Below are 70,938 nucleotides of genomic sequence, written 5' to 3'. Positions count from 1 at the left end.
CATGCGTTCCCAGCGGAGGATATTAGAGAACAGGAAAGCGCGATCTGATAAGCTCGCCAGGCAGAGGTCGAGGTATGGAGGAGAAAATAGAGAGGTGGAGGGGCGGGGTCTAATTTTTACGTGAAAATTGAACAGAGATTGGAGCAAACACTGGCGGGCCTTTGAAGTGGACAAAGAGTGCAATTGTGTGGGAATGAGGCTGGCTTCTTCACACAAGGTCTTGCTCAGACGCGGCCAAGAGGACCTCCTTTTTTTGCCTTTATCGCCGGCTTTCGAACGATAGAAAGCGGAGAAGCCAGTGGGAAACCGAGAGAGGAGGTAAAAATGAGTAATGCTGAAAACAGAAACGAGACCTCAAAACCCGTAAAGCTCCTTCCTCTCGCTCTCCTGACACCCAATCAATCTGTCCCTGACGTGCTGCACTCTGCCCCGGTCCACCCAGGCACATAAGACCTTTCACATGCTACCATTTTGTTCTGCGTTCGTTACATAACACCAATTTATGATGTCATCACAAGTCATGACCCATTTACCTCTCTGTACTTACACAGAGCTGAATTTGAGTTAGCATGTTGCTAGAAGTAGCACTGCTTTAATGCTTCACAAAGGTTGCATTTGAACGCACCACACCTGAAGGTCAAGTTCACATATTCACAAGTCTTTCATTGGGGAACATATAGAGGAAACATACTCCCAATATATAATGTATTAACTACTAACGTATATGATTCCAATGCATTTTCATTAGTGTTGTGTAGTTGTATATTTTATGTGTATTGCAAGCTTTGAAGCCTTGTCGCGGGCGCGAGTTCAGTCAAAAACTTGTGAAACTCTTTCCTGTTAATTCTTAGAGGCAGTGTATTACTTTTTACATCTAAAAATGTTGTAATGAGCCATTGTATGAATTACCAGTGTCCGTTTTTATAATGATACTGGTCACTCAAATATGGTTTATTCTTTCACTTCATACTTGGTGGTGGTAATAAACTATTGTGGTCACAGCTGCCCTGAGGTAGACTGACGAAGTGAGGCCACTAATCTGTACCACCGGCCCCTCTGATTACCTCCAACCAGTTACTCACACACCACATTCACACAGGTGGGAGGTGGGTGAAGTATCATGCCCAAGGATGGGGCAGATGTCTCCAAACTGTTCTGTTACATTTTGATTTGTTTTGGGATATTAGTACTCCATGTGTCACATACAGTGTAAATATATAAGTTTTATCACCAATTTTATCAATATAATCTGAATGCATTACAAGTACTTGCAGTGACCTTACGTTCCATGGTAGTCCTATGGGTACTGGGCACCTGGTGAACGACTGGTTTATGTACAAGCCAAGTTGAATACTTTTTAAAGGTAATGTGATCTTTGTCTCCAATTAAAGTTTAAAAAGCAGTTATCCCATTTAACAGTCTGCAAGTCATTTGCAGTTTCTGGCATTATAAGTAATAAACAGAGTGTCCAAGTTGAGTTCACATGGTTCTATTTATGTAGCTCAAAAATATATGGGAGCAGTGAGCATTCTAAAATCTGCTGGAGCATGTAAGAGCTATTGGGAAAAGTGGGGAAAGGCTTCCAAATGGTTACCTCCTCCTCTGCTCACCCACACGCAGGTGTTTTCACTTACTGCGTCTGGTTTGAGGGCCTGCTCAGGCTGATGAGGGGCGGCGCTATGCTGGGAAGTAAACAAACAGTGCTACCCAGTGACAATGATGAAGGTGTTAGCCATCCGACCACAACAGACGGCTATAACTACACGTCAGTCACGAGCACAGACCGCGGCGAGAGGTTGAGAAGGGGCCTCATTAACAGATTAAGTGAAAACACCTGGCCTGTAGCGCACAAAACTGCTATTTAGTGATTAGCTTTCAAATTATATCACTGAGATCTGCAGCAGAGACGGGACTGTTGGCTCTGACAGGTCAACCACCGTCAGTCAAGACTTCTAATTATATCCAGGAATTGATTTAGCTTTTTCCTCACTTCGAACATTGTACAGGTTTTGTGGTCTGTCATGGTTGTGTAGCTACAAGTCTGTCATAATTCACCTAGCACGTAGCCTTGAGCTAATTGTGCTAATTGCTCCTATAAATCACAGATAGATAAATAAATAGAGCAGTTACTAATGCACTTCCCAATTCTATCTTATACATCGAAATAACTGACAAAAGCAGATATGCACCTCATCTCGCTATAGACTAAATTTTGACCCAAGTAGCGTCAGAGGGCTTTTGCTCAATTGAAAATGTAGCTTATAGAAGTTTATTTATGTGTAGCCTACACACTATCCATTTCAACTTTGTCTATGTGCACCATAAGTTTGGATTGTAAATAGTTGGTTGTTAAAGGGGCTAGATGCAAGTTAGCCATTTTATACTCACTACTGCCACCTCAGGTCATACGTGCAACTGCACCTTATTAAGCTCGTGCATGACGGCACTTCGGACCCGAATTAACACCTTCTTGAGTGAGGTTGTGGTGAATATGTCAGTTCTCATTCTACACCTTAGGACATTATTGAAACATGTAGGGCGAGGAAAATACTTTATAACATTTTTAAACTCTGTATAGTCCCTTTAAGTAGCGTTATTGTTGCTCTTGGCTGATCTAAAATAGCGTGGCCATCACTCTGGGAGCCGGTCTGTGTTGCCCACATGTGTTTTCGTCTCCCTCTCTGGCAGTGGCTGCAGTATACGAGCCGGTGACTTGTATCTCACGCCTTGTGCCAAGACATGTTTTCACTGCTGACTGTTTGTTCGCTCCCCTGCTCCGAGTCTTGACTCCCCTTTTTTCATGTGCATGTTTGTTTACGTCCTCTGCGGATGAAAATGAGGCAGAGGGAGGCTGCAGCCGAGGAGGGAGCTCTTCTCCTCCGTCCGTTTCCTTCCCCCTTTCTGCTCAGCCTTTCCAAACTAACGTCTGCGTTGGGGGTGGGGGGGTCCCGAGGGAGCCACCCCACCATAATAGCCGGGTGGAGTGGTCTGGATGAAAAGCATACTATGGGGCTTTCCAGACCTAAAGTCCTTACAAGGTCTTTATGGCGCTCATTGTGTTGAATGTGCTCATATTTACCCCTGGCTGACAAATGATCCGGAGAATGACACCCAGGTTAAAGCATGTCTCTCACACACTGGGTTTCTCGGGAATAAACTGTGGTCTGCTGCGTTGTAAAGACAAAGGCTGTTTGTGTTATGTTCCGCCACGCTGAGTTCATGCCTCAAGTCAACCTTCACCCACAAGTCATTTCTAATTGGCAGAATTTCTCCATTGGGGAAGTGTGTGATATTAGACTGCATTTAAATTCAAAGCTGCTTGTCATTTTCAGTATATTATCAGAAAAATCTTCGGGTGGATGCTTTGTAGTAAATACAGTTTCATGGAATTTCATTTATAGCTCATAAAACAGCATGAAATAGAGTAGTACCATAGTCACCCGCAAACACATGATCTTATTAAACAAAGTAAAAATGGTGCTTAAAGGGGCTAGATGCAAGTTTGCTATTTTATGCTCACTACTGCCACCTCAGGTCATACGTGTAACTGCACCTTTTATATTAAGCTTGTGCATGACAGCACTACGACCCTTTTTGAGTGACAGTACAGGATTTTAGAGGCAGTTGTGGTGAACAGGTCTGGCCTCATTCTACATCTTAGGACATGGCTGGAACATACATCATTTTAACTGTTTTAAACTCTGTATAGTCCCTTTAACATCCGCATACATGAACAAAAAAAAGTCACCACCTGGATTTAACTTACTGTTATGATCTGGGGTTGCAACATCCTGAATGACCAGATTATTCCATCAATGGATTTGTTCTTCCCTGATGGCACGGGCATATTCCAAGATGACAATGCCCTGCAGGATTCATCAAGCTCACATAGTGGAAAAAGTGGTTCTGGGAGCGTGAGAGACGTCATTTTCACGCATGGTTTGGAGTCCAGATCTTAACCCCATTGAGAATCTTTGTGATGTGCTGGAGAAGGCTTTGTGCAGTGGTCACACACTCTCCCATCATCGATACAAGATCTTGGTGAAAAATGAATGCGACTCTGCATGTTTTGACATTGCAGAAGCTTATTGAATGTGTGTGATCTTTTTTGTGTGTGACCTTTTTTTGTGGCGGGAACACCGGGATGTTATGATGGAGAAAATAACAATGTTAAAAATCCAAGCAGCACATTGTTCTTCTGACCTTTTATCATCTGCAGTGATTCCACGAAATAAAATGTCAAGACTGTTGTTTTGACCTAATTATACAATTCTGATATTAGCTTTATCTGATGTGTCATGTTGGGTCACACAATCTGCAATGTTACATAAACAAATCTACTTAAATGTCCTATGTGTGTTACGTTTGGACATTTCTGTTTATAAACAGCTGAAATTATGAGATTGAGCCTGACAGTGTCATTTTAGCATATTATAGATTTACTTTTTGTCATGTCTAAAGCCATGTCTCTTTCTTTCAGCATACAACAGATGTAAATTCGGGTTAAAGTTTAGAGGTGGATCTCATCCAGCCGGCACTATAGCGTGTTAGAGGATATGGCACAATAGCGGCCTGTGGATTCTCTCTGCAGAAGAGTGGAGCGTAAATCTTGTGTAGACACAGATAAATTGGCTCAGTACTGACAGTCGGCTTCCTCCCTCTGAGAGTGGACCCTGCTCCCTAACCTTGGGAAATGCTGTGCCACGTGCTCCCCAGCTCTGTGATGTACTACAGACAGCAGAGGAATGAGGAGAGAGACTGTGAATCCCTTCATCTTTGTGATTATAAGTGTGTGTCTGAGGAAGGGTGGTGAACAGTAGGGAACATCCTAATCTCAAACAGGCGTGAAGTGCACTTTATGGGCCAAGGCGTTAGGAGGGACTGTCAGTGCGTCTACATGCACTTTGTCTGAATGTAACAAGAACTGAATGTCAGCTACCTGGGCAGTGTTATTCTCTGATATGAGAAAAGAGCTGACCATGCTTTACAGATAAAAGCTGATGAAGAGTAACACATTTAACAAGTTAGCTAAACCAAGTCAGTGTTTGACGTAGGGTGCACATAGATTGCTCAATTACATAGATTTTGCTAGAAATGTTGTTTCCCTCTTCCTTGTGAGACGTTTCACACATTATAACATGCAAAGAGGTAGAATAAAGAAGAGGCTGAAATACACTGTACCGATGGGCCATGAGTGAGTTAGAGTTGCATGAAGTGGCGTTAAAAAATCGTTCATTGAAAATGGATGAGAGACATAGGTAACATAACTCAAAATCGACTGAGACAGCAATGGCATGTTCAGACTTTTCCCCTTTGGACACCATGGGGGCGGGGCACTTAATAATGCAAGGGTAGCAACAGGACCAACCCATGTTTTTTAATTGAGTGTTGAACTCTTGGTTTTAGATAAACATACATTATTTTGTACTCAACTGAAGCAATTGTCCCACATTTGTTATAGTCTAATTCAGGGTCATTTGTAGTGGGCCCAGTAATTTAAACATTGTGTAGGTCGGTGCCGAAACAGACCCGTTTGTAAATAATGATTTTACTTTTTTTCTTATTATTTGATATAATATGCTTGTTAAAAACAATTGTACATTGCCCATCCACATTTTTTACAATTCTATCAGACCTTCTACAAGATGTACTTTGTTTGAAATAACAACTCATTGGTCATAAAGTCAATTTGTGTATAATAATTAATTCATGTATTACTATAGTGACACAATGACCTGCACTGGGTTTTTCATCAGGTCCACTTTATGTTAATGTGACAGTGGCTCACTGTGCCGCTGCTTATAGGTTCAGCGCATCAATGGATGATCTTTCTTCCTTCACAGGAGTCATCATGTCCAAACGGAAACATATTGGAGACTGTTCTATATGTTCTTAATATAACATTGTGCGCTCGATGTCATAAGAGAACTAGCGCCTTACAATGCAGTGGGAGAGAGATGGAGATTAAAACAGATTTAAATGCGGAGTTTGACTTTCTTAGCGTTAGAGACATTGCTTGAACTTGTGATTTTCATTGTGTAATGCCATGCAGTTGTAACTTAAAAAGCACATGATCAGCTGAACAACAATTTCACTCCTCGTGTTCTGACAGTCTCTCACCTGTTACAGCAGCTCCTGCTCTCTCAGTTCGCTGGTCTTTGTCCATTTAAGCGGCTGTGAGATCAGCACTACGCTGCCGGGGCTTATGGAAAATGTAATTCTAGCATGTTTAATGCAATATAGGTGCGGGCCGGTTACTGTGTATGGCTATATATACAGTCAAAAGTTTGGAGACATTTTTTTGTAGGAATTGTTTTTTCTTTTATTTCAAGACCATTTACACTGTAGATTCTCACTGAAGGCATTCATTTATGAATTAACACAAACGGAATTATGTTTTAAAAAAAAAAAAGTTGAAATATGAATTCTTCAAAATAGCCGCCTTTTGCTTTGATTTCTGCTTTGTATTTTTGACTTTTTCCTCAATGAGCAACACGACGTCGTCACCAGAAAAGGTTTTTACTTCACAGACTGTTAGACTATTTCAGGTGACGACCTTATTATATGAAGCTCACAGAGACAATGCCAAGAATAAAGGGTGGCCATTGTGAGGAATTTAAAATATAAAACATATTTTTTGTTTCATACAAAATCCAATTCAATTAGAATCACACACAGTAAATAGTGTTGGAATAATAATAAAGAAAAGCCGAAACATAAAAAGCATCTACTAACCTTTGACCGGTAATGAAAGAATGAAATCATCTTGGACACAGAAATGATCACATGGACCGGACTTGGCCCGCAGGCCGCAAGTTTGACATTTCTGGTCTATTTGAATTGAACTTAGTGTTAACCCTGAGTATACTTCCTTAGTCCCATTGAGTGTTCAGATTTCAGGGGCGGCCTGTGTTACCTCTTGCCCTCTTTGACACACCCCTGTGAGACAGATTAGAATATGTAGTACCTCTACCACTAGTTATGTCATTGAATCCCCCAGACCACAATAACCATGAGTGTAGTAGACAGATTTCCAGTTATACTTTATATGGCTAAACTGAGTTAAGGACAAAACCCATCTAATCTTGGCATGCAAGTGTGCAGATACAGTTTTGCTTGTTTGAACACATGGGACACAGACTGTACACAAACAATGCGCACACTTGGAGCTCAGACAAGGAAGGAGGCCTCTTCTCTTGTCTCGCACACAAACGAACAGACAGGCAGAAATAACAGAAACCAGCCCTGCCTCTGCTCACCCACAGCGACTCATTGTCCTGCCCTATCTTTATTTACTTATATTTCTATAAGCGAATATAATAAAGACACCTACTGCTCGCACCAGATCACCCTTTGGCTTCGCAATACAATGTCACACAAAAGCTCTGTGTACTTTGTTGTTAAGGGGAAGGCAAAAACACGGGCGGTGGACAGACAAAACACGCCGCAAAGGAATAATAATGTAAGCCCTTTTCCACAGTATGCACTCTCTCTACCCGCTAGAGGCGTAACGACTGTATGTTGCACACAAAAACGTATTCAAGCAAACTTTGAATGCTTTTTGGTAATAAGGGTAAGGGGGAGCGGTATTCACATGTAAAGCAAAAATGAATGAATAGCCAGCCTGCCGACGCTCCTAAGCGCTCTAATTTTCTCCTCCCAGCATACATCAAACAGGGCTATGCAGGACCCACAGCAAAGCAGCAACACATTAGTAATCTGTCACAACTTGGTGGGAATATCTCAGGCCCGTAGTAGGATTTGATGGCATTCCAAGTTCCTGTGTGTTCCTCCTCCTCCTCCTCCTCCTCCACCTCCACCTCCCCTCTGAAGGAAGTTTATCAAAGAGAATCCATGTATTACTGCAGTTGTATAATGAGCACCTCTACGTTTTTATCAGTATTTTCAGGATCTCAAGGTTTTGGCGAATCGTCAAAAAGAAGATATAAATATTGAGTACACTAGGACGCCTGAAAACAGTACTTCCTGGCTGAACAGTTTATTTAGCCGTGTTGGCCATGAAGCAGTTGGGACGCGTTGGCGCTGCTCGGGACTCACTGATTGGCCAAATGTCTGTTCCCAATAGACTGTGTGGAGATTATGCAAGGTGATGCGCAATATCTGATCTTCGTAGCTAGGTGGGGTTTTGTATCGCGCTGACACAGAGGCAAAGAACATGTGTCTTGTCAAGCTGTTTTAAACAATTCACAATCTTGTTAGTACCAGCTCCTAAAATATTTGGCATTTCCTAATAACATTTCATAAAACAGTTGAGCTTCCAAATGCGACCCGGTCAAGAACAAGATGAAATCAAGACTGAACCAGGTATAATATAAACCTAAAATGAACTAAATGATGCCTAAAACTGGATGTAAACCTTGTCTCAAATACCCGGAGAGCTTGCAGCAATAGGCCTGTGAAAGGCCTAATTTGAAAGCTAAGGCCTACAACACAAAATGTAACTTTTTTTCCCCCTTTGTTGGCACATTTTTAAAGCGTTTTTTATTTTATTTTTTTATACGTGTTTATGTCACTTTTTTATTGTGTTTTCCAGCCCATTTTTGGTGCTCTTTTGGAAGTAAATTTGTGCTTTATTTGTCAACGAAATTGTGTTCAGGTGTTAGTCCTGAGCCGCTGCGACTGAGCCGCGCCGCCACTGTGGGTCAACCTGTTCAACATGTTTTTGGAGGTCGGAGAAACCGTAGTAACTGGAGGAGACCTGGCTGGCTGTCTTCAAGGCTCCGCTGATCCTCTGAAACGGTGCAGCGCCTCCTGAGTTTGTCCCTGTTTGAGAGCGTGGTGTCCAGCACTGGTCAGCTCCTTTTGTTTTGCCTCTTTGTTGCATTTTTGTCACTTTTTCATCACCTTTTGGTTGAGTTTTCATCCTCGTTTTTGTCACTATTTTGACCCAAGCCCAAGTACACTGACATAGACTGTTAACGATTTTGAGCCTTTGATTATTCTTTAGTTGCGTCATTGTACTACATTTCCTCAAAAAGGCCTGTTTTGTGTTGTGTCCAACCCCAAACATCCCGGAGAGTTTCACCAACATAATGGCATCATAATTAGTGTTGAGTTATCTCCTCTGAAGCTATGGCCTGCTGTGATAACATCAGACGGCTGCCCACTTGTCTGGCCGTGTTTACAGATGTGTGACGCTGGCAGGCGCCGATCCTGTGTGCACCCAAAGGACCCTGCTGCAATGTGGGTGTCATGCACGCTATTCCTGATTCTCATAGCATTAGTCCAGCATTAGTTTTATTGTAGCAGCAGGAGCGAAAGTTATTTTTGGTCGGATCTTTTGTTAACACCTAATTTTACTCTTCCCATACTGGAAACCAAGGGCCAGTCATTTGTATGTGGTTTTCCCACTCTTGGTTTCATCTAGAAATGTTACAACTAAATAATAATAACAAGTTGCAGTTTGACACAAATACTGAACTCTTTTAAAGCAGAGCTAAGTAACTCATGCTCCGAGAGGCCATAAGTGCCACTGCAGGTGTCGTAGCATGTTGTGTTTTTTTACTCATTAATTGTCCATGAGAGTAAATACTACGCTGACAGAAAAGACAAAGGGAGAAAGGGATATTGTACATCCAATTACACAATGAAGATATTTTTTTCACTTAGCCTGTTAGCTTCTTCTTTGTGATTCCATTAGTGTGTATTGGTGACTCTGGGTCGGAGCAGGGAAAGTTGCAAGTGTGGTTTTCTGGCCAGAGACACCAGGGGGAGATGAAAGACCCCCCAATCATCCCATTAACACTTGTATTACCCCCACAGGGACTACGAAAAGGACTAATTAAGGTAAACAAGTTACTTAGTACTGCTTTAATGTAAATACAAGGATTCTCTGCAACTTTTACTGCTGTTTCCTAGAGAGCCTCTTAACTTTTTCATTTGTTTGCTGGTTCAAGTGTTTGTCTGCGAAAGATAAAAACAAACAGCAGAAAATTGTCAAAACCTGCTCTAAAATCATTGGAGTTAAACAAAGAGACTTCAGTTGCCTACGGGAGAAGCAGGTGCTAAAGAAGGCTAACTGGGGTCAGCCTATCCATGCTCTGCTCTCTGAGTTTTCATTCAAGCCTCCTGCACACTGCAAAAAGTATTTAACTAGATCAGTATAAACATCTCAATTTGAGCACAATAATCCAAATTTTAGTTGTTTTGACTAGTTAAGAAGTTGTTGGGCATTTGTCCTAGATTATTTCACTTGTTCTGAGATGTTTCTGACTCGTTTCGATACATTTCGTCCTTATTTCAGGTCATTTTCTTTGCCAATGGGGTAAGAAAATTGGTCTTATCTCATTGGCAATATTACTTTCTTATTTTAAGCGAGATTTACCCTAGAACTGGTCTGAAATGTCCTCAAACAAGCAAAGTAAACTTGATCCGATCAGGAAAAGTGTCTAAATGAGTGAAAACCGCTCAAAACAAGATACATTTCCTCAATTCAAGTCCTTTAAGCCAATGCTTGATATTCACTTTTTGTAGTGCATTCGTTTTTATTTTTCGTAAAACTTAGCGGTTCTCCAACTTGTCCCGTCTGCCACTGAACTGTTGAAATCTGAAGGTTTATTAAGCAATATAGACCATTTGAAATGTGCTCTATTTTATTATTGTGATATGGCTATTGTTTATCTTGAGCCTCTGCTCTTGTCTGAACTGTCGGGACTGACACACAGTGACTGTGATGTGTTTGTGAAATGTTCTGAGGTTTTCTATAAATGGATTGCTCTTTGGGATCGTAAAAGGTTTTCTGAATCTGAATAATATAGTGCTGTGTTTTATTGTGTGCCCCTATTGTACAGCATTTTCTCTTCCTGACCCACTACATATATCAACAGAATATTCTAATGTCTAACACATGAATCCAGTCCGAGTCAATATTACATGCATGTAATTTTAGTAGTGTCCTATCTTCACCATCTAGTACAATGTACATCCTGAACTTGGACGTGGTACAGTAGCTCATTATACTACATTGCCACACTCTAGGCCACACCGCTCTGGTTACCCAGCATGCACTGTGGAGGCGACTGCAGACTGTAACTACATCTATCGTCTTGATTTGCCGTTTGTCTGTGAAACTCACCCCGCGCGTCAGTCAGCGCTGTCACTGAATAAAAGATGGCTGCTGCCGCGGAGGTCAGGCCGCTGCTCGGGTCTCGGTTAGAAGACAGATCGTGAAAGCGGATCTGGGAGTTACTGTAGTGCATCGCTCTAGTGGCTCTTACAGGATTTCAGAAACACGCGGAACCGGAGCCCGTGGGAGCAGCGCACGAGGAATTCTTCCGCAGCACATACGATCTAACTGTTCACTACAATAGGACTAAACATAAGCCCATGATTGCAGCCCTTTTGAAACCAGGCATAGCTTGTTCCGCCACTTCCCTTTGAATCGGCCCTGTGCTGCAGGTAAAGGTCAGAGCTAAAGCTGTGTATTTGCAGAGTATAACTATCAGAGTCGGGTTTTAACGGTGTGATAATAGCCAGGTGTCTGACCCGCCTGCAGCCGTTTATGGCAAACAGTAACTTTGAACAAGCGCCCAGGGCTTCCCCATCTGTGAGTACATTGAGTATCACTAAGCCGAGCAAAGGCTTCATGTCAGGCACCATTAGGAACATATTTACTGCACTGTCAAGGTACATACATGATTTGAACATACAAGAGATGAGGATTGGTGTAGCGTACACACAGATTAAATCAATGTACATACAATTTGATGCATTGTTTTACATTTTATAAAACGAAGGACGAAAAGTTGAAAAAGCTGTGTTGCCTGTGTGTGAGAGGGGATGTTGTATCTGATCTCACGGTAAATCAAATCTACCTACAAGTACAAATAAAGTAACCTTGAACCTTGAAGAATTGCAGTAAAGTGTGGAGCCAACATATGCTGAATACTTCATGTTTTTTCAGAACACATTCATGCAAATAATAACAATAACTGTCCTATTTATCTAACATAATGAACACTGTCCAGTATATGTGAAGCTGAAGGTCAAATGTCGGCCAGCTGGTCATTTCTGATAGATTTCTTTGTAACCGCTGAACCTGGTACTGTTCAGTTGCTCTGACCTAACCTTGGGACAAGAAAACAAACATGACTGATCCAAAAGGACAGGTGACTGACCTCTGACGTCCTCACACCAGATCTGAAATTCTTTGGGATTCTGCTTACTCACCCTCAGAGGCAGGGGTTGAAGATAATATCTACTTGAGAATCTCACATCATCATGATGAACAGACCAGTTGAACAAATAGGTGTAAGGAGCTTCTTAGATGGAAAGAGTTCTACTGTTTCTGTACTTGTGTTAACAGTTTCCTTTTTGCTGTTGACCTCATGAGTCAGTTTCCACCTCCGGTTAACTATTTGGTTTCAAATCTTTGCTCTTTTGGCTATTCACCACATGCCCTCTTGATCTTTTTCCCATAAAGGCTTTTCTGTCTAAATTTTGATAAGACAAATCTAAAGGTTGTTGTCCGCTAGACTAGAACACTGCACTGGCACACTGTACCATAACATGCATACCTACGATTTCGCTGTGAATTTCCTGGAATTTGGTTAATCCTATCACAGTGGTCATTTTTTTAACTGTTGCTTCTCTTTTCAGAACAGTAGCCCAAGCTACATGTTGACCTTGCAGGCCAATCTGTAGCTTGGGCTTCTGTTCTGGATGCATCTCTTAGAAGGTTTCAAGCATGCCCCATTGGGAAAAGCATCTGGGGAAAACCTAGGATACATGGAAGGGTCTCTCGACTGGCCTTGGGATGGTCTTTGGGTCCACCAAGAAGCTGGAGGAATTGTCTGGGGTGAGGGAAGCCTAAAAGTCCCTGCTTAGGCTGTCTGTGCAAGAAGACGGATAGATGGCTTGGCTGGAACAGAAATTTCCACTAGACAATATTTACTGGATTAGTGTACAGTACAACAAAACTGCACTCATGCCATTACCCTTCTTTCCGCTAAAATTCTGCGGCTGCAAACTCTATGTAAGTCAAAAGACACTGTGCTCAATGGAAAACAACTCCCTGGCCATAGACAAAACCTGAAACCAGTCTGTAAATGTCGGTCAAATGCGGGTCAAGACTGAAACCTCCCATTACAACCCTGTGTTTTGGCCCAAATCATTTGTTTTCAGACCGTGACATGGACTCTCTGGTTAGGGCCTGCCATGATGGATGTCCACCACAACAGCACGTCTATTTCAGGGCTCCATTGTTTGGCGTTCTCTCATCGCTGTGTACGCAGTGAGTCAACAGTCGTTCTCCTGCGCGCACCGCACTCAACGCACAAAGAAAAAGTGGTCCATGGTGAAAAAGGCATGTGTTTCCTGTCTCTCAGCACGTGTCCTTCCACCGAGCAAGGCTGCCGCACTCCCACCTTCCCCCTCGGCCCAACAACTCACAGCGGACACACAAACACACTGACCTCCATTAGAATAGGTTGCGTGCGTGTCATGCTACTCGTAATTCCAGATGGACAAACATATTAGTTCATGTTACTGATAGAGTTTAATCTGGAAAAGCCCAGTAATTCCAGATACTAACCATAAGCCAGGACAAAACACTTACATATGCACTTTGACAGTTAAAAGACAAATTCTCCCATAAACCCCTGACCCGTCCTGCACCTCAGTACTAAACAACACGACATCTGAACCCCTGATTAAAACTGTTTGTAACTTTAGGTTGAAGTTTTGGGGAGTTTCTGACCTGACTTTTGTCGTTCTCAAGTAGTGATTCATGGACATTCTTTGGCCAGAGGAACTGTTTCCTTCCTAATCACCCTGGTTCTTTCCAGAGCGATTTTAAAAATTCACTTCGTAATCAATGTTTGTTATGATGATCCCGGCTGTAATATTGTTCCTTGACATCCCGATAGCAAAAAAACACATCACGTGGAAATTAGAACTTAAAAGTGGGGGAAATATTCCAAAACAATAATGAGGGGCGTGAACGTGTGGCTGACAAGGGGGAAAAAAAGAAGCTATGTATGTTTTATAGAAAAAAGCTGGCATGAGGGAGAGCGAGAGAGAGTGCCTGTGAACATCGCAGAGCACATAAACACTAAACAATGTTGCCATCTGCTCCTCATAAAGCCGTGACATTTATGACCCGCGTTACAAAGTGAGTTTCTGGGCTTCCCCTGCTTTATCTCAACCTAGTCCACTGTACGACACAGGACAGGTGACCGGCCCTTAGCTACAGCTCATCTTAGTCTTTATTATGTCTCGCACATAATAGCAAAGCCACATGAATGTTAATTGTGGCCTGTAACAACACGCTTTCTCTACGCAAATGCTTTCAAGTTGTTGCGTAAGAGCGAAAACAGGTTATAAACAGCAAGAAATGTGTTTTTGTCAATGTAATTAACAAATTGCATCCACCCTGATTCAGACTGTGTTGGATCAGTGCCACAGAAAAAACAAACAAACACGCACGCACACACTTTCTAGAACAGTAAGTGAAAAGAAACCTTTGCTTTAATTTTATTGGTGTCCCAGTTTGCAGTTTGCAGTTTTTTCCAGGCTGGTGTATTTCAGAAGAAACCTGCTCCTACAGCTAGGATTTCATTCTCCTTAATCTCCATCCGCAGCAGCAGCAGCCTGATGGGTCAACAGACGTCCATAGTGCTTGTTAAAGTTGGTTTCGGCAACATCCAAACATCCATAAAGTTAGTCATTGTATTAAATGTATTTATTATACGTAATATAGAGGGAATGCAAGCTATGTCACAGCAACAGAAGCCAAATGAGTGTCAAGTATACGTTTGGTTTCTGTTTTTACACTAGACGAGAACTTTGAAGGCTTGGTTTGAAGGAAAATGATTCAAGTGCATAGCCTCTACACTGAACCTGATCTGTGGCTTTGTTTCTCCTGATAAATAACAATTCTATAACAATAGTTACATGAGCATATTTTCTTGCTTTCTACATTTTACTCTGCATTCGGTGCGATCTTAAAAAAAAAAAAAAAAACATTATTGAACTTTGGTTTGTGAAAGAGCACTTGGATGCTCCACAGCACTACTGGCAAAATATTCGGTGGACTGATGAACCCAAAGTTGAGTAGTTTGGGAGGAACACACAATGTCATGTGTGAAGGAAATGGAACAGCACAGAAACATCAAAACCCTATCCACACTGTGAAGTCTGGTGCAGGAGAGTCATGGTGTGGGCTTTTGTTGCCTAAGGGCCTGGACTGCTATCATCAATGTAAAAATGAACTCACAAGTTGAACTATTTTGGAGAAAGACCTGAGACATTCACAACAGTGTGGAATAAGTAAGTGAACCTGCTGAACCTTATTTTTGCAGCAATAACGGCTTTTCTGTAGTTGCAGATCGGATGTTCACAACAACAAGGATGAGTCTTAGACCATTCCTCTTCACAAAACTGCTGCTGTTCAGTGAGATTCAGGCGGTGTACTCACTTATTCCTCCCTCTTCTGTGAATGTTTACATGTTATGGCCAATAAGAAATATGATAAAATGTAAATATTTGGGTGGTATTAGTTCAAGCAGACATTGTTTAATCAGTCTTGTGATTTTAGTAAGGATCAGACCACATTTTATGGCCCAATTTAGGCAGAAATGTCAAGAAATTCCACACGGTGTACTCACTTTTTCCTCCTGCTGTATGTGAGGATGGCTTCAGTGAGTGAATCCATCTAAAGATAAAATGTCTTCAAGATCTCAACTTTCTGGGGAGGTGGAGGCACTGTTGCACCTTTTTAAAAGTCTACATGATGCCCAAAGGACAGTTTTCTGTCTATTTCTCGTGTATTCAAATATTGTTTGAGAAGAGAAATTTGCTGATCAAACAGAAAGTTTCAAAACCATGGACACAGCAAGACGGTACCCCTACAACAGAGTCTATTTACTAAACAGTAACGTTTCCTGTTTCTATGATTCTCTGATATAGGCGACTAACACGAACGGCTTGCACTGCACGAAGGGCGGGCTAGTTTTCACCTCCACGCAGACATGAAAGCAAAGTCAAAGTAGAAAAACATTGGTCAAACATTAGTTTACTTAACGGCCTCTGCTGAGATTTATGTTGACGGTTTTTGCAATAGTTGTCTTGCTTTGCTTAATGTGTGCAGCCAAAACTCACAGGAGATATTGGAATCCTTCAGCGCAATTATTCCAATGCACTGACTCTATGAAGTTAATGACGAGGGGAGTTTTGCGAGTTGCAACGTAAGCTTAGCTCTTATGCCATAGCCAAGGGAAGTCAATGCACACACTTGGGTGGCGTGCTTCAAAACCCAGTCATTTCTGCTTTCTTTTACGAGGATGTAAATCACAGCGAGATGCAGACAACGGGGCCTTTGCATTCGTGGAAACCATGGCGACAAAGTGCCGGGGCTGAACTCTGACACCTTTTTGGGAGTCAGGACGCAGTCAATCAGTGACACCCGACACTGACGGCCACCTGTCTTTACGGGCGCAATAGGTGTCTGCTAACACTTACAGGGCAGCCTTCAAAGACACAGCTGTGGGAACGTCATGTTGTTGAATTTCACTGCTGTGTTCCTTCACACTGCCAGACAGATTTGAGGTGGAGTATGTGCTGTAGATGTGAAATTGTTTGTTTTAGCTCCACTGCCAATTGTCCAATCATATAGTCCACAAAACGCCTGGGTCAAATGCAAAAGACCGACATGCAGTATTTCCCAGTATGATGAATACATCTATTGAGTTGCAGTGGGTTAAAGGGATATATCAGGATTTTTTACATAAGGCCTCATTTCCTAGTATCCAGAGTGTTGTTGATTTCTGGATATAGGTATTTTTTAAATTCATGCAGTCCTTATATTTGAAGAGTTTAGTGGTGTTAGGCTGGTGTTAGGCTAGTGCTAGGCTAGCGCATGTCTATGGTAGCTTGTAGCCTGCATTAAAAACAGTCTGACCCAAGCACAATGCACCTGAGGCAAATCACTTTTAACACCAGACTACCGATATAGATGTCCGTGTTGACTGAATATTTTTTGATATAACCATTTTGCATTTAAAATAACTTATATTTGAGCAGCATCAGCTTCCTGGTTGTAAGCTACGCAGTGGCGGAGGGATCTGCTAGCTTACCAGATCTACAGTAGTTTGTTTACCGGCGCCGGCATTACTACACGTGGACTTCACAAAGGAGCTTTCTACAAAATCAGATATGGCAACGTTTGGAGGACTACCCGCTGATTTTGAAGAGGTTTTTATGCAGGCTACTACTTACCATAGACATGAGCTAGCCTAGCACTAGCCTAGAACCACTAAACTCTTCAAATATAAGGACTGTATGAATTTAAAAAAAAAAACATCTCCAGAAATCAACAACACTCTGGATAACAAGGAAATGTCAAAAAGCCTGAAATATTCCTTTAAGTATTTGCCCAATAACAAGGAGGCAGCTACATAAGTCATACTTGAGCAAATACTCTGTTCCAGCCCAAGATACTCCAGCTGTCTATTGTAACGGCAATGAGGTGTGAGTTTTGGTGTGAGAACCCCAACTGACAGAGTGAATAAGCTGAAAGGAAGAAAAAAAAAAGAGCATTGTTTTATTTGTCATTCCAACAGCCTTCAAAACGCCAAACTTCATCATGTTGCTACACAAAACAAACCAAAGATGAAAAGAGGTCGGAACTGTTTTAGTTTTCTGACATGCAAAATGGATTGTTTAGACCCAAACACAGCCCGGTGTTCACCCAGTGAAAAGATAACGTGATAAAAAGCAAAAAAGAAAAAAGTGAGTGATGTCATTGTTGTGAGCACCTCTGAAGTGCCTCTTGCTGACACAGCTCCCTTTGAAAACTCCACCAATGTTTTCCCACATTGAGGCTGTGCTCTTCACGCTACTGTAAATTCGTGGCCCTTTCCTGTACGCCTTTCACTTCAGCATGTCTGAGCATATTACAATACTCCCTATTTATAGCCTCTTTTTCTGTCTTGAGATATTAAGTCTCCCCCCCGTTGCTTAGTCGACCACTTCCTGCCTGCGACGGAAATGTCTGTTTGTGTATGTGGTTTTCTGACCTTTAGGGCCAGCCTGTTACCAAATGACTGTTTATAGCAACAGGATTTCATGTTTCCAGGCTTTTGTGAGAGACACGAGGTGCCGTTGACTAAAAGTGAAAGACATAAAGGACACGCGATAAAAATACAGTCACAGGTGGCAGGATTTCAGCTTTTTCAAAAGCCATGTTCATTATATGCTGGAGAAGTATGGTGCAGTTTGGGACTGTTAGTATGCATATTTCTTTGTCAAAAGCAACTGAAAGTACATCAGATAATGGCTTTGGAGGAAGAAGATTGTCAAATTTTTACTGGATCCTCTGACAAAGACTGCTAATCCTCCTTTTTCAAATATTTGCATGCTTGGAATTGTCTAGTTACTAATACCCATTGTAGAGATGAAAGTGAATAACCGCACACTGTAGTTAACTCAAAATCATGTGTGCCCCCCACCAAAGGCCTATAAGACTTAACCTTGGCAAGTTATCAACAAAGAGCATAATCCTTATGGACAGTGTGGTGGAATCATCTACACGTTATTTTGATCCAAACTCCTACAAAGTTTTCTTGAGTCATACATACCCTGGGGTAAAGTCTGACTTGAGAAACAGTACGTGACATCATATTTCAAGTGAAGTAACAGCTTATCACCACCTACAGTATGTATATAGAACTCATTCTGTGGAGTATCCGGCATTAATCTGACTTTGACAGTGTTTAAGAAAACTGGAGTCCGTTTTTCTTCAAGGCCATTATCAAAGGAAAGGCCGACGGTGGTTGGAACATCCTGTTTTGGACCGTAAACACACGGGCTGCTCTTTCCTCCCAGTGTCGGAAAAACAATCTGCGCCTATGACTTGGTTAAAGAAAACAGCCTCCCCGGTGCACCATAAGGCTTTGAATGCACTTTGAAGCGGAGCGGAGAAGGTGGCAGGTGCTTTGAGCCGGGCCCAGCTTGTTGGACAAACTTGAGAGGGATGGAAGTCCCTGGCTGACGTGTGGGTCTGTCTGCGCTGGAAATCCCTGGGCAGACTTGTCTGACATCACCTCCGCTGGTCATTAAAGGGTCGCTTACATGTTTCCTTTGCTTTTGTTTGGGGCGAGTGGACAACATACAAGGGAATGACACAGTTTGTGAATAGTAAACCCACTGACCGTTAGCACAGAAAGCAGGTCAATAGTTTGTACTTTGTATATGAGCCACAGTGTTATATTAAAAAGATATGAGCTCAGTGTAACTTATATCGCTGAATGGTGGTCTGCTGATGTTTTGGGGCCAATCTGTAGAGCTTATTTAAAAAATGCTTTACCCTAATGGTAAGAACCTTAACTAGGAGTTCACAATTGAATCAGAAATTGCTATTTGATGGTTGAATGGTTGTGCATCGTTAATTGCAAAGACTGCTTTGTTTCGGCAGTTTAGAGCAGAAATATGCTCCATCTCTAAAAGGGAAAAACTTCACTGTTGTATATAGTTTGTGATTGAGACTGCAGCTTTTAGCCCCACCCTTCGGTAAGCACGCCATGGGAGAGGGACTTGAAAAAGGTTTCCATTTTGCATTTACAACTGATTTGTCTCATTTGGGGCTAAAATCCTCTAAAGACATGCAGTGTTCACATGCCAATCTCAGAGCGATCGTCCTTATCAAATTGTTTGGGTTGTTGAACTCGGAAAGAATGCCGGACAAGAGCATTTAATAGCTTCTCTAAGAGCTTTTAATGGAGCTTTGATCGTGATTACTTTTCCAGTCGTTGATGGCAAACAGTTGGAGGTGGGTTATCCGAGGTCCGCTGATCAAAGCTGCCCTAAAAGATGCTGTAGAATATGTATTTACAGAGAGGAGCAACACGAATGAGTGCAATTTGCTAATTTATTTAGGTTCATTCTGTTAGAAGAGAGGCCGTACATTCTTGCTCCTTCACAAACAGCTCATAAAAAAACAGTTCCATAGAAAAATAGACACTGAAGTTAGAACTGAAAACATTAGATTCAGTGTTTTGTTCAAATATACACTTTGCGTAAGAAACTACAAAAAAAAAGGTCAGAAAGTGTGGTTTTCTCGGAGGCTAGTTTCTTGAAATGGTAACGCGAGCATCCGAAAAAGAAGGCACTGCCATTTGTATCACTGTCCTTTTTTTTAAAGCTTATCAAGTCTACATTCAGCAAAGTCACGATTCTCTTGTGCGCACAAAACAAAAAATTAAAAATGGACAGAAAGGGTCAAGTGTATGAGAAGCTTCTCCGTTTTTTTTTATCCCCTGACATAAATCACGCACGCCCCGGCCCCGTCGGCAGAGGAGAACAAACCGGCGGCGTAAATACAGGAGAGCCCGGCTACACTACAGTACTACGAACCTACGAACATTAGCCAGCTTTGGAAAGGTCATCAGGTCGGAGAGCCAGTGGGGGACAAAGGGAGGGGGTGCTTAAGACTAACCCTCACTTTCCCGCTCCTGAGTGAAGCTGAACACCCAATTAAAAAAAAAAAAAAAAAAAAAAACTAATATCACTGCTTTTTGATTGAAAACAGTATAAAATGTTCAAAAAGTCTACACTCTTCTCTTTAATCTGCCAACTCGAAATCACTTGCGCATCTTCCACACGTCCTTCCTTTTTTCTCTCATTGCTTTTTCTCGTTACAAGCTTGGGACATTCCGGAACTTTCGTCAACCCTTTTTGTTCAGTCTTTTACAGTCTCCTATTAAAAAAAAAAAAAATCCACGTTCAGTTTCGCTCAATCTGGTCAAGATCCAACTCTCCTCCCAGCTGGAAAATGTCTCTCTGCTGCATCGCACCCTTCCAGAGGGTGTGTTTGGTATCGTCTGCTACATCGGGGGAGCCCGAGCGGGAGTCCACGCTACAGGCCGAGTCGCTGTCCTCCTCGTAAGACAGGTCCTCCGTCTCCTCCGGTCTCGGCTCCAGCCTCGGTTGGGAGCTCCGGTTATTGAAGTCCAACTCTGGGCGGTTCTCGAAAGACGGGAGAGGGAAAGAGTCGGCCACTGAGAATCCGGGGCAGCTCAAGCTCTGGAAGGTCTGAAGGTTCTGCAGAGATATATAAAAGAAAGAGGATTAGCAATGTAAGAAGACATCAATATTACAAACTGGAATAGCGTTTTTAAAGCAGTACTAAGTAACTCATGCCCCTAGAGGTCATAAGCGGAAAAAAATACTGTGCATTTAAAGCATTTGCATCAATTTCATGAACCTGAATGCTAACTTTGTTAGCATTCCTGTGACAGTGATCCAGAAAGTTATGAAACATGCTTATAAAAACATCCCTGTGAAGAATTGGGACATTACATGTGATTACATGAGTTTGGACACAACAAACAACTTAATTTACTTTCTTTCATTGTTTGTTCACCGAGTGTGGAGTGAATGTACAATTGTCTCATGTAAAGCGCTTTGTGACTATATGTCTGTGAAAGGCGCTATATAAATAAAGATCTTCTTCTTCTTCTTCTTGTGAACGACAACAAAAATCCCCCTTTTTGCTAAGGCATCGTCTGTAAGTATCTATCATTGTGTAACATTAGGTTATCACTTAATGTAAGTTTGATTTGTGTAACATTATTGAGACATCTAACAAGCGAATTGGTTTGTGCTTGGCTCGCTAGCTTCGTGCTAATTGGGTTTGTGTTTTATCATGAGCTGCTGAGCTAACATAGCTAAGCTGCGTTATTTGTTTAGGTACTGTATTTTTTGGGCATGAATGGCAAGAATTGGAAAAAATATATATATGTTGGTTAGAAAATCTCAGTTGACCAGAGGAAAAACAGATCCAAAACGAAAATCAGGCAGATGTCATTTGGTCAGGCAATGGCAACAGGACAGTTATAAGACAGAAGCATTTGCCAAAGTCTTAATAAGTTATAATAGTGTGGGAAAAAATGGCAAACCTGTGGAAATCCCTTTTCAACATGCCTCGTGCTTTCCTTGTGCATGGGCCATTTTATGAATAAACTAATGAGGCAATAAAAGCTGAAAGATTTTGGCAGGGCACATTTTTGAACTCTCGGCTTTCCCAATATGTCAGTTTAAGTTTCACGCAGGCACACGGTTAAAAAATGACAGAAAAAAACAGGCCCTACAAAACCACCGAAGGTATCCAGTTCCTCTTTTCTGGTTTACTTATCACCATGTACCACAGGGTGAGCCACACGTTTCATTCAAAACCTCTGCCATGGCCAGGAAGATGTTATGTACGGTAATCCGACACAGACAACTGGACCAAACGTGTGAGTGCCTTAAGCAAAAGCAGCATGTGCCGAGGGTCCCTGCTCCCCACACTTTTGACCTTTTTATTCCGCAGGAGCTTGTCTTTTATGCCCCGGTCATGGTACGTTTCTGTTCGCAGACAAAAGTGTGCAGTGCAGTGAAGGGGTTAATGATCTCTGGACTGGCCCGGCAGCAGATGTTGGGAGCATGGAGGTGAATAGAGATGAGGTCTGTTTCTATACAAGCCAGGGCTTACATGACGGACAACGCTAATGTTCCCTAGCATGTGTTAGGACATTGCTTTTCCTGTTACAATGAACTGGGTGTATTCCTTTTTTTTTTAGCTCTCCCTAAGCTTGACTCAGTCTCTTTTTTTTTTTTTTTTTACCATAACATTGACCAAAAAGGGGAAACGTCAAGGATTTTTGCAGTCTGAAACCCAGCTTTGCTCACTGTGCCGCATTAAGTGGCTGAAACATTCTTACATGGGTACACACATAGGCCATTTTGCTGGAGTTACACAACTGGAGTGAAAAGGGGGATTTCAGAACAATGTGCATTCTCTACAAAATCATGATTTTTACTAATTCACGGCCTATTAGTACTCAATGGCAGGCATTTCAAATAGGTTATTTTACTCTGAAGCATGTTAGCTAAAGGTCAAATAGTTAGAAGAGTTCAGATATTGGCAGTGGGTTCATGACTGTCGATTTGTCTTGTGAAAAGAAGACAAATAAGCTTTGTATAATTGGGGCAAACACATGCCAAGTTCTCGTGTACAAATGCATAATGTACCACTTTCAAAGAAACTGTAAATAGAAGTAGTCCAAACTGAAACTGGGAAGTACTTTTTGTGCAGATGTGCGCCACAAGGCAGAGAATGCAATGTGTAAACCTGATGCTGGGAAATGCCTATCTTGCACTGCAGAAATATCGGAGGTAAATAGTGTTCACGCACACTGGTGGTGAGTGATGCACAGCGTGGAACACCCCTGGGACATGTCGAAGCCCATCGCTGCACACAGAAACACTTCACCTCAGGACACCGACCGAGAGGTGTTCCCACAATCCTCTGGGGCTCGTCCCTCAGCTATGATCACCATGACTGCCATGCCAGGAATGAAGTGCGAAGGAGCGAGGGGGGAAGCCAGAGGAGATATTAATAGAGAGACGTCAAGTGTTTGTCTGCTCGGCTTGTTGTGCAAATAATGAGCTCTTTCTTCACTCTGCACTTGTGAATGCTCACACACATGCAGCCGCATTCACACTGCAGCAGTTTACCACCTCTGCAGCACTTAAGCTGCAACATTGTAAACATCGCCACAACAACGCTTATCATTGGCACCTCATCACCATTATCATTACCTTCACTTAGACAAGCAAAGCTGTGCATTGCTTTAGGTTATATGCAAAGTTTGTGATGATTTATGTGTCATATATGTTGTACCACTCTGTCCCCATCAATACAGGGCAGAGGGGTTCGTCATCATTTGTACAAGAAAAGCCATTTGGTACTGTTGTGGTGACTTTGTGGTGAGTCTTTCCATTCATTACTGTCTGATCAACATGCCTGGGAAAAAACAACAGCTGAACATGGAAGAAGGGCAGCCGGGGATAGAGAGGAGCCACACGTCTAACAGGAGGGATATCTGAGGAATTCTGGGGTTGGTCTCCGATAAATCCCTATGGAAGCCCGGGTATATCTGATTAGCACGACATGCACGCGCAGAATTCACACCCGCCTTCATTGACGTGGCAGAGGAATCTGGAGGCAGAGTTACTCTGTGTTCCAATGACAGGTCGCACTGGGACTTGTTACGTGTTGAACCTCATATACTAAGCTCTAAACCTGCTGGAGTCTACAACAACACACAGAACCTGTGCTGTGCCTTGGCTTCAGGTGTACTTTAGCCTCTATTACTTATTAACACATTTCAATTAGGTGAAGTAGGATGACAAGGGTGCACAGGTGTAGACTCAGCCCATTTATTGACAGTAAGTTAAGTCCGGGCTAGGATTCAGCCATTGTGTTAGTTTGGCTAAAATGATGTAGAATTATCTGGAAAGTACTGTAAAGGAAGTGTGCTGCGTTTTAGTGGAAGATAGACCTTTCTTTATCAAAAAATGCTTCCCATAAAATAACAGTTCTATTTTCCACGTCATCACATCCTTTTCCAGCCTGTTCGCCAGACACCGGCACTCCCTTGGCTGCAAAAGACACCAAATCATCAATTTGTTTAGAGTGGATAGGCCCAGTCAATTCAGCTTCTTTAAGTTGGACTGACTAAGAAACTCAGCATTTATCAACATGATGGTGTGCTAGGAGTGCTCTGCAGATAGTGTATTTTTTGCACTCTTTCTTCTTGGTTTAATTTTTCTACACTGTGACTCTGATGTAATGTGAATCCCTTTGATCTGGCTGCAGAAATCAAAACGGAACTCTCCAGAAACCATACAGTTTTCATTACAGGGAAATTGAGTGTATAGTTGGCTCGGCTGAAGTTACATTGCCTGTTTCTATTTCACATTGCATTTGGACGGCTTTATTTGAATTTACCCTGACAACAGATTTACACAAGTGTTCCTAGCATGGAGTGGCGTCATGTCGTCACCTCTTTCAGGTACAAAGGCATGAGAAAGTAAACACAGGTGACAGGAGACCAGGAGCCACATGTTTAACCTCACGCAATTGCCAACTCAAAAATCCAAGATCCAGAGAGAGCGTGGAAAAATATTAAGACTAACATCTACAATGTCATTGAAAGGTTGCACCTTCCTAGAAGCAGATTTATAAAGACATAGTTATAATTTTATGAACGTATGATGAACGGACGTGATTTTCCCCTCTTAGCAGCTGGCATGAATACAGGAAACATGCTCGCTAGGCTCCATTACCAAAGCCTTGTTGATCCAACTCTGGCCAGGTCCTCGGGGTGACTGACTGGGAACACAATCCTTTTGGAAAAGGGAAGGGAGGGAATAAATGGCAGGGGCTTTCTAAAAGAGAACTGGAAAATGGACCTTTTTTCCATGACAGAAGGTAGAGGAAGAATATAGCTTGTCACACAGGGGAATAATATGAATGACCAAACGGGGAATGAGGAGAAAAGTCTAAAAACAGACCTGCACTTCCCGAGCACAGCTTTTTTGTTGTAATGATGCAGGGCTCTTGGGAGTGAAAGCAGCGCAATAGGATAGAATAATAAATCTCATCAAATGGCAAAACACTAGCAACAGAGTGCATTCTTTAAATAATACTAGAAAACTATTTTTGGCCAGAGTAGTTAATAATGCGCGATCATAACTCTTCTCGTCTTTCCACGACAGCAAACCACCGGAATAAAAAACCAAGTCTGTAAATAAAATGTATCTGTGTAATGACCAGAAAAGGGCTTGAACGTTTGGACAGTTTACACAACAGGGCAAATGAAATGATAACCGGAGCTAGGCCTGCTCGAGCGAGGAGCCAGGCAGCGTGACCGAACATGAGGAATGCTTCTTTAGTGAGCACCACTCCCTGAGCTGAAGGCCTGAGATCACTTAGTCCCAAATCTCCCGCTGCAGCCCAGGAAACCTAATTTGCCTTGATTTAATCCTGATCAGAAGCAGAGATGGCTTCGATGTCGTGAAGGTGAACAAAACAGTCTTTGTTTGTGCAGAAAGTGGGGATGTAGTTAAAGGGAGGAAGATTTGAAATACCATGAGGCTGAGTTATGTTGAATCAGCGACAAAAGTGATACTTAGTTAAAGTTAAATACATTTACGTAAGCTCGCTCACGATCTGCAGGACTAACCTGAGACATCTTAGCCAGGTCCAGAGAGGGCCGCTGCTCCTGGGCGTCCTCGGGCCTTCTGCGCTTCATGCCGATCTTCTTATCGATCACACAGGGCTGGGAGCGGCTGCGGGACAGGCAGCCCTTCCCTGAGGACCTCTGCGCTGCTCTCCTGCCCAGCTCTGGAGTGGAGTCTGGAGAGCTGGCCTCTGACGCCTCCTCTGTCTGGAGCTCTGGCAGGCTGATCTGCTCATGGGACAAGGAGAGGGGGCGCAGGAAGTGTTGGTACGGAGAGTGCTGATGGTGCGCTGGGGGTGAGGTGGGGGACACTGGGGAGGCGGTGAACTGATGGTGGAGTGGCAGGCGCTGGGTGAAGAGCGGCAGGTCCAGTGGTCCGTCGAAGGGCAGGCTGCAGCGCGAGGGCAGGCTGAAGCTGGAGCTGCGCTGCATGACAGGCAGGTTACTCCCTGAGAGAGCGCTGCCACCTCTGACACTACCCCCGCTGTGACACCGCCTCTTCTCCACCGCCGTCCACACTCTGGAGCCCTGCGGCCGCCAGCAAGAGCGGAAGCTGCCGAACTCATCGGAGAAGGACAGGGAGCGGCACTGGCGTTTGCTGGGCGGAGCAGCAGGAGTCTGGCTGGGTGCTGTAGTGGTGCTCAGACACAGGGGGCTCGTCTTGGCGCTGTCCCCCAGGCTGAGGTCTCTGATCAGGCTGGTGATGGCAGAGGAGCCTGGTTCCTTGGCCCAGGGCTGGCTGCTCTGTGCTGGCAGTATGTCCCACAGGCTTTCCAAACTAGACCCTGACTGACAGGGAGCTCCCTGCTGGAGGGCACAGCCACGGCCCATGTCCAGCCACCTGTCCGCTTCTGCAAGACAGCATATTCTCATTACAGACTCAGTTTCAGAACTGTACCAAGTGTCTGTTACAAAATTAGGACAAACCCCGCCCACATATATTGAAGATAAAACACAATATTGTGTGTTGTTGAGCAGTGAAGGGAAAGGAGCAATGACAAGAATCTGACAAGAATAAAGGAGGAGCCAAAAGTTACAAACATACAATAGACATGTGGTTTCTGTAGCTGATTTTGTCCAAATATTCACAATAGTAAATGCGATACTAATGTCAATATTCACAGTATATGCAGCAGTCAAGGCAGTAATGTCGCTGAAGATCACCCACAGAAATGAATTGAAGCATGGCCCTTGTATGTGAACTGCTATGTCTTTTAACACAGGGGGTAATTAGTGCTATACTAACTGAGCCAAAGGGAAATTGTTGACATAGGCAACAGCATATTCAATTACAGTTTGCCTCCCGTGAGAGCGGTGTGCAACGTTGTGTGAAGGCAGGTGCACTCTGATCATAAGAGGGGGATGAGAGACACACGCCCAAAGAGAAAGTAGAAGAGCAGTGAAACTTGATGAGGCTTATATTACAATATTAATATGTCCTTTTTTTTTCTTTACACAGACAGAATCATGAGTGCACCACATACGTAAAAGCAAAGTAGAGGAGAGAACCTACCCACAGTTCCACAGGAGAAGAGGGTGGTCCCCCTGCTCATGGTGTGGAGCTCACTCTGCAAGTGCGCAAAAGTAGGCTCAGTCAAACAGTACTATTTATATTGTACATATTCGATCACTCACAGGGAGAATACAACTTTTGGGTTTCCGTTTATTATGTAACAGATTGTAAAGATAGGAAGATGAACAGATAATTTAACCAATTGTGGTCTGTGAGATGTGTGTGATGTGGGGGCAGGAACCCGACTGCCGGCGAGCGGACATTGCGTTTGTTGCTGTGGTTCCACGCTTCCTGTTTTGCCTCCAAATGAAAAATGCAAATGGCTTTGAGAAGCGCAAGTTTCATTTACGGTACTGAGAGTCACCGAAAAAAGCACAGACGGTTCTGTGTTTCTGTTAAAGATGGTGAATTTGTAAATATGTAATAAAAGAGACATGTAACGAACATAGGCCCATACTTAAGGGTTGGGAATATTATACAATTATGGTTCCAATATTTATTTATTTTTCATTCCAGGCTGCATTAATCATTACCGGTTACCATGAATAGAAAATCCATCCAAGCACCTAAAAAGGTAATTGAATGAATGACTAAAAAGATGCTGCTTTGCCAGGTCATTTAGATAAAACGTGTCAATTTAAGACCATTATTGCTGATTAAATTACAAAAATGCATTGTGTGTTCCACTGAAACATTTCTTTGCACCTATGCAGTCCTCTTTAGAGAACAAAGGCCTCATTTTCCCACACGCCTGTCTCCTAACCTGACACCATCACCTCTCAGCTTACGTCTTACAGCTGGGTGGTGACCGTCTGCTCAGAGGAATGAACAAAAATACTGTCACACAATGCACTGACTCACCTCCAGGTTATTACCACAACAACAAATGTTTCCCAAGTTACCAGACTTTGAACCGCAAAAACTGGGTTATGTTAGCACAATAAACCGAGCCAATTGGTAATCTCAGCTGGACGCTTTATGTTTCCCTTTCAAATAAAGTCATGCAATAGAGTACATGATGAACCACTGAGTTAAAACACTTAACATAAAGGAATACAGGTTTAAATGTGAACTCATTTTTCAAATACGAAGCTGCACCTTTACCCCGCTTTTCAAATTACTTTTTAAATTTTATTTGTGAACCTGACACCCATTTAAAAAACATAATCAGATGTCATGAAAGCTATTAGCGTGTAGCCTAGCAAAGAGAGGTACATATAGTTTTCTCACCAGCAGTCTCTCCTTGTTCTTGGACCTTACATCATTGACACCCTTCTTCTTTTCCAGTGCTTTTGAGAAGATGATCACCATGTCTGCTCCAGGCCGGTCAGGTGAAGGAGAAGCCCTTGAGCGGCCATCTTAGTTGAGGGTAGTTGGGAGGAAATGGTGCCTTTCAGCAGAACACACAACAGGTTGGTGGCCTCCCATCTGCAGAGCTGGCCTGAAACGCTGACTGTGTCACACTTCAGCAACTGGAAAACAAAAAAAAATGCAAAAAAAAAATCGTCAGTGTTGTTTGGGTAAGCGTTATTTGTGATGGGTCATTTTTTTTAATTGCCAATTCATATTCAAGATAATATATGTCACAAAGTAATATAATATAATGTCATATAAAAATACACTATAATGTTACATTACAATCATAGACTAAATAGCAATGGACAGAGGGTTCATTGTGGGCTAACGAAGCTCAGCCATGTTAGCAATTTGAAGGGTTTTTTGGAGCCAGCTCCACTATATAGAATAGGGCTGAAAAAGAAGTGAAAATAACAAAAGGAAAAATATAAGACACTGTTGTGCATGTTCAGACAAACATGTGGAGGTCAGAATAACAAGCCAGTGTTTGGAATAATGACTTAAAGAGAGGCCAAAAGGTTTCAATGTAAAGTCCATAGGAGCCAGGAACTTCCAGAGCCAGCCACAATTTCCTTATGGTTACAGGAAGAAGACGACCACAGTTAGGTCCATTCTTAATTTTACAGTCGATGATTACAATATGAGCTGATGAAAGCATTTAAGTTGACTTTACACTATGACTAATCAGATTTAATCGGGACTTGTAGACGATTCAAATTTTATTTGGTAATCTAACCATTATCTGGTTTTATCTTAAACAGACCATGATTAAATTATCAGTGGCACAAGAACATTATACATCATTATACTTTTCACCATAGTTGGACTACATCTAATAACTTTTTTGTATTCGACAACTCAGCTTTTTACAGTTATAATTATTAGCTCAGGAGTGAAATGCTTATTTCTACACCTCCAATATAAAATGTATGTATATTGAAGGCCTGGAAATGAAAAAAAAAAAAAACATGAGTGAGCTAATAATTACAACAGCAAAAAGCTGACTTGCAAAAATCATTAGATGCAGTCCAACTATGGGGAAAAGGATTTCTACCAAAATAAAAGTACTTGGTGTTACGGCTTTAACTTTAATATGAGTACTTCTCTTCTTCACTAATGTTAAAAGTGCAAGCTCAAGTGTTTATCTATTAGAGTCAGCTGAAGCCACAAAACTTATGGGAACCGGGGTGGAAGACAGAGCAGTGTTTAGCTCATCCTGGAAAAGGCATCAATCATGAGTGCAGATGTGCTGCACAAAACATGAATAGGAACAGTATAGGGAGAGGCGGTCGAATAAGGGAAAGGCCAGACAGTAGCAAACAAACAAAAAAATGTAAATGCTCTTGAGGGTTGGATTAGTTTTGAGGCAGAGAGTCCATATGGGGAAAACATGTCCAGACATGTCTATTAGAGCAGCTGATCCAGCCCCATGATTACTGCACTGTAACTGGCACGCTGGAAGTTCAAGTAAAGCTGCACAACCCAAATGTTGCTGTACATACGGTATCCATGTGAGCTTAAAAGAACGTATTAGAATAGTGGGGGTAACCCAGGGAGCCTAGAATCAAAGCTGCATACTTTACCGTAACTGAAACAAAAATCACTATTTAAATTGTCGCATTTAGCAAATCGCAAAGGCAAAAACAAATGATTCTCTGCAAAGGAAAAATAGCCTGTCTTCATGAGCTCTTATTATGTATGAACCTCGCTAACCCTGTAGTAATGACCTCTACAAACCTGTTCTAAGAAACAGTCTTCTCTCACATGCTAGTGCTTTATGGTGTTCACACTTTATGAATTGCTGTTGTCATAAAACATGCATATTTAGATATACCGGTAAGCACATAATAAACCGAAATATGCAAAAGAGTTGTAGAACCTAAATTCAACTTCCTCCCTGTGGTGCTTTTTGCAAACGGGAGAGGTCTTGTACAGCAGCTTTAAATCCAGCAGAACTTACTCCTTCAAGCTATTGTGCGGAAATGTCCAATCACATCATCGCTGCAGCCTACAAACTTGTCATCTAGTACGTGTTTTTCACATTGCGTGCGCCAATGTTTTGAATCTGACCTTTGCCCCTTCATTAAGTAAACCACCAAACACCGCGACCCAACTATAGAGCCCCAGTGTGGTTCGTATCCTCCCATCGACTGCAGGCTAATGACAGCGTTCTGCAGCGGAGCAACACGTGAAGTTAATGGATCTTCCAGGCATACTACGCTATCCTACCCATGTAACATGTGGTTTTATGTTAAGTTTGGGGCGGTTACACTTATATAACGTGCCTTGGGAGAATACTTCGCGGTTTCTGCTGCACATGATAAAAGGAGGAACATCACACACAAAAATGGGCTAAGGAAACGCAATACTTCTCTCAATAGTTCTCTTAAATGCACTTTTAGTTCAGCATTATCTCCGATCCCTTCTGCTTTTAAACCCCATGACAACTATAAATGTTTTGCGTCGGCCTGCCCCCAAACCAAACGCTAGCATATGACTCCCATTATCTCCATTTATCCCAGGGAAGTCAGTGGAGCACAACTGGGCCTCTACATTTGGAGTTCCCGGTTGGAGGAAACTTGAACGCCGATGCTATATGCACATCACTTTGCTGATTAGGGCTGACATTGACTAACTGACAACGCATTGGGAGAGTGTAGCCATGCAGCAGACCAGGAAGGGGTGTTGAGGTGCACAGCGGGCACATGTAACGCTGCGGCGTGCTCTTGACCAATGCAATTAGCAAGTGTGACATGTTCTATTAAGGGCTAGAACACAAACTAGCAAGTGTGAATGAGTGCGCGCAGGCTAACCTGTTCTTGTGTGCGCTGCCTGGCAAGTGGGGGGTCATGGGAGAGGGCAGGGCGAGTGCGAATTCAACCCCGCAGCCATGCTTACTTAATGAGGCGGCTCGACGCGATGGGGGAAACCAGAGCTTAATGGGCGCAGAAAGGAAAAAAAGAAGAGAGGAACTGGAGTGCACTTGTGTTGAGAGCTCTACTGATCAGATTTTAACTGCTCAAAATGAGTTTACTCTGGCGGCGGAGTTTCGCTGTTTGCACTAGATTGAAGATAACAACTCCACAGAAGAGTCACTGAGCATGACAGCCAGGGAGACTTTTTGCGTTTCGTTAGACAGGTTTGGCACTCGCTGAATTAGATCATGATTCATGCTACCATAAATATCTCAAGTTCAGCAAAACATTAGTTCTTGTCTAACCGTCTGGGAATATGCCTAATGTCATTACCCCTGTCAGCACTTACGAGTGATTTCAATTCAATTAGGGTCAAGCATAACTTAAAGTGTGAACATTCTCCATTGTGAGTCAAGTGTGTTCAATGAATAATATGTGTTCTTAAGCCATTTGATAAAGGAAAATTTTAATTTTCTAAAAGACTAATGGTTGCGTGTGCGTGCGCGCGCTTGAGTGTGTGTGCGTGGGTGTGTTAAACCCTGTGAAGAGCATTTTATATTTCATCAAATTGCTGGCAAATGCTCTGCAATAACAAGAAGATCAGGAAGCATCAGACATGAAAAGAAGTTGCAGGTGTTGAAGCAGCAACAGGTGCAATAGCTAAAAATAGTCATTGTATAATGCATCATGCACAAAAGATAAGGATGCAAAACATAAAAATATTTCCAAAATATTTAGCAAAATATATAGTGCTACAATTTTAAAACACTTAACATATACTGCTGTATAGAGATGGCACAAGTAAAGTATGCATTTTCACCTTCCGCCATTGACTGGATTTGTCTTTGTTTCCTACAATCACTATTGCCGTATAAAAAGATATTGTACATGACAAATGTTGCATTACACAATACATTCCAGATTTTTTTTCAGCGATTAATGTAATTACTAGAAATAAGATACGACATCGACCTTTGCCATGGACCATGGAGCAGCGTATTACTGCCTGCTCTGTGTTCACTTTTTTTATAGCAAGATTTAGCGCATACTTACAAAGGTGCAAAGGAGACGTGAAAAGGTGACACAATACAACACATATAAGGGAGGAACTGTATACTGTATATTAAACAAGAGAATAATGTATTAATGATGAAAAAAAAAATAATAACTCTGTGTTCTTTTCTATTGGCCAATAGTCTGCAATAATTATCTAATTCTATAAGGGTAAAGGAAGATTGAATTTGGATTATGGTTAAGGTTAACTGTAACTAATTCAGAGCCAATGAGTAAATCTAATCAGCTTCGTGTACACTCTGGTGTAAACACCAACTCTTGGGCAACAATGGTCACCGACTTAGCGGGGTGCTCTAAAGGGCAGCTAAGATAATATGGCTCTCTGCCCAGGCTGTGATTTGTACAGGCAGATGAATAGAAGCCTATTTGGGGCCCCCTGAAGCTTGGTGACGGGGTGTTTGGTGTCCATCACCAATTGGCTCTGCTTTCTGCATACTTCTGTGGAGCACGTCTGGTGTCAAGACTTTGATTGGTGGCTATAATTGAAAAGAACAGTATCTTACTAAACAAAAAATACAACAATCCTCATACATCTGAAATGACAACAGCTTCAAAATATGACCACCCATGCTACCAAATAGCTCATAGCTGATAACATAGTGAAACACTGTGTGCCTGTGCCCAGATTACAGTGGTTAGAAAAATGAATGCCTCCGTGACCTGGGCTTTTTGTCTTTTAAGATCCTGTGGTGTGGATTGTTAATTCAGTGTCAACACACAGCCAGCCCTCCCGTATAATGAGGTCGGGGTCGTAAAAATGGTCCTAGGGAGGTCAAGACATACCATTGAGTCCTCTGGCCATCACCCTAGTAGCCACTGATGGTAAGCGGCGGCCAAAAACAACAGGCCACTGCAGCACTACATCTTCAGAAGTGCATCTGCTGTAAAGTGCTCACTTGGTCAAACTTTACGCACATTCCTAACAGTGACCATGAACCTCAGTGGTAAAAGCTTTTCTCCATTTCAAACATTACTCACTTGAAATGGTACGAGGAGTTCAATGGTAGTAGTCACCTAAAACAACTGCCCAAAAAGAAAAATAAAGAGTGCTGCCACAATAGTTTTAGGAGTCTACGTAAAAGTCCACTTGACACTGTAGCTCAGCTAGCTTAAAGACATGCTACAGTTCATGCAAGAAACATTTCCCTTTGCACTCTCTCTAGGTCTTGCTTCCCTTGTGGTCACATGCCACATGTTAGAGAACTGGGTGTGGAACAAACTTAATTACCAAACACACAAAGACAAAATGTGATATCCTCATTGTGACTCTTAGCGTCTCAATAACTGTTACATCTTAAAGCAGTGTATACGCTGAAGTTCTGAAGAGGCTAAGTTAGTGAAGACACCAACTTTTTAAAGATGTGCAGTGTTACGGATCACCCAATCTCACACCACACCACTTATTTTGGCTGGTACTATGGCTGTTGCTCTAAAGAGCTTGTCAACAATGAATTATAGCCATTTCAACAGAGAAAGTATTACAACAGAGAACAACACATAGAAATGCGGTGAGAGTGAAGAGGATAAACAATTTGTACCACTTAAGGATCTGAAGTTGCATTTTGTAGTATAGTAGCTCCAAGTCTTTCACAGCTATGCTACTCACTATGATATGCTTCATAAAAAGAGAGGCTAAGTACAATGTTCCTGTGAATTGAATGAGTCTCCATAGCAACCTAACACAAACACGCGATAACAGTGGTGATGTGAGAAAAGCAGAAGTCATTTAGCCAGTGACAGATTATCTGGGCTGCTCACTTTTGCTCTAGTGGAGTGATCTAGTGGAGTGTGCTGCCGTATAAACTGCATGACTGAGCCGTAACACTAACCTGCACTGCAGCTATAGGATATTCCAGTTCAGAACACACTCACAACTACTAACTGAATAGAAACCGAACTAACCTAGACTTTGGTAGGCTAGCAGGTTCAGGTGTTGGAGGTTGAAGTTAAGAGAAAAGTATGGGGCCCCGAATTGCCCCCTGGGGTGACCCTGGCATGCCAGGAGTTTCCATACATAAGGTAGTACCCCACTAATTACCCCCCTCCCCTCTCCCATTCCCAATCCATGCCTTTCTGCTTGTAGTTTTTCCATTATCCACGAGTGCCTGTCTGCGATGCACACAAACCCTAATCCATGAGGGATACATTACTCAAAAGCCTTCAGTGCTGGCCAGAAGCCCCCAACAGCCTGCCCTCCTCCTCCTCAACTGCTTAAAATGCTGCGCAAGGGGACCGCTCCTTTTGTTGTGTAAGTAGGTGATGTTATACAGATTGCCACTACCGATCAGCGAGCGATAAAGCGACAGTGCCCTCAGACGCCGTTACGTAATCTCATAATTCGTAAAGCGAAGCGCAGGGGGGAAAGACGGGCGTTAAAAGCATATGGTGAGAGCGGCAGAAAGAAAAGCATGGGCCACATACCGCCGCTCCATTCATTCAGAGGGGCTCGGCTTGGCCATATGGAGGTTGCCGCTTAGTGTGACGGGCTTAGCTTGTACAGAAAAGACCTGAGGCATCACTTTTGAACTAGTCGTTTGGTGACTAAGATGCAAATGATCTGGCTAAAGTATTCCACAAAATCTGCCTAACCTTTTAACACGTCCAGACTGCTTGTCAAGGCAAATTTTGAAATGTCCAACTGTTGCATTCTGGCATATTGGTCAGCAGCATAGCCTGTCCACAAAGATCCATTTACAAGCGGTCCGACACTTGTTCCCTGGTACCGCTGTTCCCGACTTAGGTTAGGTCTAAGGTAAGGGTTAGTATTGGGGTCAGGGTTAGAGGCTTGACATGGGTCCCATTCCATGGAGGAGTTTGCTGGGAACATCAGCATATGTCTGTTCCAAAGTACTGCTGTCCCCCATGAAAGCTAGGTGGCAGGGCAAGTCCTCCTGTCCAAAGAAAAGGGGGAACAGCGGTACTGGAGAACAGCGGTACGCATCCCATTCATAGTGAGATACTGTCTAATCTAGGTAGGTACATTTTCATTCAGAATCAGTTGGATATTTGCATAATTACTCAAAATGACAGTACATTGTCATTTTGAACATTACATTCATCTGGATCTCAGTGTATTGAACTGTACACTGAGATTAAGAGGAAACAATACTTGCGAATACTTGCTGTGTGCTTGCATTTTGAAATAGTGCTTTTGTTTTCATCACTAATCAAATTGAGACATTGGTGAATTCTGTCCTCTATAAACTGAACTGATATTGACATGGTCCAGGTCACTCCTTTGACAGATGAAACCCAAAATAAAAACAGTAACTCCTACTTATAATAAAAACATGTTGTACTTCAATCCTGGTATAAAGAAATTGCCAATGGTGACCAATCAAATCTGATTCTGATCAATATAATCAAGAGATCAACAATATCACATATACTGTATATTATGACCTTACAGCCAGGGGTCAATAATACTCAAAAATCATTTGAGTGAGACACTTTTTATTGTGGATGTCACAGCCAGGGGTTGAGACACATGTCACAGTGATAATTGGCCCTCTTTGTGCAAGCAGGATCATCAAGAAGCACTGGCTCTGTCTCACTGGCTCAAGCCTAGACAAGTACGGAGACATTTAAGTGGGATGTTACACTTTAAATGTCAAGCTCATATGGAAGAAAGCCATATTCGGTGATGCTATGTGGAAAGAAATGCCAATCAATTAAAAGGGACTATACCTGATTTTTTTTTCTACTAGTGAAACAAATTTGGTTTTGTCCTCCTGTAGTACATTGTAAACTCAGACATTTGTGAGAAACACACTGTTCATCGAATTACAAAACACATCTCATGAATTCTCTTTTCTAGCATTTCTATGACAATGCCCCTGAAAAGTGACCCTGCGAGTTGTGAAATGTGCCTCTAAACTGGCCTCTGAAGAATCGGGATATTACAAATATGTTAGAAAAGTTAGGAATGACTTTGGACCACAACATTTTAATTGAGTGGCTTCCTCTTTCATTGTTTGTAATCAGGTATAGGGCCTTTAAGTGACCTTTGTGTCAGAGGTGTAGCGCCATGTTGATAATACCATGTGTTACAAGTCTGCAGTGAAGTAAAGTAATAGTGATGCCAAGTCAGCTCCAAGCACTGATTGATTATATGTTTTATTTTTGACACGTTATAAGGCCATTATTAGCTGGACTGAACTGGAACTAACAGATGTTTCGGTTTTGTTCTGAACAATATAACTTAAAAATTATTTCAAGTCTCTTACTCAAGAGTTCAAACATAAAGTATTACTGTTTGCAATAGTATCCTTCAACTATACTCTTCCTGGCTTCAGAAGGGCATTTGGTGTAAATGTGGGTGGTGAGGATCTAAAAATACACTGAATAAGGACTCTGAGTACAACTGAAACTCTCACTTCCCATTTTCAGAAAATGAATAGCCCCTCATAACCGAATCAAAATGAAAGACCTCCAATGAGGAAATGTACATTCTTGCCTGCCACCAGGCGTGTAAAATGCATGAAAAATATGACAGAATTCTGAATATAGTTGAAAAGATTTGTGATATTTTGACATCACGTTAAATGAAAACAAAACCCCTCTTATTTATTTGTCAAAATGCCCTATGTCCTAATGGATAATGCCCTACTTTCATGCAGAACATGCAGAACCAGTAGCTAACTGTGGACATGCCCAGTGTGCAGACGAACCACTAAAAGCATTAAAAAGTATGTGAAGTATGACACAGCAGCAGCAGCATATGTATTTCAAACATTCCCCTGTGACAGATGGCGATAAACCGGAGGCCCGAGGGAACAGAGTCAATCATTACAACACCGGCCACAAGTTCTCCTTTGTCTGGCCTGTATAAAAGTTGAGGGGACGGCTCGCTATCACCACCACCACAGAAAGACCACAGCGGCCAGCCCGTGTTGATGGGAGCATTCTTCCTGCATCCCAGAATGCTTTTCATCTCTAAGTAGGGCCTGCTGCCTGTGTCTTTGGGGGTTGGGGGAGTGCTTCTCTGGTATATGTGAGAAAGCCTTCTTTTCTTTTCAGCAGCAGGTCCCCGGCTCTGTGGGCGTCGAGATGGCAGACTTACAAATCTGCCATGCTAATGGGCAAAGTAAATAAGAGCGATGGAATATACAGTGGGCTCAGGAAGTAGACGCATACCCCTCTATTTACAGTATTTCTATGTTGTTATATTGAAGTATGATACTGATTTCTTAAAAAAATAACTACACTCAGGCAAAACTTGGCTGTACTTCCTTCTATCAGGGATAATGAATGAGATTTACCACTGACCTGATCTTTTATGAATGTTATGAAACGCAGCACAGCTAATTGAGTGGAATGGAGTGGGTCAATAACGTCTGAATACTTACTATGTCGGTATGAATTTTTTTTCCCATAAAAATGTTTTAGAACTTGGTCAAATTCATCCCTAACTTTCTTAACTCATTTCTAACATCCCAGTTCCTCACAGGGATGGATATACATAACCCTAACCCATACATACCCTTCAGGGAGCCATACTGTGCAAAAACTAGTATGGCTACCCTGCGAGTTCATCGATACATTATAGTGAAGGACAAAGCCAATGTGATCCCTTTACCAATAAAAAGATATGAATGAGTTTTAGACCAAACTGCAACATAAAAATATAATAATACTAATAAAATGTATTTAACTAAACCAGGTCAAGTGTCTAGAGGCAGTGCCATTTGAGTGTTGGTTATAGCTGCAGGGTCATCGAGAATAAAAGGGAAGTGAAAATGAATAGTGAGGAGCATAGAGGCAGACAGGCATAGCTAACCATCCTTTAGTTTAGTGGGAGCTTTGCATAATGCCCCCAGGCCAGAGACGAAAGAGACGAAACGGAGAAAGAGACGCAACAACAGTGAAAGATACAAAGTGCATACTGACAAAACGGGGCAACAAGTCAGATTGAAATATAGGAGGAGGACAAACAAGAGACTAGGGAAGGCAGCAGCATGTGCGTCAGTGAGCGGGCCGAGCCACAGTTGTACACACAGGCACAGAAAGGACAAGTGCCTGGCTCAGCACACAGCCTGCAGCTGCCCACTGACAGAATGGGGCTCTAATAGGGCCTTTTGCCTCGGACACAAAGACGCTGCCAATATGTAGGCCCTGCACACACACGCACACACACCAATCCCTTTAAACATCAACCGGCCTTGATTGCTTCCATAAATTACACCTACACATGTCTGAAAGTAGACTCCAGACCAACAATGTGAACCTATACTTTCTGTCAAGTAGTGTTAAAGGTAAAGAAGGAGGGGGGGGGGGGGGGGGTTTGCCAAAGGCTCCACACTGTTCTTATCCATCTGTAATTACACACTGCAGATGAAATGTGATTAAACCTCAGCCTCTCGTATATGTCAACGCCTGAAATTAAGCTACACCTTCAATTTGTGAGAGTGATTTCTCGAAACAGGACTCCTCCGACTGCTACCACTACTGATATTTCCTGTTTAGTTAACTGAGCCAGCCAGGCATCCCCTAAGAGCAGTGAACAGCGTCCAAGTGGCAAAGAGGGGGAACTTTTCGAATGAGATTTTCAAGGTTTCATTTGTAAAAAAAAAGAAATAATAATAATAATGCAGTGCACACAAAGATCAAGCAAGTGGTCTGCAATATACCAAGTTGCAGGAAACAGAAAACAACAGACTTCCAGGCAGAAAAGATGACCAGTGAGTATTATAGAAAGACTTATTTTTCTAAAGCATACATTCTTTCATTGTAAATAGTACACTTTGGCATTTGGCCCACATTTGTTTGCACAGAGACTATTGTGGCCAACTGACATGGAAAAAACCTACATGCGAGGTGATGAAGGGTTAGAAGCCTTAAACTTTGTGCTACAGGTTTGTGGTGAGCACGAGTGTGTCAATATGATCAACCAACCACACTGCAGATCTGCCTGCCCTGCAAGACAACAGCCATGCACTGAAACGAAGGGACTTTTCCACTTCATTGCGCAGTGTACCAGACAGCAACATGTTGATCTGGTCGAAATGTGACCTATAGTTTTAGAATAATGTGCTGTCAATAGGATATTTTGTGTATTTGGAATATAGTACACCTACTAGGCCTGTAACAATAACACAGTAGTTCAACAGGCTTTACTACTATAAAGTTACCAACTCTACTTAACTCTTCAAAACTAGCTCAGATCATGATGGATAAGGCAAAATACATCCACCCATGTTACTATAGCCTGCCACGAATAAATTGAATTCCTTCATTTAACTCTTCTGTTCCAAAGGAAACTGCACAACAGACAAAGTAGCCCAAAGTTCCCAGCCATTCAGCGAGTTCGAAATAACGAAAATAATGTTATAATGGCGTGTCTAAGCAAACTACCTGACCAGCAGAAGTTCTGTCGAAGTTGGGTCATCTTCAACAAAGGAATCAGTGAAAACATCTGCTGTAAAAGGCTTCTCACTTTCACCAGTTCGGCAGTGCCAGCAGAAGACTGAGCAGACTGCGAGCAGCTGAGAGCTCGCCACTGCTTTCAGCCTTCAGCATTGATTGTAACAATATCCGCGTTCACAAATGCCCTTCACTGTGGGGGTGGCTGAATATACTGAGAAACAAGACTGGTGCTTTCCCCCATGAAAAAACTATAGCATAACCTTGTGCCATAAAAGACAAACAAATACAATAAAGACAGTGTCGAATCTGACGATTTAGTTTGTGCAAGCGCAGAGAAATTTCAGCGAATATGATGTACTCCCCTTCACTAATGGTACATTCCACCACGGTCCTCCTCCCACAGGCATGAAGCTTACTCTCTTCTACAACTTTACTGCACATGCTTTTATAAAAGAAGACATGGTCCAAAGCAAACAATCATACCATTTATAATTTAGAGACATGATAGTATTTCTATGTGTTGCTTTAAATATTGCAATTATTTTAAACATTTGAACTCTAACCACAATGTGGCTGTACCCAGTCCAGGAGATGCTCACAGTTTGATAAGGAGTAGGCATTGCAGCAAAGACAATTGCATTTGAACAGTCATCTTTGTGTCCATGATGGCTTTATAGGCTACTTGCTGAAAACATTAGCTTCCACAGCATATTGTCTTTAACAAGATTCATTTGGCTGAGGATGTAGACTTCATCTAGGCCTAAATGACATACATTTTTCCAGTTTTAAGTATCTGAACTACTCAAATGGGTTGAGAATAAGTCAAACTTAGGAAAGAAGAACCTGAAATATTATTATGGGGGGAAAAATCATCCCACATTGGCACTGCTGCCATGGAAAACCTCTACATGGTAAAATATTTCAGCCAATTGAAAATCCTATTAGAAGACCGTCAAAGGTGTTACCGAGGTGATGAAGGAAAAAAACATAAATATTTGCTGTATCACACTCTAGAGGTTGAAATGAAAGCATAGTATTCACAGTTGTGGCATCAAGTCCAAAACCTTGTTACTTTTGAGTGGAGTAAAGTGCAGCTTCAAGTTTACGCCAATCTTTGAGCCATAAGCGTTTAAATCAAGCAAGTAGAAATATTTGCAAATTTACTTTTGTGACAGCTTGTGGTTTGACATAAATTTAGATTCAGAAAAAAGTATTAAAATGCATGTTAACAGCGTTATGACTTTGTTGATTAATAACACTGCACAAAGCGCCGTATGTAATGACACAAAGTGTGAGTAACTGTTGAACCCACTGCAGAACATGAGACAGCACTAAGCTACAGCTCAGCAGGGGAGGGTCTGCTTCATGGGAAATGTCTGAGAGAGGTAAACATAAGCAGAATATGCACATCCAGGCAGGATATCCAGAGCCTTGCAAAATTGCAGTCGCAATTCATATAAAGCTGTAGGTGTTTACTTAACAGCGTGCCCCAGCATCTGCCACAAGCGCAGCTACTGATTAAGATCCAGAGTGACAGTTATTAATGAAAGCATTTAAAAAGGAAATCACTGATGACCTTTCTACCACAAAAGCCTCAGCCTCCTTTTGTTTATTTATGGTGTCAAAGAGCCCAGAACTCAGGACCCCAAGCACGGCTGGTTCTCAACTGAACAAATTATGGAAGGACCATTCATCACAAGAGTTAAAAGATGAACACAATTACCGGTAACTTCTAAGAAAGAGACACAAGTGATTTTTGCTTTTGAATGTCTGGTAGTGATGCAAAATTCATAATTAAATATAAGATAGGATAACTGTATACTGCTGAATCCTGACAGAATTAATTCAAGCATTTTAATTTGCTCTTTAATAATGTGTTCAAATATAAAAAGTATACATTACACAAAGTAAACGGTAAAATGCTTTTGCGTACACACAATTGAGAAACATATTAAACTAAATGATATGAGTGCCTCCAAACAGCACTCATATTTCGTGAATATTGTAACGTCAAAGTACTCTCTTGAAGACAAGCGCTGCCACACTGCTGCCGGTCTGCCCTCCAAATGTGAAAGTGGGTGTTGGCAACTCTTGCACAAACTCAAATCCTGTGGGGGGGTGAGAGCAGAAGAAAGTGTACAAATGAAGAAAAGAAAAAAAAAAGGACTTCTTAAATATTCATACCTAGAAACACTGACAATTGTGCTGAGTAGGCCTAGATAATGGTTCAGACAGTGTGGGGAGTCTAGCCAGCCATTCCCCATCTGCTGTGTGTCCAGAGGCCCAGCAAAGAAAGACAGGCTGTCAGTGTCGCTAGGCCCCCTGCAGGCTCTACACAGCGAGTGCACTGACCCCGCTGAGCTATGGAGAGCTGCCTGAACTGTTGTCGCTTGCAGCCTAACAACCTGCCAGGTAGCTGTCTTATTTGTGTCACTCCGTCTGTGTTTGACTACCAGCAAACACTGGAGCGCCGACTTTTAAGACGCTGGGAGCCAGAAAGTCAGTCTCAGAGGAATGTAAATCCAAGAATGGCAGATTATTGCCAGGAAGTTATTTGAATAATCCTTGGTTGGAACTGTGGCATTAATTAAAAGCTAATGAATAGTTTTACACAACATCTAAACTGGCTTACAATATAATAAAGACTCTGACCATGAACACCCAACCCCAGTTATACTATCGCAAATCCATGCAGTGTAAACGGCCATTAAAATGGGAGGGGAGTGTGATCAGAACAACTCTACAAAATAGCTTAAAAAATGTCAGCTCAGCTTAATATCAACCCTGTAATGTAGTTGTGCAAACAATATTACAGTTTGAGAATCCCTAAATTATTAACAACCGCAAATATTGCACACTATTACCATGATTGACAAACCCATTGAACCAGTTTCTCTTACCTTCTTTAAATCGTTCCAGCAGCTGCTCTTTGGTCCAGTTACAAGAGGTAATCACAAACACTCCCTGATCCTTTAGAACACTTTGCAGAGATTTCACATACAGACTTTTGCTCTCTTTGGCATTGTCTGGGTTTAGGCTTATTGCGTCAAACGTGCCTTTGTCAATGCACACATCAAAGCCCTTAAGCTCGCCGTGACAGTTTAAGAAATCCACCTCCTGAAGCAAACGAGAGCAGAGAAAAAGAGGGATAAGCCACAAAAATAACACTGCACTCACTACTAGAGTATAAATACATAAAGTAAACATCGATACAGTTTTAAATACCAATCCTATGCCACAAGCAAATAAGGCCGTTCATTATGGCAAGACAGAATCTCACTATGAAAAGTGAAGTCATTGACCTCATAATTGTATATGTATTAATAGAGAAAAATATGTGGTAAATGGTCTCAACTTATATAGCGCTTTTCTACTTTCATTAGGCCCAAAGCGCTTTACAGCAATGAACCACTAACCCATTCACACTCTCATTTATACACCAATGTACGCAGACACTGGAGGTAAGGTGGTTGAGGTGTCTTGCCCAAGGACACAACGGCAGTGTGGACGTTCAGGTGCTGGGATTCGAACCCCCCCGCTCTACCAACCGGCCCATACAATCATGAACATCTCTGAAAATCGGTGTAAATCCATTTTCATCCGGATAGAATTGATCCAGATAGATTGAAAATGTGTTTCTTTGCAGCATAACCCTCAGGTTAATCCTCAGGTCTTTAGATGCCAACATCCCACTTCCTCTTTTTGCACCAACTACCCCCCCTGACCAAAAAATGTCAATATTGACCTCTATGGCACACTTTCTACTGAAAAGGGGCATACACTGGCGAAAGTGTTCGAAGCATAGCACACGCACAGTACTATGCAGTGACGCGACACACACAAGGGGGGAATACTCACTCATCACATGCCTTAAAAGCTTAGTATATCCGACTTTTTCCTCACAATAACACATGTTTTATCCAATGAAATCCATTGGGTTTTCGTTTTTTTGTGCTTTTGACAAACTTCCTCAGCTTTTAAGATTTTCACTCTGTTCTACAGCACCTTACCATGTAATTAATGCTGTACATAAATCATAAATCTTTCAGGTTGTAGAAGGAAATGCTGTATGTTGCCGACAATACTCTCAAAAAGTATTGATCTACCGAAATTGCTCTGCTCTGTTTTTCTATAAAGCAGATATGGGGCAGGGAACAAGAGAAAACAAAAATAGGGCCTCGATTTTCCTAGCCATATCTATGAATGCAAATTGCACAAATTTAATTCATTTCCAAAATATAAACATACCTTAAGAGTTACATTAGTCAAGCCTTCAGCAAGAAGAACACTTCGTGCCAGTTCTACAGATGTTCCAGAATAATCGATCCCTGTCAGGTTTGTGAATCCATGCTTAGCCTGGGAGACAGAAGACAGTAAATATAATTGTGTAAGCTCTCAGCTGTACAGAAGTTGTCCAATGTCCATCCTAGATTACGGTTGTTGAGTCATCGTCTGTACTCTGTATTTAAGGTGTCGAACGTTTTTCCCTCTCATCCAAAAGGCTTCGTCAGCCACACTAAGGCTTTCAGCTCACAGGCGGATTAGATAAGAGACCACAGTGTAGAGTACAGACGATGACTCAAGAACCTTCATCTAGGAGTAAATAAAATTGCATGATCTACATTTAGTGGAACCATAGACAGTAAACATCTCTGTGCTGAACTAAACAGTTACCAGCTCAACTAGGAAAGCACCATTTCCTGTGCCTATGTCAAGAATAGATGCATTCTCTGAGATTTTTGCTTTTTCCATCCATTTAAGCACACGGGTCATGCTTTCTTCACCAAACCTTCAAAAGAGACAAACACCGATTATAGTTATTTTTTATACTGAATATCTACATCTAAAATCTGAGCCATAAAAAGGCACTGTTTATAGTTATACCATATTTCACCAACATCTCCAATGTCCTTAAAGGTCTCCAGTTCCCTTTCGTAAGTATCATCCCAACTGCAAAATAGTCAATGTTAGAAGAAGAAGAAGAAGAAGAAGAAGAAGAAGAAGAAGAAGAAGAAGAAGAAGAAGAAGAAGAAGAAGAAGAAGAAGAAGAAGAAGAAGAAGAAGAAGTTATTGTTTTTAGTTCAACAAAAACAGACTCTCGATAATGTCTTTGTGGAGATTAAAATTTGTTTGTGGCTGTATGATGCTAGCTGTCAAAGTCTACTACTACTACTAACTACTACTACGTGGTTACTTACGCATGCTCGTGACTGGTGTCTGTTATGGTCAGTGCACACAACTAGCTTTTCCACAGCTTCACTAAACACTTACTACTCTTTCGTCCCGAGTTTCGAGGATGGCAACTCTTCTTCTGAACATCTGTCATCCTCTGAATCCGACGTATTTGCAGATCCATGTGCACTCTCTGCGGCGTCCTCCATGATGGAAATGAAACGATGACTACAAGTCCCACAATGCCATTCTTCAGTAGCGTGCTTGCAACCGCAGGGGGCGTTGGGATTGTTAGGGATGTTTCCATCATGGCGGCATCCATTTCAGGTTATACTTTTAGTTCTGTGTGTTATCACAGCGCCAACAGCAACTCCGATCATGTGAGTATGAAGAATCGTGTCGACAGGCGCTCGTATAGTGGTGGCTGTCGTGTGTGACTCCGTGGCGTGAGTGGTGTGGCTCGGACGCCATTAATTTAGTGATGTTTTCCTCTGTCATCATCCTGTTGCTGACTGAGCTAGCCAGGCGCCGTCTATGTAGTGGAAGCTTACGTTTCATTAGGTTATATTCCTACCATCACAAGATATAGTTAGAGATTCCTTTCCTGTCGTGCATTAGCAGTACCTAATACAAGTAATGCAGAGCCACAGCACTAATTCTCCAAACATGTACCCCCCAATACAGGCTTTATGAATAAGAAATACTGTTTGTAAACTTAAGGTTTCAGGTTATAACCAGTGCGCTGTCATTTTGCTAATTCTGTTAGCCGGGCTGTAATGTCAAGCGACTTCCGTATGGCTGTGTTTTTATCAGAAGTGATCATGTCCGCAGTCTGTGCATTTGTCTTTCACTGGTGTTACTGTGTAAACGGTGCAAATTAAAAGAATAACAGTTTAATTGTAAGAAACCAGGTGTATCACGTTACAGTATCCCTTTAGCAAGCTAGCTAGCTAGTGGAAGTTGTTGCTGCGGAATGTTAATGTGAAAATAATTTAAAGTCCTTCGGTGTTTCCTGTCCAATAGCTTCACTTTCAACAAAGTATTGATTCAATATTGTGTTTGTTGGCCTGCCATTAACTTCTCATTGCTGACTCGATGGGCCGAGGCAGGTGCACAGTTGTTTACAAGTTGCATTCCTCACATAGTTGGACAGAACAAGACGACCATTTGTAATTTCTTTAATCTTTACCAGCTGTTATTCTTTTATCTCAACTTTATTCTGCAGACAAACAAATTGGCTATTTTTTTTAAACTGGATTAATGAATATATTTCAAAAAGGTTATTTCCTCCCTCTTTCCCGTACAATATTTTGCTTTTTGCATTGCAGGCAGGGGGAGTAAAACACATAAACACCAACATTGCTATAATTATCCCTTCAAGTCAAAATAGTCAATGAATGAGCCATAATCCTAATTTTATTTTTAATTCATTCTTTAACACAGGAGGGCTTCCTTTTAGGTGAAGTAAGACAAGAAGAAACCATCAGCATCAGTGATGCTCAGATTGCCACTGCAGAAATAGTGCAAGTTGTAGGTAAGGCTTGAAACATACAAAACATTTACGATTAAATATTTCTAGCTTAATTCACTTTTTTGTTTCATTGCAGAAATCCATAATCATGACCCTTGTACACAATTGTTTAGGTAAGTTGATTCAACATTTGCCACTTTCTGTATCTTTAAATGCAGTATAGCTCATTAGTGAGTGTTATTCTAAAGAACCACAATTTGACAATTGGACAGTAGGTGGCCTCATCTCATTTGGGATCACTCTGTACAAGCACTACATACTATAAATGTTAAATGTAAAGTGATGTTATTTTGTATATTTTAGCTTTTATGATTATGCTGGAAAAGTTAATGAAGAAAGTCTTAACAACATACTTAAAGATCGACGAAAAGTAGGTCTATCATGGTTCTATAATGATAATGACAATATATTAACAATTCAGTTAATTGTTTTTACTCCTTGTATCTACAGAGTATTATTGGCTGGTACCGGTTTCGGAGGAACACTCAGCAACAAATGTCCTTCAGGGAGCAAGTCATTCACAAACAGTTGACCCAGTTGCTTGGTGTCCCCGACTTAATCTTCCTACTGTTTAGCTTCATCTCGACTGCCAATAGTTCTACACATGCACTGGAGTATGTGCTGTTTAGGCCTAACAAAAGGTAACTTGGTATTAAAACAAAATCTGTAATATTTTGTATCAACAATAAAAAATGGCCAGTGTCTTGGCTCAGGTCAACAATAACTGTTTGGAATCAGCCGTCTGCCATTTTTAAAGTTTAAGGAGTTAAAAGTGTGATGGAAAATAAAACATGTATTTTTTTCCCCCCAGTAGGTACAACCAGAGGATCACTCTTTCTCTTCCAAACCTTGGCAACACGAGCCAACAGGAATACAAAGTGTCCTCAGTGCCCAACACCTCAGTCAACTATACAAAGGTCATCAAAGAGCATGGGTTAGTGGAACAAACTGCAAAACTGCAAACGGCATAATTTATAGCCAAGCAAACAAGCAGATAATATATATGGCATCTGACAGCTGGTGTTCTTTGTTGAGCAAAAGCAAGAAAAAGCTAAATGGGCTTGAAGTGGCATAAGATATACTGGAAGTTTCTCTGGTATTGAGATATTCCCTCCCCCACGCAAAGTTCCTGTACAGTTGACATTGTCCCACAACATCAAAAGCTAATGTATTACAAAGTCCATTCAGATATGCATTTGTCAAAACCAATACCCAGACAATAAAACGGACATTCCTGCTTTGTAAAAAAAAAAAAGTTTCCAATCGCTATTTTTCTGTTCTCATTTCAGAGCGGAGTTCTTTGACAAAGACGGCGTGATGAAGGATATCCGAACCATCTATCAAGTCTACAGTGCCCTGCAAGATAAAGTGCAGGTAAAGAGAGGATGGCAATGTGCTGACTGTTGACAAATAAGGAGCATCAGAAGGACATGAAATAGTGTGTTTTACCTGTGTTTTACGGATGTATTTCAGGCGGTGTGTGCCGAGGTGGAGCAAAGTGAACGAGCTAAAGAGAAACTCCAAGAAGATGTGAACAAACTCAAACAACAAATTGATCTCAGGAAACGGAAGACGGCAGAAGAAGAGAGAAGTATGATTATTTTAACTAATAAATTTGTATTAATCTATTTATTAATTTAATAGAATAAATACTATAAGAGAAAGTTAGAAAGTCTCAAAACGTACTTTCTAATTTTTTCTTATGATTAAATTTTGATTTTTCACATTAAAGCATTTACCGCTAACAGAAGCACAGACCAGCTTGACTGTGATGAGCAGTTTGGTGTCGAGAGTGGGGTAGATAAAGAAAACAGGATGCAAAATGGTTTACTTTAATCTAAAGGACTTAAGAGGGTAAATGTACAAAAAAACATTTTGAGAAAAAAAAAAAAAAGAGTACACAACCAAGCTAACCTCAAAATAAGCTTGACTAGAGTTTAACATAAACAAACTTGGTCGTCTTTAAAACCAAAACATGAAATTAAACAAAACTAATAGTAATGCTAGTGACAAAAAGGAAGCAAAATGGCTTTAAAAAGGTGGTTGAATCAGGTTAAATGATTGGTGCAGTGACAGGTGTAGAGGTGGCCCTCCAATCGGGATCCACGAGCCAATCAAGAGGCTCAGGACTTAAGTACAGACCACCAATCAGTGACAAGGACTTTTTATCCTGAAATGAACGGGCTGTGTATCATTCAGGAATAACACAATCTCTTTTGTCGGCTAGGACTTCGAGAGGCCCAGAATGCGGACTCTCATTCCACTTCGGAAGACAACTCGGACCCTCCTGAAGTGGCCCTTCTGTCCAGGATAGGCTTCAACAGCCCCTCGGCTCCTCAAAGGCCCAGTACCTCACCAAACCCCCCTTACGCAGACCTTCTTTCCCAGGACGACTCTCTGCTGTCCTCTTCATCCTCTCCCACCAGTGCTGCTCTACTGCCGCGGCCACAGGCTGTGGGCTCTCCGGGACACCCCACACCTGCCCCACTCGGGGTTGACTTGCCTCTGGGTCTTGGTCTTGGTTCTAATTCTGTCCCCGCCTCAAACTCCCCTTACCTCGGGAATGGAGATGGGTCCAGCTCTGATTCTTTGGACAGACACGCCGCTGGTCAAGAGGACGACGATGATGACGAAGACGATGAGGAAGACGAGGAGGATGAGGACAGTAGTGAATATGAGAACCTAGTGAGCGACGCGTCTCTACAAATGATGGCTCATGGGCGCCCGGCCGCTCTAGGCCCAGACGGTGACGCTCGTGGTTCACAGGCTACATAGGAACATGACTATAATCTGCGAGGGACAATTTCTGACACGCGGTGCACCTTGAGAGCGACTAGAATGAGCGATGAAAGACTAGAAATAAGAAGTGCCAGTCCTGACTGTGAACGGCATGCGCAGATGGTCGTCCGCTGTGTGTTCTCTCTTGTCTTAGTCTCCATTTTAAGGGGAAATCAGCTGGTGTAACTCGCTGGTGTTTTACGTTTTAATTTGGACTGGTGGTGGTCAGGGTATTAACACGGATGTGACTGGTTGTGGAAATAGACCACGCCTCACTTGTTTGTAATCAGAAGAAAGGTCCTACAGTTACTCCCATGATTATGATTCATTTTTGCTTGTTGATGCACTCATCCCAGCCACAATCTCTTGCACTTTTTTGCCTCTTTTGTAACAAATCATTAAAAAAAAAAACTGCAAAGGGAAAGTATTTTGCGGCCTTGTAACAATTTTGTCAATGATACAGAGAGGGGGTGAACTTTAGTTTCTTTGATTTGTGAATCATTTCTGAAACAATCTTAACATTTGCTTTCTTTCACCTTGATTTCATTTAGCTCTAAAGCAACCATCTCATCACCTGAGTAAAATGAGGACTAGAATGACAAATTAACTCTGCCACTTCTGTATTGGGTGCTTTATAAATATACACTTCTATTTTGACAAATTAATAGTTTATCACTTTGATCGACAAGAATGTCAACGTCGTGTTCTTTTTAGATAACACTGAAAATGTATGCGCCTTGCTGCACTTAACATGATCTCAAAAAATCATTTCAACGCTGTAACCAATGCTGTCATGTGCCACAAGTAGTTCTCCTTTGTCTGTTTTGTGTGTTATGTGAGGTTCACAGGGCAAACACAATGTACTGTAGCTTTACTCACCAGATGCTTCAAGTTCCCTTTTTGCTGCTGCAACTCAGAGAGCTAAGTCTGCATCTGTCTGTCATTCTTCTTATAAAAACTGGCTGCTACTTCCACCTTTTGCTAGTCGTCTCTTAAAACTACTCCTCATATATACTTGCACTCTATCTCTCTCCCTCTCTCTCTCTCTCTCGCTCTCTCTAGTCTTACTGACTTTAGGCTGCATTTCTGTGGAGACATGGGGTTAATATGAGTCATTGATATTTGTGACCGAAATATTGAGCTTTATCGTTTTAATTATGGATGTGGTCAGCAAACAGGTAGGTCCAGTAATTACTCGAGAAGGCCAAGGTGTCCATAACATGACAATAACATTTTCAGTTGCCCCCATCTATTTTCTTTCACCTTCGTTACAGTGCCTTCCTTTTTTCTTTTTCTTTTTAACTTCTCTGAACCCCAGCAGGGATTTATGAAGATTTCAGAGTCACGAGAACTTCATGCTTTTTCTTAGGCTGTGACACATCGAATTCTAGCTGAAACAGCTGCTTCCTCATTACTGTTTCCCTTTAGTCTTCACAGTGAACACCTCCACAACTTTTTGTCTGGTATAAAAGCATTGGGTGTTGGGATAAAATGCCTTTGTTGTGTGAGCCATCTTAAAACGAAAAACAGCATCATTTTGGTCATAAGGTGAATTTGAGGAATGAGAAGCTTTTTGTATACATTTTTGGTAGGTCATATCTGCCTTAGGTTTGTTTTACTTGCCCTGTTGGGACGCTCCACCAAATAGAATCAAATGTAAACCTTAATTGATATTTTCTTTCAAGTACATCCATGGAGGTTTGGACATATTATGATTAAGGAATATGCTGTGCAGGAGACAAGGTCATGGGTATTTCAGCAACACTTGACTGTATACGCTTGCCCCCTTCAGTGTTGTGGTAATAGAACATCAGCTCCTTATACTGGTCCAATGTTTTTTTTTAATCAATAATACCCTCAGATTCCTCGATTGACTTGTTGGTCTTTTATATCAGTAGACTCTTTAATGCTGATAGAGTTACAGAATCCCTTGTATTACTACTGTTCGGGGATAAAGAGGCGTTTGAAAGTTACTTCTCATGCTGCAACTATAGCCTATAAGATCTTGGTTTATTCTGGATTTGTGCACCTGACAAAAAATAAACCAAGAACTGTGGAAGAGCACAGATGATATGGTTATAAAATTGAAGATTAATAAATGAAACGTGATTTTCCTGCGTGTGTCTTTATTATCTCCGAGACCAGGTGGTGGGCTATTACAATCCTTTTTCGCATGAGCTACTTGTTTATATGCACAAACCTACTACTACTACTAGTACTACTACTGCTACTATCAGTCAGATTTACCTCTATTGTAAACATGACGGCATACCCCCATTACCAAATCCAGCATCAAACTCCAATAATGGAACAAGGAAAAAAAAACAATGTCACAGACTGATAATTGAAAATAAAGCGTAGCTTGCTGTCATGCAGACTGCAGACTGCCTGCTGCAGTATTTTTACGATGACATCATTCTTTCATCCCTATCCCTTTGAGGCAATACCACGTGGTCATTTGCAACAGATGTAACCGAGCCCGATTGGACAGTTGCTGGTAAATACATCTTTGACCAGTGACTTACAGATCGTGGAGGGGGGAAAAAATGAAGTACGCCTAAAAACAGTGTCGCCGTAGATACAGAGGCTGCCGCTTGTTTTGCTTTGAGCCTTTTAATAATCGGAATGAGAGACGCGGGAGCTGATTGGCCGGTGCAAAGGAATACACCGAATGGCCCAATGAGATTGGCTGGCAGACTCAGGTGGTAAATCCTGCCCCTGCCTCACTGTAACACGGCCCAGGGCTCTCACTGCTCGCTGCTATGTGCTATGTGCTCGCCTGGCTCCGTGTGTGTATTATTTTTTAGCCCTGCCTGGCCTACCTCGGCGGTTTCCCTTCCCGTGAGCCGCCATTAAACTCTCTCCGCTCGGCGTGCAGAGGACGGGGAACTCACCAAAATGCTATAAAGCGTCAACGCGCACGGTCGAGGGACGGGACTTTGGGGGTTTGTCGCTCCGTGGAAATGTATGGACCTTGAAATGCCCAGCGACAAGTAAATATGCGGCTCTGGTCGACCCAGTGAGTGGGCTTCGTCTCCGCAGGGGGAGGCTGCGAGTGTTTTGGTGGCAAACGGGGGAGCGTGAACACGGACAGGCAAAGGTAAGCTCCGACTACCGAGGCTCGCTGACCTCGTTGAGTTTTTTTTTTTTTTTTTTTTTGTCGTCCAAGGCCCTTCTCCAAAAACACAGAGGCGGAGAGAGGCATAACATAATCCCGTAATGTTAGCGAGCAGCCTGCTAGCTCAACTGAGGACTTCTGCCCAACCAAACGTTAGCTTGGTACTTTTCAGGATAAAGCTGTCATTTTTCACGTGTTGGGAATAGTATGAAGACAAAATAGTATTATATTTGAGACATTTTTACACTCAATGTTTATTATTCAACTATGGGCTCGAGGGCTAACTCATATTTCTAACTTGTTTGATATTAACAACAGCTCTATGAAAAATAACCGTATTGTGATATTATTGTTAAAGAGAGACAGGGGACGTTTAAAAGATGCAAATATGTTTTATTATTGACAGTAGCTGTGAACTATATTGATGTCATGTAAATAAAAGTGTGAAAGGATTTAGTTCTGCTGAGCATTCTCAACAAACTAAAATAAAATAATATATATATATATACCACAAGCTGTGCAGTCCTGTTGTTCAGTGCGGAGGGCAGCACCTCTCAATATTGTGTGGAATCTCACTCCGTGTTGGTAAACCTGGAGGCGTGCTGCAAACACTACACACAGTCTCTTCCACAGTATATCCAGATACTACAACTTTGTGTATACAGTACTACGAGACGAGGCTGTGGCATTGTACAGTACATAGCTGCAGCTGATTTCAATCGTTTAGCAATAGTTAAGAGGCTTTGGTGGAAGTCGACTGGAGTGCATCAGTGGGTGAGTGAGGCGGTCATGCGCCTCCCCACTGGGTGTCTGCTTTCATCTGTCCTTGTCTCCTGTTACCAACTCAGTGTAGGACACATGCACTCAGCGCAGTGTCTCAACTTCTTACTGTATGTGTTTAAAGCCACGGTCAGGTTGAGAAGAATGCCAGGGCTTGTTTTGTTTTTTTCCTCCCTTCAAGTGACAGCTCCACTGCTGCGACCTCCTGAATGTTATCCTGTCTACTATAGAACTCTAAAATAAGTTTGTATGTTTGCGTGTCTTCAGTAAATACACCACAGGCCAAAATGGAATAAATGTACACAAACCTATAGTTTCAATATATTGAATATTTGTATAGATTTTTATTTTATTTGTTTACATAATATATTCCACCCCCAAATTTGACTAGTCTGATCCCGGCAAGTAAAAAGAATGAAATCCCAGCCCTGTTGAGCCTTTGACTTAGGTGGAACATTTGTGAAACTTTGTTGATCTTTGTTCGGTTCAGGTTCATTATTATTATATCATTGTGTTTTTATGCAGACTTTTGCATAACATACATGGCTTCCTTCTGTGGTTAAGCTGGCCTTATGTTCCTGTGCCCTCTGTTTGACAGTGCGCTGCTTGCTGTGTGCCCTCCTTGAGAGTGGATCTGCCGAGCTGCCCTGTGACGGCGCGGAGCCTCCCACAGCGGCAGAGTGACGATGAGCGAGCTGGCTGCCAAGTGGGCCTGTGAATACTGCACATACGAGAACTGGCCGTCCGCCATCAAGTGCACCATGTGCCGCGCTCAGAGGCCCAGTGGGGGGGCCATCATCACTGAGGAGCCCTTCAAGAGCAGCCCTGCTCTGGATGCTAGTCTGCACCAGTGGGACTCGGCAGAGCTCAGCAACAGCCCGACCCAGGGAGGGTCCAGCCTGCTCATATGCCCCGACTCCAGTGCCAGGCCCCGTGTTCGCATCGCTGACGTCCCCGAGACCAGCAGCAAGTGGTCCTGTCACATGTGCACCTATCTGAACTGGCCACGCGCCATCCGCTGCACACAGTGTCTGTGTCAGAGGCAACAGGCGCAGCATCAACAGCCACAACACTCCAGCCACCAAGGACTGCACAGCCAACAGCCACACAGCCCCACAGAGTCCCCTCAGACCTCTGGCTCAGGGTGCCGCTCCTCGCCCCCTGCGCCCACCACAGACCCCTGTGAGGAGTACAACGACCGCAACAGGCTCAACACGCACGCACAGCGTTGGTCCTGCGCCGCATGCACGTATGAGAACTGGCCAAAGGCCCGGAAGTGTGTGGTGTGTGACCACCCCAGGCCCAACAGCCTGCTGGCCGAGCCCATCCAACTGGCCTCTGAGCCCGAGAGCCAGCCGCCATCCTCCATTCTGAACGAGGACAGGGACAAGCGGCGGGGCATGAGCGGGCACACGGGTGGGCCAGGGCTGGGGGGAGTGGGGGGAGGTCTGGGGGGATGTAGCAGCAGCCAAAGGAGGTCACCCCCCATGTCCAAACGAGAAGCGGACGTCAACATGGACTTCCAGAGAATCGAACTGGCATCTGGGGCTGGCATTGGCAGCAAAGAAGAACTCCAAGTGGATTTCAAAAAACTGAAGCAGATAAAGAACCGGATGAGAAGGACTGATTGGCTCTTCCTCAATGCTTGTGTGGGTAAGTTTGAGAAAGGATACCTGCACTCTTCTTACCTCTAGTTAAGCATGTTTCTATGTATTTGTATTGTAAAGTATGACAATACAATACAACTAGATTGCTAAAGCTTATTTGATTTGATCATTTTTTCTTAGTGTTAGTGGGTGGCATGCACTTCTGCAATAAATGGCAAAGTACTAGTATTGGATTGTGTTTAAAAAGTCCTTCTACAATGGTCACTATTGGTCTGTACGTGTAAGCACACATCAGCCTGTCAGACATAATCCAGTTTGGTTTGTGTTTCGGTGGAAACAGTCTGCATCAGAAAGTGCTCTTTGAAAGCATCCTGGAGAACATGGCACTGCTGCCATCGCCGAACAGTGAAATGTGTTATTTTGTGAGACAGCAGTGATGAACCCTAAATAGAAAACTGAATAAAACATCCATGCTGCTGTAGTCGTATGTGTTGAACTTTGCACATCACATCAGTGCAAAACATTTAAAAACCTTCATTAATCTTTGAGGCTAAAAGCAGACATTAAAATAGCACGCCATAGTAGTTTGAATTGATCTCTTTGTACCATGCACAGTGCACACTAAATGTACTAGTGTTTCCAAAGCCTCAGTCTTCTGTTAGTTAGTGTAAAATGTCCCCACTCGAGCTGCAAGGGCCCAACCACCCACACTGTGGAGTGGTGCAGGCCGTGTGGGAGGAAGGATAAATATTATAAGAACAACCAGCCAGTGCTTCTTCTGTTCTTCTCACTTCTTCTCATCACTTTGTCCCAGTTACTTACTGTATGTATCGTGTATTGAGTGATTGTAACCGTAGGGTCGCGTGTGTAAACTCCACGGCCAAGGGATTGCCTTCAATACATAACAGTTTTTATGTGATTAGGCCCCAGGATGCTTTGCATTGAAAAGGTACAGTATTGTACCTACTGTGCACACAACAACCTCAAATGATTGTCACATTATAATGGATGGACTCCTCAATAAATAGATTCTGTACAAATGTAACATTGCAAACACCAGTTATATGAAATCTCTGCAGTACATTTTTCTCCAACACAAAGTGTTTGAATGCGAACGTAGCAGTCGCACTGCACTGCCTTATTATCCCGGCCCCTGTTTGCTCTTCTCATTCCTCTGGGACACGATAGAGTCCAAAGGTGACAGGAGACTGCTGATAGTTGGCTCTGTGTCACTGAAGCTTTGCCTTTTTGCAACACATTTTTATCAACCGTTTGGCCCTCGAGGCCCGGTACCCATCTGGACGCCATTGTTTTGACGTGAGTGGGTGCAATCCTTTGTAACACTATAAAGGATTGGCTGCTTGGTCTGATCTGAACCTTCCCTTTTTAAAAGTGCATTATGCAACTTTTTGTATTTATATGAATGTGTATTCGACCTATCAGTGACCCAGCGGCTCTATGGGTGGTTAACATGGCGCCTTTACTTTCCATCACAGTGGCCCCTAGGGTGGTCCAGGACCAATTGTTTTATAGGGTTTCTGGTAGGTTTTCAATGCTGATGAATCCATGTCCATGGTTACGTATACATTCCTACCAGAAACCCTAAAAAACCTGAAATAAAACTGATCTTGGAGCGTCCTTGGGGCCATCGGGATGAAAAGTAAAGGTGTCAAGCTAAGCACTTATACAGCCCCCGGGTCACTGACAGGTCAAATACGTATTAATATGAACGTTTTTTTCCACATTATAAGTTGCATAATGCACCTTCAAAGTGCATATGACACAATAGACTTTTTTTTGCTAAAACATAGTTTGCATTGAACATTTTGCTAAAATGTCTTCCCTGGTTTCTTTATTTTGATCATTTTTGTGATGTTTATAGTTTCACTTCCTTTATTAGATACTGACAGGAAGTGACATAGTTAGAGGCAAACTATTTTAAACTGTTACCGTGACAACCGTGTTATGTTGAAGGGAAATGCGGGAGTCAAACTGCTATGGAACTTTACCTCTATCATGGCAAAGAGATAGATCACTAGGTATCACTAAATAAAATCACTTCCTGTCATTAGCTTAAAAATCCAATAAAAATAACTTTACTTCCCAACATTTCTGCAGTAAAATTGCTTCACTGAAATTAAACTATAATTATTACTTACAACAGATGTTATCCATCTAAATAAGTCATATTTTCAAAAGCATTCAAACCTGTCATACACTTTAAGGGGAGACCCTGATTTTGGGCCAGTTTGCTCACTGAACGTAAACTTTTACCTGGAAAAACACAAATGGTAAATGGACTCAACTTATTTAAAATGATTATAGTGGATGTTCTTTTTCTGCTGGACTCAGGTTGACCCAGTGTAGAGAAGTTTTAGTACATTGTGGTGATGAACAGATAACCTTTCTGGAAATGGCCTGAGATTGCATTTTGCACGTCACTGTAAAATGTCACTAGATAAGCAAGAGGCGAAAATAAGCACGCGGAGTCGTGGACAGTGTTTGTAGGTCGCGCTTTGCAGATAATTGTGTATAAATCAAATCGATCGCAATTGTCCGCTAGTCTCTTTTTAATTGACAGTAACAGCGCCTGGTTTGGACAGAGGGTCAGATACTATTATCCAATTGAAACGGTTGAAAGTTGAGTTCATTTAATATCCCAGTGTTTGACTCTTTGGTTCTCCGGCTGTGTGCGCTGATCTCCAGTCGTGTTTGTAAAGTGGGCCCTGCCTGGATAAGTCATTTCCCCGCTCGACACGCTGTGCTAAAAATACCCCCGTATACACACACCGGGCCAGATAATGTCATTGTTATTGTCGGGGAGGTGAAAAGCGCTGACCTTTGCCCTGGGGATGACGTTATCAGCGCAGCCTTGCCCTATATGTTACCGTTGCACAATGTTGGTGATCTGCAGAGTCTTTGCACGCTCGTGAACAGCCAGATCAGCTCCTGAACGCATCGCCGTACGACTTCAAAGTGTACGATGTCAAACGGAAACGGCAGCGTGGTCTTCAGGAGGAAACGCACGCCAGAATACAAGGATGTGCCGTTTCCAAACAAACCTGTGCGGATTGTGCCTGAGGTGAATACGAACTAGAGCTGCATTGGATCAGAAAATCCCCCTCAGTCAACAGCGCCGTTTCTGTCGGGATGATTATTAAATGTGTGGCTACTCTGAATTATTTATCCGCTGAGTGCGCACTTCTCTGATAACTTTGTCAAAAACAATACTTTTGGTTGAAACGACGTGCTGTAACAATATTATCCTCTGGCTTTGGGACTAGACTTTTTGGAGGGCGCAGCGATCTAACTTCAGGTTGAGGATAGAGATTTGACTGATTAAGCGCTCAAGTCCTTGGCACGAGTGACCTTGTGCTTTTAAAAACATTCTCAAATCGGTTGGGTTCACTCGACATTACAACATTATAAACGGCCTATTATTTCAAATTGAGTTGTTGGGCAGCTAAGGATGCTATTGGGGGCAAAGGTGGGAGTTGGAAGAGCGGGTCGTTTCGTGATCGGAAGGTCGTGTGTTCAAATCCCAGCTCCGGCACCTGTCGTTCACCCTACTTGCCTCCAGTGGCTGCGTACATTGGTGTATGAATCAGAGTGTGAATGGGTGACTGGTTCCTTACTGTAAAGCGCTTTGGGCCTGGTAAAGGTAGAAAAGCTCCAAGTTGAGTCCATTTACTATTAGTCATTAAAAAATCAAAATACTTAATTTCTGACTTGGTTTATGGTTAAGTAAACATACCAACTTTGCTCTGCCCGATCGCGTCAGATCTCGGAAGCTAAGCAAGGCAAGGCCTGGTTGGTACTTGAATTGGAGACCATTTGGGAACACCAGGAAGCCTGGGTGAATGCAGTGGTGTCGGAGGGGCCAATGGTGCGGATTAGCTGCCTCGCTTCCGTCAGTCTACCCCTGGGACAGCTGTGGCCACATACATAACTAGCCATCATCGAGTATGGTGTGAATGAATAAGGCACGTAATTGTAAAGCGATATATATGAGGCTAATGCATTATTATTATTATTGTTATTATTATTAGTATCTCTGTAATTTCGCTGGGCCTATCCACGTGAACCTCTCAGCACACATGAAAAGGTCAGCTTGTCTCATAAGTGGTGACCGTATTAAAAATGAAGTGCTTTATGTCGGTCAGATGAAAGGCCTTTCCGCCACGAGATGAATGTGGCAGGTTTGCAAATCCAACCACTTCCAAATAATGATCAGGGAAAACATTTGTTGATTTTCTGCTTGGAGAGCACGGGCCGATATGAATCTATGGGCAATGTTTATTCGTGATTCGATCCAGAAAATGTCCACGTTCACCTTGTGCCTTCAAGTTTACTACCATCACTTTGCAACACTGGACTAAGAAAGAAGCTAATCTTAGCACTGAAGGGGACTCTTTGTTGAACATGCAGGGGTTCCTGGAGTAAGTGGGGAGAAGAAGAACCGTACCTCAAATTGAAGATGATATTATCCTGGCTAATACTAACTAATATTTTAACCAGATGTCACTGTGAACTTTTGAGCTCCTATGACAAGCCTCATTTTAGCCAGTATTCCTTTATGCATGTCTACTCAATGCCTCTCCTCCCATCTTTGTTTATCTCGGAACTCGTTTACAGGTGTTGGCCTGTTTGCACACTTGCGCCTTGAGCGTAAGCACAGTAGTGGCTGCAGGGCTCGCTCACACCCACTCTAATGGACTGTTTTGTGGAGAGCGCTTGTGATCTCCTGCCATTGGATTCTTACTCTCTCTCTCTATCTCTCTGTCTCTCTCTGTGAGGCCTTCCACCCACTCTATTTCTCTCTCACTCATCTCCATAGACACACACACACACACTCACACACCGCAGCATTGTGTTTGGTCTTTATTGACATGGACAAAAGAGCACCAGTGTTTTTATGCTGCCAAATGCGCAAGAGCGTACTACAGGGACCGTTGATGAGCTTTATTAAATTGATAGATCTTGCTGATTTTCTGTAGCAATTTCTTTTTAGGTCTAGTTTTTTTCAACCTCTGTGTGAGTTAAAAACCTGTCAGGAGTAGCAGTTACCATGTAGATAAGGCAGATTTCTAATGCTGCAGCACTGGATGTTCCCTGCACAAGGCTGCACTCTGGATAAGTCACTTTGTATCTATTCCCAAACTCCAACTCATAATATTAAGAACACCGGTGCTTAACTAAAGCTCTTGTTGGATTTGAGGTAATTACCCCAAGCTGAAAGTGAAGAAATGTCTCAAGCATTAATAGGTTGGTGGATTTCACATATAAAACCACAGGAAGACCTCGTGTATTTGAGCCATAGCGCCCTGACTGTAACTGTAGCTGTAACTGTAACTAACTTCGGTCTTTGGTCTTGGCCGCAGGTGTGGTGGAGGGCGACCTGGCAGCTGTGGAGGCCTACAAGTCATCGGGAGGAGACATCGCCCGGCAGCTAACGGCAGACGAGGTTCGCCTTTTGAATCGGCCGTCCGCTTTTGACGATGGCTTCACGCTGGTTCACTTAGCCATCCGCTTCCAGAGGCAGGACATGCTGGCCGTGCTGCTCACAGAGGTCTGTACACTCCAGGCTGCACGCTCATAGAGACGCACAGTGACTCTTTATCTTGAGAAAGTTGCTCGAGACGCGAGCTTTGCCTGAGCGGTGCTTGAAGACGGCTAATTTGACGGCTAAAAATATCTCCCTTGATCCCTGCCCTCGCTTTGTGCCTCCATTTTTCTGTATTGGTGCATTTGTGATTAGATATTCTCAGTATTGGTTTTAATAACTGTGTAGAATATGGCACAGGCTGCAGCAGCGCTCTCCCTGTCAGAGCGTGATCCCAGATTATCTGCACGCACCTCTCTCTCTCTTTCTCCCACAGCGTCACTGTCCTACTTTCTCCTGAGGGCGCATAGAGGAGACAGAGGCACACCACGGCAGCAAGCGCCCAAAAAATCATATTCTGGACATTAGCGCCCCCCTAACTCAGACCTTATGTCTATTTATCCACTTAAGGGCATTGCCCGTCTTTGCATAATAATTCCACATATTTCAAATCTCGCCATCTATTTCCAGTCCCTTTGCCTGCGTATTTCTTCTTGACACGCTTGCCTTAACGTGCGTCCTCTTCTTGCAGGTGTCCCAACAGGCAGCTAAGTGTATCCCGGCCATGGTCTGCCCGGAGCTGACGGAGCAGATTCGCCGCGAAGTGGCCGCCTCCCTGCACCAGCGTAAAGGCGACTTCACCTGCTACTTCCTCACCGACCTGGTCACCTTCACCCTCCCCGCAGGTGCGTCACAACTTTTCACAAAAAAAGAACCACCATCATAAAGGAAAGGAAAGTGTAAGCGCGTTGGTTTCAGGGAAAGTGAGGATTGCTAAATGAGCGGCGTGTGTGTCAAGTGGGGGATTTTCCTTCCGCTGCGATAATGATGCATTTCTCACAACGTCTACACACCACCATGTACAAATGGAGAGTGTACTGGTCAGAGTGTAGTTTTCTTTCTGCTGCAGTCGAGCTCTTCTCTTTGGCCCGCCGAGCGTATGACAGAGCGCTTGTTTTGTTTACTGGCGCTGTATGAAATTGCCTGTTGTTCTTGGGCCGCGGGGACATAATGCTACATTTGTCTGCGCGCGACTGCCAGGAGACGAAGGCAACCTCTGGCTCCCTCTCTCTCTCTCTCTCTCTCTCCGCGCTGTCCCTCGCACGCTGTCCAGGACAAAAGCAGATTAATTATTTTCCACACTTTCTCCTCACATTCTGCGGGAATATAATTGTTGCGCGGCGCTCGTGGCTAAAGCTGCGGATTTGTGTTATGTGGAGTATTCGGGGACAATGCGGCCCTTGGCGTCCGGCCACTATAGAGAGGCATTCTGTTCAGTTCCACAAAGTCAATGCATTCATTTATTTTAGCCGAAGAATGAGCTACTGTCGACAAGAGCTCTGGGCCTGCACAGAGAGCCAGCGGCCATTGTGAGGAAAACAAAAACACGAGCTTCAGCTACAACACAATGTTTCAACTTCTTTTTGCCACTTGATAATCAAAGTTTATAAGGCAGGTATGTTTTTTTTTTTCTTCTTCCAGACATTGAAGATTTACCTCCAGCAGTTCAGGAGAAACTGTTTGACGAGGTGTTAGACCGAGATGTCCAAAAAGGTAAGCGTTCACAAAGCCCTCACATTTATTCCTAGTTTTCATGTGACATAATTGGAGGGCAGCACTGATAACTGACTTTGAGAAATATCCCCGCTCCGAGTAGTTTCAACAATGAATAGATCTGATGGATCATGTCTCTAATGCAAAGGCTTCTGACTGTAAGAGTAAACCTCCCTGTTCCTCTACCCTAATGGGAATAGTGCCCGTAGCTGGCAGCGTTGTGTTACTTGTTTTCAGAGCCAACACGGTTGCACTCTCAGACTTGTCACCCTGCCAGACTGAGTCGTCTTTATCTCCTGCATGACTTTGCCTCGGCCCTAATCAGCCTAATTGACTTCTACGATGCATTAGATCTGTGCACAGTGATGGGAGCGCACTTCCACATGTCGTCCTCCTGCCACATTAACACATCAATACTACACGGCGTTTAGTGCCACCTCCAAAGTCTTTAACCACGCTCATGAGCAAAATGACTGTTAGTGTAGACCAAATGCTTTCAGTAAGGATTGGTGTGTAACAGTATCATCCCGATAACACCTGTGTTAGAGCAATCCTATATGCTTCCCTTTTACGCGTTCACTAAAAAGCTAAATCCATCAAATAAACATGTTTGAAGTGTGAACCCCAGCCATCTCTAAGAAGTGCTGCCTGTGTTTATTGACCATGTTTTCACATTGTTACACACAGGCTGATGTTCAAGTGGCGTAGTGTTTGCTGTAACAAGTTTGGCCTTGTTTTGTTGTGCTCAGAACTGGAGGAGGAGGCGCCCATCATAAACTGGTCCCTGGAGCTGGGCACTCGGTTGGATAGTCGCCTGTACGCCCTGTGGAACCGCACGGCTGGAGACTGTCTGCTGGACTCTGTGCTCCAGGCCACGTGGGGCATCTACGACAAGGACTCTGTCCTGAGGAAGACGCTGCATGACAGTCTGCACGACTGCTCCCACTGGTGAGGCCCACATGAAACCAGCCACAGGACATGCAGCAGTTTGATGTCTGGGCTTAATGAAGCGTCAAATCAAAAAGTGCATGTTGAAGCGGTCGCCTCATAGTCGCCATATTTTTCAATTGGGAAACTCCTGGGAATGACAGTACGTCAGCCTGGCTCCGCCTGACTCATGTCTCTTTGTTTGAAATTGCGGGTTCCTCGATGAGAAAATGACTATTTAGACGTAATGAGACGTAATTGCCATCCAGCTTAAACCACAAGAGAGACTGTGGAGCAGGCCGACTGTAATCCCACAGCTGTGAGCGCACAATGAGCTGTAAATGTGTTTTGTGCAGGTTTTACTCGCGCTGGAAGGAGTGGGAGTCGTGGTACTCCCAGAGCTTCGGCCTGCACTTCTCCCTCAGAGAGGAGCAGTGGCAGGAGGACTGGGCCTTCATCCTGTCTCTGGCCAGTCAGGTGGGGCCACATCTATATCATATTTATATGTTCACACACACATGTACTGTCACTATCTCTATTACACTAGAACTACGATGTAACACAAACCAAAGGGCTAATTTGGCAAAGACATCAGATATTTTAATCTGCATTAGCAACACATTTGATTAAGGTTAAAGAAAAAACTGATGCAACGTTTTGCAAGAGGATCCAGCTCGTGTTTGCTCCAGCTGGAGAGCAACATTTTTGCTTAGTCCACAAATGAATACCATGTTGTGGGATCATTAAAAAGGTTATCAGGCAAAATGGGAAACAAACAAGAAAAAAAGCTACTTTCTCTCATCCTACCATCTGTGCAGTGAATATGAATTGTCAGCTGCAAAAAGTCACAAGATAAACGCATTTTTAGACTCCACGTCAAACCCAGAAAGTGCCATCCCGTTCACACCTGGTATTTCTTGATGACTGGAAGGAAAAAGCTTTAAAGCACAGAAGTGGCTTTTATAGAATCCCACGCAATTATCGAATGTCAAAAATATTCAGCTTAAAAAGGACAAACAAACTTAAAGTGCAAATGTTAACGGCACGCTAAGCTCCCAATGTGGTCGTGTCGTGACGTAAGACTTTAAAGGCTTAAAGCTTTCACCAGTGTTTCCTTAATGTGTCCTGCCCTTCCTAAGTGCATCCTGTCTGTCATCAGCACTTCTCCTGCGCCACATGTGACCTCACTCACACAACAAGGGTTAGGATGGTTGTTATTGTACGCTATCATGGAGGGTGTGAAAGGTGCAACCACTGACATTCTGTTTTTGATTCCACTGTTTTGTTTTTTGTCTTGCAGCCGGGGTCTAGTTTGGAGCAGACCCACATTTTCGTTCTTGCACATATACTTCGTCGGCCCATAATTGTCTACGGAGTGAAGTATTACAAAAGTTTCCGTGGTGAAACACTGGGGTACACCCGTTTTCAAGGTAAGTTTGCATTCAGAGCTAATTGACGCAGAGCTCAGATATCTGTTAGGAGCGCTTGCAGAGCTTGCTGTTGGTGCCAAGAAAAACTCCTTTCTTTGTAAAAAAAAAAAAAATGACCACAGTCTACATGCGTCTGCATTTCTGACATTGCTGGCATAACTGCAGCCCGGAAGTGTCTCTAATTGGTATTTGCGGCATGTATTGGCCTAATGTGGTCATTCCAGAGAGATTTTAGTCTCCAAAAGTCTATGTGCAGTGTGTGCTATACAGTGGGCTCAGAAACTCCTTTTGTTTATTGTTTTTCTTGAAAGGTGAGTATTTGCCAATAGAAAAGAAATGTATAGCCTTTAATAACAGTCTATTGAATATGACGGACGTGGTTATAAACTATGTGAGTCATAAGTCTAGGCACTGGGAGAACACTCAGTAAAAACATTGTGGTTTTATTTGAGCGATGGTGCAGGCTCTGCGGGGCAGGGTTGTGTGACGGATGAGCCGCGCGGATACTGTTGCCAAGGGCTGGATGCAAAGCGTACACCCAGGGCTCATGTAAATGCGGAGTTGACCAGGTGACGGGGGTCACACACACAATGGTTACTGGGACAGCAGAGCAGACACTGGCCTCGTATTACTCCACTTTTATCTGCAAACAGCGTCGACTATTGTCCACTCAGGAAATGAGATACACAAGTGCTCTCCCGCTGTCTTTAATCTCAGTCTGCTGTTGGCCCGCCGTTTACCTGCGGAGTGTCAGTGAGTGGAATCTATGGACAAGAGTAGCATTTTTACTAAAAACATCAGCTCGTAAATATGTTTTCACCTTAGCTTACACAAGTTGATGCGTAGCTGTCTGGTCTCTTTACATGTGCCCTCAGTCATGTAAACCGAGCACAGAGGGTGTTAGCATATAGCCTCTCCTCCTGTCCTCTATGGGGCCAAACCGGGGTGATGTTTGAAGCAACCAAGCTCTTCCACGTGAGCCTTTGACCTTGTGACACCAAATTTAACATGTCAACATGATTTTCTAAGCGGATAAAAAGGGGAACTATATTGTAAAGTGTAATAACACCAGGAGCACTTCGACGTCAGAGCAGTTAAGTCGAAGTGCGAAGATATTACTACGCCCTTTTTATCCGCTTAGAAAATCGACAATTTGTTGTAGCTATACATGGATCATGTAAAGGCTCATGTAACTGTATTTAAATAGGGAAAACGTGGAAGAGCCTGGTCGCTTCTAACTTCACTTCAGTTTGGGTCCATAGAGGAGAAGCTATATGCTAACGCCATCTGTGCTTTGTTTACGTGAATGAGGGCACACGTAAAGACCAGACAGGTATGCACCAACTCGTCTAAGCTAAGGTAAGAACATATCTCAGTATTTAAAAATGAAGGCCTATTCCTTTAAGTCAAATGAAATGACAGCTGCTGATTTTTGTCTTTAAAATGAGTTCTCTCTGAAGAACCAACTAAACAGGAATAGCCCTATGCCTCTAGTAAAGCACCCCCTGCTGTCATAGTTCAACACTGTTTAGAAGCATCGTACACAGGATAATATTCAAAGCATTTGGAGAAAAAAAAATCTTGCCCCAACCTCAAGTGTGTAGAATTTCAATTTACAAAAAATTGACAGTAAATAGAAGAACATACAAACTTATTGTATTAAGTGAGTGTGATGTTGACATTCGTATTGATGTTGTAGGATGTCTCACAACGATACATCTGAGTGTGTTAGTTCCTTTTTTTTCACATCATGACCTCCTTAAAGTAAATGTACAGTTGTATATTGTTCTGACCAGAGCCTGCTGTTGCAGGTGTGTACTTGCCCCTTTTATGGGAGCAGAGTTTCTGCTGGAAGAGCCCCATCGCTCTGGGATACACTCGCGGCCACTTCTCAGCTCTGGTCGCCATGGAGAATGACGGCTTTGACAATCGAGGCGCGGGCGCCAACCTCAACACAGACGATGATGTAACTGTCACATTCCTGCCGCTGGTGGACAGTGAGAGGAAGCTGCTGCACATCCACTTCCTCTCTGCGCAGGAAGTAAGTACCATTCTCGGGCGGACATCTTTCTTTGATACACTTGACTTATATTAAGTTACTGTAACTAATGAAGCTTGTTTTTAATTCTCAAGACTAATTAAGTAAATCCATGTCCGCTTAGGCTGAGGCGTAGCATCACTCTGATTGATTCTCACCGTCTGTTAGTCCCGCCTTAATTCAACTGGATCAGGACCACACTAGAATACAATGAACCTGTCCTAAGCATGTGTATGGCTAACACCTGCAAAGTAACATCCAAATGATGTCACAAACAAACATCTACATCTGATTGGCGCACCCACAACTTCCTGGTTCGCTTGTTTAACTGTTGGTATATTAATTGGTTATTGGCATTTTGTATCTAATTCTGCCATTACATTTGCACCATGTGACGATGTAATTTGTCAGTCTCCTGTTTGTGCAAGTCGAGAACATCGTTTCATCAGACAGTGTTTATTAAAACTGTTCCATTTCACAGAACAGCTCTATTCTGAAATGGTAATTTCCTGCAAGTGTGGGTAATCATCATCTGTAATGGCGGCTGTTTTAGAGTGTACAATGTGATGATGATGTTGTCACGCTCAGACGGGGCAGAGACCAGTGTTTTCATGTTGATTATTTGTTATTTTCAGTAGATAGATGTGCATTTAATAAATAATCAACATGAATTGCTTGAACAACCGGGAGGTGCAGGAGGTGTTGTGAGAGCTAGAAAGGAGTAAACCATTTGTTCCCATTTGAGTGATTCCTGTTGTGTTGCTGTGCAGATGGGTAATGAAGAGCAACAGGAGAAGCTGCTGCGCGAGTGGCTGGACTGCTGCGTGACCGAAGGGGGCGTCCTCGTGGCGCTGCAGAAGAGCTCGCGGCGCCGGAACCACCCGCTGGTCACTCAGATGGTGGAGAAGTGGCTGGACGGCTACAGGCAGATCCGGCCCTGCGCCTCCCTGTCGGACGGAGAGGAGGAAGAGGACGACGACGACGAGGAGTGACGGAAGCAGCGGAGGGAGGGAGATGAAGAAGACACTACAAAAAAAAAAAAAACTCTCAAAACAAACCCTCCCTGACGTTTCTTTTAGTTTCAGTTTCGGTTCGGTTCACCTTCTCCCGACACGGGCAAACTGTGAAAGCCTCGCGCCACGACAGAGGACTTTTATTTTTTTTATTTTATTTTTGCGAAAACACTTTACCGCAAGACTGACCAGAAGAAACTACAGAACGAGTTTACAGATGACCTGCAAATGTTACGGGACTAAGGAAAATCTCTATCTATAGATGTTAATGCATGTGGTTGTTTAAACAAAAACAAAAAAAAGAAACTATAAGGAATTATTCTACCAGCATCGATTCAAGTCTTTACAGCTGAACACGGGGCACTGACGAAAGCACACTTCCAAAATTTTGATGTTTGTAATAAGTTGTTTCTTCTTTTGAAACGGGCAGGGACAAAGCCAATATCACTACGTGCGGCTCAGGACGCCCACTAGAGAAAACAGATGTATAAATAATAATAATAGACTTTAATCCTTATTACTAAGCACTGCACATTTATTAAGACATTTCTATATAAATATTGTTGCTTGAATTTAAGGTCATATATGAAGCTCTTGGGAAAGGGAGGTTGTTCCCTTTACAAGCTAACTCTCACCAAGATTTAGCACACAACCATTCTGATCGAACTGTGTGTGGTTCTCACCTTTCATCCACATATATTTATTGTTTGAGCAAGAAAAAGTTTGGACTTTTCCTGTATATTTTTTCCCTTCCTTTTGTGGTTTAGAGTTCCGTTTTTTTTTCTCTCTCTCTCTCTCTCAGATCTCAATGAAGACATTAAAGTTGCACAGAAACACTGTTGCTGTGAGGAACGCGACCATCAGTGAGAAGTTTACTTTCGTTGTTGCAGTACCTCAAAAGTGGATTGCCTGAGAAAAAACAAAAAAACAAATCTCTGGTGCTTTATTGTTTTTTGGCGGGAGCTAGATGAAACACATTAAATGTCCGTTATTTCTGCTTGGGTCTCCTCCTTCTTCATGGTACACGTCCGGTCACTTCATGTACACGCCTGTTTCTTGTCTTTACGTGCAAACCATCTTTATGTTTATAGATGAAGCCGTCGTGAGAGACTGCAACGTTCAAAAACCAAAGTCGACAAAAAAGAAAAAAACGGTGTTACTTTACTTTTTTTTTTTTTGCCGTGAATGTTTGCATTTGTTTATTTTATTTTTTCTTGCCATTGTGTACTGTAACCTCTTGTGTTTTTTCCGAGTCATACATGTTCGGAGCACCTGTATGTTGCTTTGTATTTATGCAATAGTTGCAGTTGTGACTATATGATGGTGTTTGGATTTAGGCCTGACTTCACTATAAAGAGTGTAACGCAAAGAGCAGGCAAAACAAGGAAAAAATAAAGGAAAACCTTTTTGAATGTCCAACTAAAATGTCTCCTGTTGTGCTTGGACAGTTCACATTTTCATCAAGAGACCATTGATCAGAGCAGAAGACACACTGTGGAGCTCTATTGCATCTTTAGACCCCTCTAGTGGTTGTTAGTGGCATAAGTCAATAAAGCCACATTGCATTTGTTCAATTGTATTTGATAGATTATCTCGATATAACGGCACCGACCTTTCTATAAACAAAAAATAAAACGAGCTTCTCACATTTGAGGGAAATTAAAATGGTGATCACAGCGTTCACATACTTTCCACTTTCTCTTGAAACTCTCTTGAAGGTCTGAAATAGACCTAAATTGGTCTAAATCATCATCATCATCACCATGGTTTACAGACATGGCTTAAATTCGTTGCAAAGGCATAAATGTGTCTTAACCATTGACAGTGGATTAACTGAAGAAAATGGCAGATGACCTTGACCTGCCAAGGCTCAGGTACCACGGGTTGAGAAGCACTGATCCAGTGCACACTATCGCACTCTATTTTATCTTCTAGCCAGGTAAAATACTATATCAGTGACAGTAGTTTTGGCAGGTCCCCTAATTATTATCAATCATTAGAGTAGTGCTAACTACTGAGGACAAACCATGAGGTATGAGCCCTATGGTCCTGCCTACTGTGTAGTATGCACTCTATGAAGTGCTTTCAAGTACGCATACCATCTTGTGTACATTAATATGGGCACACCATAAAAAAAGAATTAAAAAGTTGTCTTGGCCACGGTCGATAGTGGCTTTATTGATATTCAAAGTTATTTTTGATCCATATACTTTACAGGAGTTGGAGTGATAGGACAGTGCAGCGTGAAAGGGTGTGAGGAACATGGAGAGACACTCAGCAAATCAGAGCCAGGACTTGAACCCTTGATGCTAGGCCTGAAAGTGTTCCGAGTGCAGCTTTATCTACTAAGTTATCTGAGTGGGCTGTTCATAGCTTTTTCTTTATTTTTATCTGCCCCAAACTGAGGTAATAGAGTGCACAGCAGTGTTCACCAGATGCACTCGCCAGTAGGTGGTCCGTTATATATAGAGCATCCAAACCCATGATGAAAGCTAAAAACCCACCGCTTTTTTTCCACTTTGTTTTGATCGTGATAATCCGCAGACTGTGATTATCCACACGAAACCCGACCCGTAATAACATTCCACAAAGTCGAGAGCTTGAGTGATCATCAGAACAGTATGTTTTATTCATTGTTTCCAGCTGCACTGTATGCTATAGTATGTTCACCTTGTACAAGAAACAAATACAAACACTCACACTAAAAACCAAACAATCTGCTAGCAGCCTTCTTTCGCTAACGTCTCGGTGCTAAAGGGATGTTACTGTTCACGTGTGTGTACTGGCCGCGGCGACCATCGTGGGGATCAAACCGTGGCTGGATTCAATAAGAGCAGAAAACAAAGGAGGAACCTAGAAGGAGAAGGGCGCCTCACGTAAGACTATGGTTATAAGAACATTTAACAAGGCAATACAAATCTAACAGGAGCGAAAACCTCGAACATCAAAAAACGCACAGTTGATATATAAAAAAAAATACCACGATGAGGAAAAGAGATGACGTTGAGAGTATTTCCGGAATAAAGATTAGCCACATCTTCAATTTTTCCTGAGAATTTTTTTGTGGTTGGTAAGTTGGAAAGATTTCTGGGTGGACATACTTCTTTAAAACAAATCTCGGGAGTAGATTTTTTTTTTTAT

The 70,938-nt window shown here is 42.6% G+C and overlaps 5 protein-coding genes across 10 annotated transcripts in view; 2 read left to right on the top strand and 3 right to left on the bottom strand.

The window, feature by feature from the left end:
- Positions 1 to 19,635: 19,635 nt before the first annotated feature.
- LOC306965199 (protein FAM53B-like) lies at positions 19,636 to 40,378 on the bottom strand. Of its 2 annotated transcripts, XM_079559450.1 has the most exons (5): positions 40,236 to 40,378; positions 28,768 to 29,009; positions 27,538 to 27,592; positions 26,028 to 26,875; positions 19,639 to 21,057 (listed from the first exon to the last, which is right to left on the bottom strand). In XM_079559450.1, the coding sequence occupies exons 2-5, from the start codon at positions 28,846 to 28,848 to the stop codon at positions 20,740 to 20,742; spliced, it is 1,302 nt and encodes a 433-aa protein (XP_079415576.1). In that variant the 5' UTR covers positions 28,849 to 29,009; positions 40,236 to 40,378; the 3' UTR covers positions 19,639 to 20,739. The 2 variants fall into 2 exon arrangements, with proteins under 2 accessions (XP_079415577.1, XP_079415576.1); XM_079559451.1 differs by lacking the exon at positions 27,538 to 27,592 and having other exon boundaries at positions 19,636 to 21,057.
- A 1,736-nt stretch (positions 40,379 to 42,114) lies between these two features.
- eef1akmt2 (EEF1A lysine methyltransferase 2) lies at positions 42,115 to 45,630 on the bottom strand. The gene is made up of 6 exons (XM_079560247.1): positions 45,519 to 45,630; positions 45,132 to 45,197; positions 44,922 to 45,036; positions 44,496 to 44,603; positions 43,148 to 43,364; positions 42,115 to 42,355 (listed from the first exon to the last, which is right to left on the bottom strand). Exons 1-6 carry the CDS (start codon positions 45,626 to 45,628, stop codon positions 42,258 to 42,260), a joined length of 714 nt encoding a protein of 237 aa, XP_079416373.1. The 5' UTR covers positions 45,629 to 45,630; the 3' UTR covers positions 42,115 to 42,257.
- Positions 45,631 to 45,708: 78 nt separating this feature from the next.
- Positions 45,709 to 50,760, top strand: abraxas2 (abraxas 2, BRISC complex subunit). The gene is made up of 9 exons (XM_079560142.1): positions 45,709 to 45,799; positions 46,863 to 46,953; positions 47,027 to 47,063; positions 47,254 to 47,320; positions 47,401 to 47,591; positions 47,762 to 47,884; positions 48,240 to 48,324; positions 48,424 to 48,541; positions 49,178 to 50,760. The coding sequence occupies exons 1-9, from the start codon at positions 45,728 to 45,730 to the stop codon at positions 49,723 to 49,725; spliced, it is 1,332 nt and encodes a 443-aa protein (XP_079416268.1). The 5' UTR covers positions 45,709 to 45,727; the 3' UTR covers positions 49,726 to 50,760.
- Positions 50,761 to 52,308: 1,548 nt separating this feature from the next.
- zranb1b (zinc finger, RAN-binding domain containing 1b) lies at positions 52,309 to 68,707 on the top strand. The gene is made up of 10 exons (XM_079559601.1): positions 52,309 to 52,828; positions 54,225 to 55,279; positions 60,615 to 60,802; positions 61,368 to 61,521; positions 62,318 to 62,389; positions 63,139 to 63,337; positions 63,673 to 63,793; positions 64,617 to 64,746; positions 66,558 to 66,787; positions 67,555 to 68,707. Exons 2-10 carry the CDS (start codon positions 54,313 to 54,315, stop codon positions 67,774 to 67,776), a joined length of 2,283 nt encoding a protein of 760 aa, XP_079415727.1. The 5' UTR covers positions 52,309 to 52,828; positions 54,225 to 54,312; the 3' UTR covers positions 67,777 to 68,707.
- Positions 68,708 to 70,233: 1,526 nt separating this feature from the next.
- ctbp2a (C-terminal binding protein 2a) overlaps positions 70,234 to 70,938 on the bottom strand; it is a 72,685-nt gene continuing 71,980 nt past the window's right edge. For 4 of the 5 annotated variants that reach the window (XM_079559564.1, XM_079559563.1, XM_079559566.1 and 1 more), the window contains one exon: positions 70,389 to 70,938. This exon is cut by the window's right edge and continues 704 nt beyond it. The gene's annotated coding sequence lies outside the window, so the exon portion shown is untranslated. The other variant, XM_079559568.1, reaches the window with a different exon arrangement.

The sequence above is a fragment of the Gobius niger genome (assembly GCF_951799975.1).
Source record: "Gobius niger genome assembly, chromosome: 7".
NCBI lineage: Eukaryota > Metazoa > Chordata > Actinopteri > Gobiiformes > Gobiidae > Gobius > Gobius niger.
Note: the sequence above shows the minus strand (reverse complement) of the source record. Positions and strands in the feature narration are given on the sequence as shown.

Bases quoted from the DNA above. Each gene is read 5' to 3' on its own strand.
- eef1akmt2 (XM_079560247.1), bottom strand. From the start codon at position 45,628: ATGGAGGACGCCGCAGAGAGTGCACATGGATCTGCAAATACGTCGGAT. The intron at 43,365-44,495 runs GTATGTTTATAT...CGTTTGCTTCAG, and splicing joins TGACTAATGTAACTCTTAAG to GAGGTGGATTTCTTAAACTG. The intron at 42,356-43,147 runs GTAAGAGAAACT...ACCCCCCCACAG, and splicing joins GCTGGAACGATTTAAAGAAG to GATTTGAGTTTGTGCAAGAG.
- abraxas2 (XM_079560142.1), top strand. From the start codon at position 45,728: ATGGCGGCATCCATTTCAGGTTATACTTTTAGTTCTGTGTGTTATCAC. The intron at 47,064-47,253 runs GTAAGTTGATTC...TGTATATTTTAG, and splicing joins CCTTGTACACAATTGTTTAG to CTTTTATGATTATGCTGGAA. The intron at 47,321-47,400 runs GTAGGTCTATCA...TTGTATCTACAG, and splicing joins TACTTAAAGATCGACGAAAA to AGTATTATTGGCTGGTACCG.
- zranb1b (XM_079559601.1), top strand. From the start codon at position 54,313: ATGAGCGAGCTGGCTGCCAAGTGGGCCTGTGAATACTGCACATACGAG. The intron at 55,280-60,614 runs GTAAGTTTGAGA...TCTTGGCCGCAG, and splicing joins CTTCCTCAATGCTTGTGTGG to GTGTGGTGGAGGGCGACCTG. The intron at 64,747-66,557 runs GTAAGTTTGCAT...CTGCTGTTGCAG, and splicing joins GGGGTACACCCGTTTTCAAG to GTGTGTACTTGCCCCTTTTA.
- LOC306965199 (XM_079559450.1), bottom strand. From the start codon at position 28,848: ATGGTGATCATCTTCTCAAAAGCACTGGAAAAGAAGAAGGGTGTCAAT. The intron at 27,593-28,767 runs GTGAGAAAACTA...GCGCACTTGCAG, and splicing joins AGAACAAGGAGAGACTGCTG to AGTGAGCTCCACACCATGAG. The intron at 21,058-26,027 runs GTTAGTCCTGCA...ATATCTCTGCAG, and splicing joins ACCTGGCTAAGATGTCTCAG to AACCTTCAGACCTTCCAGAG.